Source organism: Vitis vinifera, chromosome 7, assembly GCF_030704535.1.
Source record: "Vitis vinifera cultivar Pinot Noir 40024 chromosome 7, ASM3070453v1".
In the NCBI taxonomy this organism is placed as follows: domain Eukaryota; kingdom Viridiplantae; phylum Streptophyta; class Magnoliopsida; order Vitales; family Vitaceae; genus Vitis; species Vitis vinifera.
In genome coordinates, this window is record NC_081811.1 from 28185702 (window position 1) to 28246649 (window position 60948).

The following is a 60948-nucleotide window of genomic DNA, read 5'->3' on the forward strand; positions in this document are numbered from 1 at the left end:
TGCCGCTAGAGTCTCTTGATCTCTCCCGTAATTTCTTAACAGGCAACTTGCCTTCGGACATAGGTAACATGGGGAGGCTTAAGTTGTTGAATCTTGCAAAGAACAGCTTATCTGGAGAGCTACCAAATGAAATAAGCAAACTTAGTGACCTGGAGTACCTTGATCTGTCAAGCAACAACTTTAGGGGTGAGATCCCTGATAAGATTCCATCAAGTGTCAAAGTGTTCAATGTGTCCCATAATGATCTATCCGGTCATGTTCCAGAAAACTTGAGAAGGTTCCCTATGACTTCATTTCGCCCTGGAAATGAGTTGCTAATCCTCCCAGAAGGCATGCCAGCAGAAAATACTATTCCTGGTCCAATTCATGACAGTGGAAACCATCATAGTTCAAAGGCTAGCATCAGAGTGGCAATCATTGTCGCCTCAGTTGGGGCTGCTGTGATGATTGCTTTTGTTTTACTGGCTTATTATCGAGCACAACTTCAAGATTTTCATGGAAGAAGTGGATTTAGTGGCCAAACTTCTGAGCGAGATGTTAAGTTGGGAAGGTTTACCCGGCCTTCCCTTTTCAAATTCCACACAAATGATGAACCTCCCGCAACTTCATTGAGCTTTTCTAATGATCATTTGCTAACTTCAAATTCAAGATCATTGTCTGGGCAGACTGAGCATGTAACTGAAATTATTGAGCATCCTTTACCTGGGGGAGCCTCAGCTAGTTCAGCATCTACAAATCCCAATGTGTTAGATAATCATCCCACAACATCTGGAAGGAAGTCCTCCCCAGGGTCCCCATTATCTTCATCACCTCGTTTTATTGAGGCAACTGAGCAACATGTGAGGTTGGATGTGTACTCTCCAGACCGGTTAGCTGGAGAACTGTTCTTCCTGGACGGTTCACTAGCATTCACTGCTGAGGAGTTATCTCGAGCTCCTGCAGAAGTTCTTGGCAGAAGCAGCCATGGTACTCTATACAAAGCTACTCTAGATAGTGGGCACATGTTGACTGTCAAATGGCTGCGGGTGGGTCTGGTCAAACATAAGAAAGAATTTGCTAAAGAAGTTAAAAGAATTGGCTCTATAAGACATCCAAATGTTGTTCCATTACGAGCATACTACTGGGGGCCCAGAGAACAAGAGAGGCTTGTCTTAGCAGATTACATTCAGGGGGATAGCTTGGCCTTGCATCTTTATGGTAAAAGCTTAAACTGATTTCTATTAGATATTTATTGTTTCACCATGTAAATTGTTTTATTCCCTGCTATATCAGTGAATTCATCTTGTCACTTTTCTATTTTTCTATGAATATCATCTAAATTCTATACATGCATTATGATGAGTGGGTGTTATCTTGCTATTTCTTGACTGTGTTATGATTCTCTTGTATTATTTTTTCTTTGTTTTTCATAAGATCCTGTTATCATCTGAATTTTATACTTGCAATTTTAAAGAGTGGGTATCATCTTTGCTATTTCTTGACTGGTATGATCCTCTTCTGGTGTGTTTTTTTTTCCTTGTTTTTTGTAACTTCCTGTACCAGTTGATAAGTAGTACATTTTCAGGTTATCAAATTTCATTAAAAACTCAAATTGCAGAACTTTGTCATTTTATGTCACTCTTCAATTCGCTATTATCTCCACTAAACAGTGATGCCCTCAAAAACAGTATTTTAGATCAGTGCACTGGTTGCCCTGTTTATGGCTTAATCTTTTCTTATTCCTTGTAATCATTAGTCTTTTTCCTCTTATGGTTTATCATCCACAATTTCTCATACTCATTCATCTTTTGCTCTTTGTGGTTTGTCTTTGACATATATATAAGAGGAGCACTTGGCAATTTTCTTGTTCTGATAGGTGAGAAATTTTCTTGGGGAGAAGCTGACCATCCTTATGATACTTGGTCTATCCAGGAGATGACCTACTGTGAAATGACCTCTGATCATTTTCATTCAACTTAAATGTAAAGGACAAGGAATTTCCGCACAATTGAAGGCTCTAGCAGACAATATATATGATCTGTCATGTTTTGTCCTCTCTTGTTTCCTTCCAAACTATACCTATACAATCGGTCATGCCATGTCATGTCTAGTGTCGTTTTCTTTCAAACCATGACTATACAATTGGTCTTGTTTTTCTTCAGACTGCACCTATATGATCAGTTACGTCATGTCTTTTCTTGTTTTCATTCATACCGTACTTGTACGATCAGTCATATCTAGTCATAATCCATAAAAGAACATAAAATGAAGCAGAGAAAATATTCAGATTTGGACATTTTCAGAAAGGATTTGGTTTTGGGAAAGTATGAAACTGTCAAATAGATGAAGAGCAGAGGAATAGATTAGAGCGAAGACTTGAGGTTTTTGCTCATCTATAATAAGAAAATATTATGCTTTTCAAATCCCATTTGATTACATAAATAATGTCCTCAATCTATACCATAGTTTTTACTAGGAAACAAATGGAAGCAACTAAGGTAGATTCAAAATGTCGAGAATGAGTTCTTTTAGACAAGAGTAAAAAAAAATGAACCCGAGGCCCACCCCAATTCATAACTGTGCTAGGACATCTTTGGTGACTTCACAAGGATTTCTTCTTAGAAAATGAGAACCTTCCTAGTGAATTCATGTGTGTATCTAGGGAGTGTAACAACAATTACATGCAAGTTTTGTTGGATATATTCCGTAACCCACACCATGGTGGTAGACTAACTTGAGGAGTTGATGGCAACTATGGCTTGTGTTAATTTCAGATCATTTGGATCAGTTTCAAGCAATTTTATTTGTTCATTTGGTTGAAGTTCAAATTTTGGGCTTTCATTTGACTGGCGAGGTGATAACACTCTTGGGTCTGTCTGTCTATCTATATGATGATTAGAATTTCCACATTCCAAATGAGGTTTCTGGGTGTTGTGCTGCCTCACTCCCGCTCCAGCATTGTCTTTAACACATGTAGGTCATAGGCATCAGGTTTTATGACAAACAATAGGTGTATTATAGGCTCTGATAATATGGATGGTTGGGAATGGAAACATGTAGTAAAGCTGGCCCTGATCTTGTTGGTTCTCAATGTATGGCTACTTTCTCTTCTCATCTGTTTGAGTCTGCTTTGGTTTTGGAGATATCACTATAATGTGAACGTTGACACCTTATCTAGGAGTGCCTAGAGGATAAAGGTTTTGCTAAGGGTTTGCAGTTAACATTGTCAGCTGCCTTTTGTTTGGGGTCCAGAGGCAAATTTTGGACTGTGCAAAGGGGGTCCTCTGTCATTACCCTTAAATTCACAACCTAGTAAAAGGCAGGATTCAATTCCATGTTTCTATTTCAACCTCCTATTGGCTTTTATCTGCAAGCTGGCTGTCTCCCTCATCAACTGCTTTAGCATTTGTGATTGGACATTTTAGAATGCAGGCACAGTGGTAAACCTTAATTTTAAGTCCTAGTATTGAGTTTTAACTTGCAACAGGGGTGTGACAATAATTTAGCATTTTATGATAACAACTTGCACTCTCATTTCTCATAGTTTTTGACTATTTCATCAATATATATTTATATATATGTTTGCAGAGACCACCCCTCGCAGATACTCCAAGTTATCCTTCAGTCAAAGGCTAAAACTTGCCGTGGATGTTGCTCAGTGTCTGTCATACCTTCATGATAGAGGCCTGCCCCATGGGAACCTGAAGCCAACGAATATACTCTTGGCAGGCCTTGATCTTCAAGCTCGCCTCACGGATTATGGTCTCCACCGCCTGATGACACCAGCTGGCATTGGCGAGCAGATTCTAAATTTGGGAGCACTTGGATACCGTGCTCCAGAACTTGCCATGGCAGGCAAACCAGTTCCATCATTCAAGGCTGATGTGTATGCATTTGGAGTCATCTTAATGGAATTGTTAACCAGAAGAAGCGCGGGTGACATAATATCCGGGCAGTCGGGTGCTGTTGATCTTACAGATTGGGTTCGGTTGTGTGATCAAGAAGGGCGAGGAATGGATTGTTTTGATAGAGATATTGCAGATGGGGAGGAACCCTCAAAAGCAATGGATGAATTGCTTGCTGTATCGCTCAAGTGTATTCTACCTGTTAATGAGAGGCCTAACATCAGACAAGTCTGTGACGATCTCTGTTCAATATCTATTTGAAATTTTTGTAAATGTGTCCTGGAATTAATTTTTTTCTTTCCTCGACCCCAATTGTTTTTTTCTTCTGTTTTTTTCTTTCCTCCTCTCTTCTCCTCCCTTCTCCTCCCTTCTCCTCCCTTCCTTAATTGGTTTCCAAGCCTTCCCCTTCGGGTTAATCATCTCATTTTTTTCCTGGAAAATTCTCATGTAAAGGGATAATCCATCATTGATTGATTGACAGCATTTGAGTTTGATCTTTAATCCAAAAGTATTGCCCGTTCTTTGTGTTCTCATTAGCATCTATCTTGTTCAGTATTTATCCGTCTTTGCTCTTATCATTTGCCACTTCTGAACTGCTCAAGAGAAGATGCGAATCATTCTTACAGTGACCCGGCAGAGAAGTAGTATTCAAAAGATGGTCAAGTCGGTTCCAACCAACGACTGATCAAAATATAGGAAATTGGTAAAATATTAGTGGTTGGATTTTATGAAAATATGGAAAAAAATCTGAATCTGAAAATATTTAGAATCACCTAATTATGGAAAGTATTTGGGAAAGAGAAAAAATTATAAAGAAAATCAAATATAATATTAAAATTGATAAGAAACAGATTACTTAATATTTATATAAAAAAGTTAAAATAAATTAAATGAATTTGAATTAATATATAAAATTAATTTAATGATTTTATATTTACTTTTTATTTTTCTTCTCTATTTTTTTTTCTTGTATTTTCTTTCAAATTTTTTAAGAATCAAACATACCCTAAATGTTTTGCCAAACTCTTTATTTTCCTAAGAAAACCGTTTCAAGTAATAGAAAATGGTTTAACCCTCTTGAAATTATTTTGAAACAAACTCTTAGTATTATAAAATATCGACTTTTTGCATAAATCAAAATAAAAATGATAGGAGAAGTAACATTTTTTTTAACTTATTAAGTTTTCTTTTAAAGAGAGTTATTATAACATATTCTATATAAATCATTCACATTTAATGAAGGACTTTAAAAATTCATATTTCTTATTAACACATATAATATAATCATCAAATGTCATAAATTATATCATATTATTTTTCAACAAAACAACTTCAATAGTTATATTATCATTTTTTAGAGTTTTTTCTTAATTAATTTTTATATTACCAACAATTTTTGTTAAAATTTTCATATGATATATTTATTTTTTCCATAAAATCTCATCATCGATATTTTCATAATTTATGATACATCCATCCTTAATTTTTGTTATTGTCTTTGTATTCACGGAGGCAGTAGGTAGTAGCCACGGAGGCAGGGGTGACGGTGCAACCCTAATAAGATGAAATTCCGTTTAATCGTTTTCCTCCCATAATCGTTTTTAAGAGATTCGAAGATCAAAGCAATGAATACCCAGACTAAGAAACACCAGAAAAATGAAAATGAGAATTTTCCGGCCCTTTTCCCTCCTCCTCCATGAAATGAAATTCGCTGCAAATATGAATTCAAATCCTGCGCTGTTCAATCTTCTTTCTCTCTCCTCCAAACGCTTATCCACTCTCTCTTCTTCACCGAACCCCATCATCGTCAACTACCTTATTCAAACATTTGGCTTCTCCCAAACCCTAGCCAACTCAATCTCAAACCGCTTCTGGTGGGCCAAATCCACAGAAAACCCCCAATCTGTAATTCATTTTCTCAGGGACCTCGGATTCTCCGAAGCCCACATTCGAACTTCGGTCCGTGTTGGGCCCCAGATACTGTTCTCCGATATCGATAAGACCCTCAAACCGAAGGTCCAGTTCTTTGAGCAACTGGGTCTTGTGGGTGCCGACTTGGGTAAGTTCATTTCCAAGAATTCTAAGGTTTTGACTATTAGTTTGGAGAAAAAATTGGTACCCTGCATTGAAATTCTCAAGAAAACGCTCTCAGATGATGAAAACAATGGTGATTTGATTCGTGTTTTGCGGAGGTGCACTTGGGTCTTGTCCAGAAACCCTGAGTTGTTGCTTTCCAACATTGCGTTCCTGGAGAGCTGTGGGATTGTTGGGTCTCAGCTCTCAATGCTGTTGACGCGGCAGCCACGACTATTTGTTATAAAGCAATCCACTCTTAAGGACCTTGTTTCTCGGGCTGTAGACATGGGGTTTTCAATTGAATCGAGGATGTTGGTTTATGCTCTGTATACTATTAGCTGCCTGCGGGATGAGACTTTAAGGAAAAAGTTTGAATTGTTTCGAAGTTGGGGGTTTACAGAACAAGAATGCATCGAAATGTTCAGGAGGACACCAGGGTTGCTTAGGGCTTCCGAGGAGAAATTAAAGCTGGGAATGGAGTTTTTCATGAACACCATGAAGTTTGAAAAGACACTGTTAGTTCACAGGCCTACGATCTTGATGCTCAGCATGGAGGATCGGGTCATTCCTCGATACAGGGTTTTACAGATTCTGAAGTCAAAGAGGCTGTTGAAGAGGGAGCCGAGTTTTATTAATGTCTTGAGTTTGACAGATGAAGAATTTCTGGACAAGTTTATATCGAGGTTTGCAGATGATGCTGAGGAATTGTTGGTAGCTTACAAGGGTCATACTTTACAGGAAGTGGATGAATGAGGATCCAAATGGCATCTTCTATTCAATTTGGCATAGCAAAATTTTTGTTTTTCTTTTTTGGGAGCCTTGGACTTCTGTGAGATTTAAACTGTACCTTCCATCTCCATCCTTTCCTGTGTTGAGATCACAGTGTTTGCTGGAAAAGCCTTTCAGAGAATGAACAGAAAGCTTTGGGAATGTGAAATATCTTTCATAATTCTCTAGAATGGACAGAATTTGCCGTTGAACCCATATCTGAAAACAGCACTCCATTTTGTACCAATGTTGAGCACAAGTTGAATAACTGCAGAAGCTCAGGTATGATGCCTTTACTCTGATCCTGTTTTCTTTTATAAAGCATGCTCACGGTTATATAAATACATGATTCTTTGAATATGTCCATAGATGATAATGGTGTGCTTATGTGCCATTTTTATGAGGAATTTTATCAATATATGATCTAAATATGTTTGTGATTGTGGTTGCCAGAAAGTTATTACTCAGACAATGGATATATCGTAAATCTGTCTTCATCAAATCAGTCCCGTAGTGATTTACTCCATGGAAATTACTTGTAAAAAGATCTCAAACTGGGAAATATGCAGGTTTTATTAAGTTGCAGAGCCACAGGCATTAAAAAATGTCTCATTGATATTCAAATAGAGGTTCACCCCTAGGGTGGAAAGAATGGTGAAGACTTCTATCACATAAGAAGTTTATAGAGATCATGCTTTTCTTACTAGAGTGGTGCTCCAAATTCTAGCTCCTAGGAAATCGTTTGCCACCTTTCTAGGTATGGATAATATAATTTAGAGCACTGCTAGATAGGTTTAATTAGAGCAACAATTTATGAGGAATCTTTACTGTTCTTGGGGAACAAGGAGCCAAACACTGTCTCAATCATATTAGGAATAAAAGCATGGATAAATTGTAGAAATCGTCTCCACACTCCCATGTCTTAATTAGCCCCTAAACCCCTTTTTTTTTCTTCTTTTTTTTTTGCAGCAATGCCAACCCTAAGTTATGTCCAAATGTCAAACAAGCTGTTCTGTTAAAAAAAATTCATCTAAATGGATGGATAAACCTTTGTGACAAGCAAGTGAACAAATTGTATATATCCAAATAACATCATATAAAAACTTGTTCAAACACACACTAGCTTGTCACATGGATTTCTCTATCAAGTTTTTGATGTAAAATCTTAAGAGAATGACCTATTTGACATTTAAGTATAGTTTAAGATCGATATTGCTGCAAATGAAAGGGCTAGATTGAGACACAAATGAAAGTACAGGGCGATTTTTGTTATTTACCCTAAAAACATCAACTAGGCAACCTATGTTGATAAAAATAAAATAAAAAAAGGGTCGATGACATACTATTTAACCAATCAAGTGTTCTTCTTCTTCTTGCAGATTGAGTTCAGTTGCATGATCAAGAAGGCTAAGGAATGGACTGTCTCATAGAAATGGGAAGATCCTCAAAAGCAATGGATGAATTGCTCGAGTGCATTCTTCCTGCTAGAGGTATAACATCAACAAAAGTTTTTGAGGTTCTCAATTCGATATCTGTTTTAAATCTAATTGCACACTGAAATTAATTTTTACTTTCCTAGATCTTTTTGGTACCATATCAAAAGTGTCACCCAATCTGAAACAACCACATAGCCAAAAACAGATCTCATTGCTTTGTACTTTGACAGTAATCTCATTGTTTTGTATCTAGGTGTCATTACTTTGTACCTATGTCTCATTTCTTTAACTTGTTTACGAATCTTTAGTCTGGTATGGTACCTATTAGGTCCAAGCATTTTGATAGTCTTTTTTTTTTTTTTTTCCCTTCAGGTTTCTTTAGGGATGTGTTTGGTGTGTGGAACAGAAATGGAAATAGGATAAGAATGGAGGTGAATCATAATATCTTGTAGAAGAAATGAATCAAGATCCTGTGAGAGTGGGATGTGGTTTCCATTTCCAAATAAATGAGAAATAGAATTGATTTCTCATTCTCATTCTTTATTCTAATATTTCAAACATAGCCTAAAGGAATAATCCATCATTGATTGCTTTTGGAGTGTAGGTTTGAAATTGCCTTGGAAACTGTTACTATGGCCTCATTCGGTATAGCTTCCTGTTTTTGGCTTTAGTTGGAAGCCGAAGGCAAAGTCGAAAGTCATAATTTTTTAAGAGTAATATTAATATTATAAAAGTTTTATTAAACATAAAAAAACTTCTTATAGAGGTCGAAATAAAACTGTTACAAGAAGTAGCATTTTCTTACCAACTCTTTTTTCAAGTCATAAACTCCTTAAACAAAATTAGTCAAACAAGCATAAAAGCTCTTATTGAGTTTTGAAAAAGGAGGTTTTGGCATTTCATAAGACAATCCAACCAGGGACTAAATAATGGACCAATAAGGCTAAATCTATCTTCATCTAATTATTTCAACAGGGACCCAAAAAGAGATGGTAGCAACGAGAAAATAATCATGTTAATATTCCTAGAAAGAATCCATTATAAGAGAGACAAAAGCCCTTTTAGGTTTATTCAAATGATGTGATATGGTGCAGGCTTCATTTTGAGGTATCAACTTTGAGGTGTCTCGAGTGGCAATCAGATTCATACCCAATGGCCCAAATACTTCCACTTCCGCATCTTGCTTTTCATCTTCCTTACTCCTTTGTTCTTGTTCTTACTTTCTAGTTTTCTTGCTTCTTTTTCCCCTTTCTTCTTGCTTGATTCTTCCTGTGTCCTCTTCTCATTGCTTCTGGTTTCTTCTTTTTCTTTGCTTCCTTGATTGCTCTTTTGTTGGTTTTCCCTTTTCCCCCTGTGTGCTTCCTAGTTGCCTCTTCCTTTTGAGGTTCGCTGCTGCTACTTCATAGAATTTAGGCCACAGCCCCTTTTTATTAAGGCATGGTGTAGGCTGCACATGGAGAGCCCCAAGCCCAATAAGAATGACAACTTTTTTCTTTTTTTGTCCCTTTTTCTTTTTTTAATGGAAGTACTTTTAATCGAATAAAAATTAGTTTTCACATTGTGATTGGGAAATGCATAAATCTCTTTGTTTCTTCAAAATGTTAATAAATCACTCTAACTAAAAAGTTCTGAGACCTATAATCGATCATACACTAAAAAGGCTCTATCCTTACTTGTAAAATTATTCCTTATCCTCACTTCATTTCCTGTCATAGATTAAGCGGGGCAAGAATATTAAGGATTCCTTGTTAGGGGAATAAACTCCCCATTTTTTACTATGAATTCCTATTAGTGATTTCAATTTTATAATTCTATGTTTAATTTTTGTAATTTTGTAATATAGTAATATATAATTGGGGTAGGGGACGGGATTTTAAAATTTTTTGTCTTGACCCCGATTGTCACTCTTCCATCCTCATCCCAATGAGTTTTTTTGTCATCCCTAAATCTTATATGAGATTAGAAGCACACCCAAGACAAAATAATCAATGGAATTGACTTCAGCCTTTCGACCCACCTCAAAGGCACTCCAAGATACCATTATCATTGGGTTCACACATACTAATGAGTTTGTTTTGTACAAAGACAAATATAAACTTGAACAAACCATTGTTTTCACCTAAGCTTCTTGAAAGAGGTCATGCTCATCATCAATTCTTTATCAAACCACCAAAATTATTCTAAAAGAGCCATTACCCTCGTCTTACGAGTAATTTTTTTAGCTTGCATATGAGTTTAATAACATAATAAAATAAAATTATAAAAAAAATCGAGATTTTGATACTATATTAAACTATAAATTAACAAAAAAAAAACTTAAATTATGAAGTAATATAATACTCTAATAATATAACTCCAATCAATAATCTTGATAAACTAATTTATATTTTGTCTTCAATAAATAAATAAGTATGAAAAAAACTAAAGTCAAGACTTTTATAAAATATATTAATTCAAAATTTTGAATTATGAAGAAACACTCCCAACAATATATATCAAATCAATATAACGATAAATTAATTAATAATTAATGAGTATAATCAACCAATTTGTAAACTCAATTGGATTACTTGACAATCAACACTAGCCGGCCTTCAAGCACAATAATACAACATTGAAATCTAGGCATGGGTGGCTCATCTAGCAAAAGGTTTAGAAGAAAAAATCAACTTCATCCCTCAATATACAATCAATGGTCTATGTGATGTTGATGGAAAGTGGGGCCTTAAGAAGTCAAAGTAGCCTTAAGAACCAAAATTAACAACAATTTACCATTTTTAATTTGATTAAACAATTTATTTTTTCAATTACATCATGGGCATATAGTTGTTGACTTCATGTGACTTTTCATTAATATATGCAAATAATAAATGTTCAAATGGCTTACAACACTATAACAGAGCATATGCTTATGCATGTTATTGACCAAATCTCATTCAACTTCTTTGTGTCCTTTTGTTGTGACAATAGGAGCATTTTATATATGCTATCTTGGCCAGAAAATACCAAAAAGTTTGGCCTTAGCATTTGAGGGATTTTGAGAGTGTAGATATGAAATATATTTTTAAGAATGAATTAAATATAAAGTGTCGGTTAAATTTTTTATTATAAAATAAAATGTGTTAGGGTCTAACAATGTCAGTACTAAGCTCGAGGAATGAATCATCCAAATAATGATTTTTAAAATAAATTTATAGAATATAATGTTAAATATCATAAAAGTTTTGATCTGTTTCCATTCAAAATCAATTAATTTTCATATAAACTATTAAAACCATATCTAAGAAGTGATATCAAAGCCAAAAAAAATAGCACAATAACTCTTTATAATTTCTCCAAAACTTTTAAAAATTCAATAAGATAAAATAAATTAACTTTTATTTATTTTTTATTATAAAATAAATTGTTGGTATTCATCAACACTAATTGGTGAGTTTTGTGCATTTCATAATTTTCTCTTCATACATAAAACCTAAATTTGAGTGAAAAATATGGCATCTATTAATTGAAGTTGTCTTGGGTGATGAAAATCTTTTGCTTGGATGCTTTCTTTCAATAATATTCCACAATTCTTTTAAAATTTTCAATAATAAATTTTATACATGGACATGTCTCTTCTAACAAGATCATACAAAAGAAATAATTAATAGAACCCTAAGTTTGACCTAGAAACTTCCACCATTGTCAAACCCTAAACTTTGATCGTTCTAGATTCTATAATGTAGTTGTCATTTAAATAATTGGTAGAAAACCCATATTAAAAAAATACCATGTTTGTATCTTAATTAATGTTGAGACTTTAGTTTTTATTTTTATTATTTTATTATGGGGATTGGGGACATCAATTAAAATGAAGCCGTACTAGCATAGGTGAAGGTGGGTTGATATGAAGCCATTTGTCACCACCATGTTTAAAGGGTTTAGCTAGGGTTTTGGTATATAATTTTTTTCTAGGGTTCGAATAGTTTATACTATTCTTAGGTTTACATAAGCTGGCAAATCAAAATATATTCAAGTTTGAATGGCATAAGATACATCAAAGAAAGTCAACATGGAAATGGTATAAGTTGGAGAAATATATATATTGTATTTCTACACGTTCATATAAAAATAATTATATAATAAAAACTCTTTAAAAATAATTTAAATTTTATTTATTTACCAGTCAAAAAAAATATCTAGAATAGTTTAAGATGGTATCTAAATAGTCAAAAGTAGTACATTTGACCCAAAAAAAGTAAATAAACCGTTAATTATTTTTAGATACGTGCTTGAAATTTATATTTTATAAGTTTGAATTCTTATTTTATGTTTTTTATATGAATATATAAAAACACACTTTTTTTTCAATAATTTATTTTTAATTTTAAAAAATAAAAGTAGGGAACATATTTGTCTTTTTGCATGTCTAATTGTCCAAAGTGTTTTAACTTTGGAAAATAATCTATTTTTAATTATAAAAAATAATTGATATTTGAATGATTATCTTTATTTACTTATATTAATCTAAAAAATAAAATAAAAAGAACATAGCCAAAAAGAATATTTTTTGATAAGTATAGCCAAAAAGGAAGATGAATGTGATATTTTGAGAATCTTGGGAGAGAAACAAAACCCATAAAGGAAACAGAGGAGAGAGCAAAGTGAAGCATATTTTGAGAGTGAATTCCAGCCACAACTCCACTTTGCCTTTTCACTCCCTTACAAGATACCTGGTCCATTGGTATAATATTCATAAACCCTAAAAGTTTGATTAAAAACCCTAAACCCATCTTAAAATTTTGATTAATAAAAATACCATACAAGTAGTTTAGAGTTGATGGTTGGACCATGTAATATTTTGGTATGATTCGCTTTACATATAGTTTCTCTTTTTTGGCTTCAAGATTCCACACAAAAAACTTGTCATTAGCCAGTGTTTGTTTCTTTCCTTTTGTATCCATTCCCAACCGCCTTTCCACTCTTTATTTCCCTTCTTTTTATCCTCTCCTACCTCTCTCTCTTTCTCTCACGCCTTATAAACTCTCAACTCAAATTCCACTCTCACCCACTATAACACTTCTCTTTGTATCAACTTCGCTCTGCGCTATCTCCATGACAGGGAAAAGAGCTCAAAATAGCCCCGTCGGCAGCCCATCTTCCGACACTTCTTCTTCGAAGGAGCAAGACCGCTTCCTCCCCATCGCCAACGTGAGCCGGATCATGAAGAAATCGCTCCCGGCCAACGCAAAGATATCGAAAGAAGCCAAGGAGACCGTCCAGGAATGCGTGTCCGAGTTCATAAGCTTCATCACCGGCGAAGCCTCCGACAAATGCCAGCGCGAGAAGAGGAAAACCATCAATGGCGATGATCTTCTCTGGGCCATGACCATGCTCGGATTCGAAAACTACGTTGGGCCCTTGAAGGTTTACCTCAGCAAGTACAGAGAGACGGAAGGAGAAAAGAACAACGTCGTCGCTAGACATGAAGACCAGTCTGCTGTATTCAACTCAAACCAGATGAACAAAGCTAATAAATCTATTCCTATCGACCCAGATTTTCAAGGTTTTAATGGTGGGTTTTATTCACTTGGGCCACAAATGAATGGAGACGAAGCTGCAGCAGCCATGGGATATGGCGACAGCCTGGTGACTGGAGCTTTTAATCGGAGTAGAATCAGAGAAAATGATGGAAATGGTAATAGAATTATGGCAAGCTACTCATCCCCACAATGGAGTTGACCGGCGGTAGAGATTCTGAATAATCCAAGTACTAATATTATTATTATTATATATACACGTATATGTAAGTCTGGGTTTAATTTCTTTTGACTTTGTACAAGTATGATCCAAGTTCTGTAACAAAAACTATTATATATAATATCTCTTTTACTTATTAATTTGTCTGTTGACTTTACCAAATTAAATCTGATGAACGTGACCATTTTGTGTTGTTTGTTTGGTTTAAATCTATTCCATGGATTTCTATTTTACAAATGTCATTAAGGACTTTCAAAATACTTTTTCTAGAGACTTCATTTCAATATCTCTACGAGGTTTCGACTGAATACATCTATGATGAAATTTTAAACATATGAAGACTAAATATATTTAATTGAAATCTCAAGTGAGATGAATGAAATTAACAAATTTTTTCAATAAGGTTAATTTTTACATTATTTGTTTGAGCTGCCACAGATCTTAGGTACTTGTTTAGTAATGGTTCTCGAGAACAATATTTTGTTTTTCAAAACAAAAAAATAAGAAAACATGTTCAAAAATCAAAAATTATTTTATGTTTTCTGTTCTTGTTTTTACATAACATCTTTTAGTTGTTCTTTTATTGTTTCACTTGCTTTTTTTTAAAGTTGTTTTAAAAAATAATTATACACCTCCGAATATTCTAGTCTTGGATTAGTGTGATCGATTTCAATATTTCGATTAATTGAATCTCTCACTCCAGATATTATTTCGAAACGTTCCGTATATGAGTTTCTTCAAACAAGGCTTGTTATTGATTCGATGATTCCTGTAAGGCATGGTCAATGATAATTAATTATTGGAGATAAATAGACTGATAAAATAGCAGTAATCACATATACTATTTTCAATCAATAAGGGTAAAATGTAATATGTGTTTATGTAGCTATTAGTCAAAAAACATTCTCTCAACATGTAAAATAATTTAATATAAAACACTACACATTAAAATTATTTTAAAATATTAAAAAAAAAATCAAAAACATTTTAAGTTTTGATCAAACTTTTATTTTACAAAATATTAAAGAACAATTTTTAAAAACAATTACCAAATAAATTCTATATTTTTCCTACCCATAAAATAAAATTAGTTTTTTTAAAACTATGTTTATATCCTACGTGGAATCCAACGGTGTGATCGGTGGGTACAAGTGAACCACTCGTTTTAAGGTATCAAAAAACCCTTTATCCTTTTGGGTATTATATGCATGCGCACCTCACTGAAAAATGAAAGATTTTGGACAAAAAGAAGTAAAATGGTCCCCCATCAGAGATTTTAGGGCATGAGGTATCTAAATAAAAGCAATGCTTTATGCAAAAAGATTATAGTTTTCTATCTCGATCATATTAGTAATATCTAATTATTTTATCTATACCATGATCCAATCCACATTATATTATAAATATTAATTATAGTGATTGTTTTTATTATATTATTGATATTATAGTTTTTTTTTCTCAATTTTTAGTTATATTTTTGTCTTTTTCGGTCACGTTAAATCATATCTCAATTCCTTTCTTTATATTTTCGTCATAGAGTTAATTTCATTCACATGAAATTTCATCTATAAAATTTCTTATTTAGTGAATCCTTAAATATACTTGTTTAAAATCTTTTCAAAAAATAAATTTTATTATACTAATAAAATTTGAAATCAATCGATGATGACTAATTGTATTTACACCAAGTCTCAAGGGCGTGAGAGAAATTAAGCCTTGATATTTTTTTTTGTGTTTTAATTATATTTTTATTTCTTACAAATTTAAGTGATATTGGATTGGTATGTACATATTTTTCAATGTTGACAATGGTCGTACTAATAAAAATAAAAATAAAAATAATAAATTTAAAAAAAAGTGACATGGCACATAATATAATATAATTAAAGTTGACATTTAAAAAAAATTGAAAGCATATAATAGAAAACACTTGTATATATAATAATATAAATTAAAAACATTAAAGAGAAAGACTCAAATTACTTAAACTTTTGGTCCAAACCCAATTCAAAATAAATTCTAAACAAGAAAACTTGACCCGGATTAAACAAGGTTATTTAATTAAAGTATGAAATAATTTGACCCCTTTTTTAGATTAAAATTATCTTCCATTAAATTATTTTTTTTTACATTTTTTATTTGAAAAAAAAAAGGTATTTTCATCCCTTTAGGGTATATTTATAATTAAAAAATAGAAATATTTTGGACTTTTGGTTAACAAAATTAGTAGCTTTATTTATTTTTTCTTATTGATTGTTAAAAGTTTATCCAATTTATTTTTTACAGAATTATAAAAATGTGTATAAAATTAATTTTTTTTTTTTTTTTTCTCATCATTCTGAGCTGGATAAAACTATTTGACGGTTGTTCTCCACTTTTTCAAAATTTCCGATTCCCACCTCTCACTCTGTCCGCTCTTCCATGGACACGCCTCTACATTCCCTGCAAACCCTCGAATCCAGTGTTTGCGGCTCCACCGAAGAATCCAGCGACGCTGACCTTGTTGACACAATCTCCGTCGATTCCATCATCTCTCATGCAAACCCAACGGTCCAATTTCCTCCCCCCACCTCGGCTTCCACCACCACAGCTTCGAAGCTTATCAACATGAAGAAGAAGAAGAAGAAGAAGAAAAGAGCCCTCGTTGACGTCTCTGCGCCGTCGTCATCATCGAATTCAATGTATGTGCGCGTGGGAAACAAGCGTCGAAACCCTAGAATTTTGATGGGTTTGAATCGTCGCAGCGAGAGCGAGGCGGAGGCGATTGCTCTTCCGCTGGGAATGTCGATTGCGGCCATTGTTTCTCAGGTTTGGGGAATTTTTACTTTCTTCTTTGGGTTTGATTCTTATGGCATTTTAATATTTTTATGAGAAAGTTTCGATTTTGATTATTAATGCCGGGGTTGATTCTTGGTGGTAATTGGAATTTCTTCGAATTTTCTCAGGAAAGTTTTTATTTTGTTGATTAATTTCTTATAGTTTGTTGGTTCTGATGTGCTGTTGTTGAAGTGGATTTGTTGAAAGGATTGCAGTGGGCGTTGTGTAGAATTATCTGTATCAGACTAGAATAACTGTATTTGGAAAGAAAGAACAATTAGGATTTAGGGATAATGAAAGTTCCACCGAAAAGGTAGAGTCCCATGCAGTTAAGCTTGATATTCTTTGTCAACTTTGGACGTTCATAGTTGTATTGCACTTAGTGTGCTTTTTAAGAACTTTAGTAAAGGGGTCCATCTTTAGTGAAGATTCAACGTCAAAAAAGAGGTTTAATAACTAAATTGAAATTATTTTTTAAAAAAATACAAATGAAAAAATGAAAAAATAATAAATAAATAAAAATTAAAAAGACTAATTGCTGTTTTGGGTGCTAATTTTGATGATTTTGTTCATGGGCATAATGGCATTTGTATCCATTGTACAATTGGGGTATTTGACTCATTATGGTAAGTTATGGATCCATGGACGTATGCCCAAATATTGTGAGAATTAAGCTAAGGCTCTATTTGGACTAGTTTGGTATGGTGGATTTGATATTTTCAATTCCACTCAATCAGTTTGCTGGGGAGTGTTTTTGTGAGTTGATATTAGGTGGTTCATTGATAACTGAGTCTTCTGTATCTCAAGTCCCACAAAAGAACATAAAAACATAATAAAGCTGCTGATTTTAACTTCTTTGGCTCTCTTAAAGTTTGTAGCTTTTCCATGAAATGGTTGAACCTTGTATTCTGTTCTATATGCCTGAGAATTTGTGTATCTCCATGTAGCTTCATTGCTTTTACGATTTTGTGCCAAGATTCTCCTTTTTAAATTTTTTTTTTTTTTTTTTTTTTTGTTCCCATGAATTTATTAGTCTTATGTTTCCTTGAGACTTAATTTATGCTTTTGGATTTTTTTTGAAGAATGAGAGAGCATGTCTTAAATCTCATGTATATGGAGATCATCTCAGACCTTCAGTGTTTAAAAGTGGCTAGGGAATAAGGGCAGTCAAGAGCTTGAGGCCTATGCCTTTACGCTTTCCAAATCTACACATTTTTCTTGAGTCTAATGGGGGATCCTGTGAGGCATTGCTGTCTTGGCTTCAAACAGTTTTTGAAACTCTATCAAACATTTGACTCTTTCTAAGTAACTCATGTTATATGTTTATGCTGAGAAGTTCTTGTAAGAGAAAATAGTCGCGTTTTCTTCTGCAGTTACCTTAATTAAATTCAGCATTTGTTGGTTGATAATGTGGATGTGTTCTTTCTTGATTTTAGATTCTGGAAAGAAAAGATGAAGCAGGGGAAAGGATGTCTGTTGATCATCTTTCAATGGTATTCTTCTAATCCTTCTCTAAGATCTGTACGTTGGAATCTTGCTTTCCACAAATGGGTATACGCAGCAATTGGTGACTGTCCATCAACCAGCTCTTGATTTGGCAACCAAATGTTAAGCATATTTAATTCTTGAATGTTCCAATGGGATCTTGCAAATCTACTGCTAGACCGTGAGATTAGATGATTGAAATCACCCAGCTGGCATTTTTTTCAGCTGTGGATCATCCAGTTGTTGCTCCATTTGGATTGATGTATTATCGGCGCATTGAGAGGTGAAGCCCACCAGTAATGGTGGGTGTCACAACCTTTGTGTATTTCCTCCACGCATTCTTGTCAGCTGGTGTTTGTTTCTGTGGAAGTTAGAATTATGGGATATTGACTATTTGAATGTACATGTTTGCAGATCTGCACTATGGCTGTCAGAGAATCTTTAGCCAATGTAAGCTAGATCCTAAACTGCTGAATCATCTGTTAACTTTGGTTTTCCAAGTTTACTTTTTGTTGTTCATATCAATATCTCATGAATTGAAGGTCTTAAACCGATGAATATATCTTTTGTTTCAAATATGTGCCAACAGGTTTTTGGAGACAAGTTTGATTGTTTTGTGAGGAACTTTGAGAAATCATTTGGGAGCACCTTGAGGACCCTTAGATTGATTAATGAATCACCTCTGAACAAGGTAGGAGGTCACTTGAGCCACTTTAATGTGCAAAATTCTGGTTCAGATTTGAATCTACCTGTGCCTCTCAACAGAGGAGATACGATAAGTAGTTCCAGCATAAGTGATCATCACTCATCTATGGGTTTGCACCCTGTTGCAACTTTGGAATGCTTGAACACTCTTGAGGAAAGGCAAGAGAGTATACAAACAGATTCTGCAAACAGGGAGCTTACTGTTCATGGACAAATAAGCCAACAACTGGCATGTGTTTCTTCAAGCAGTCTAGGCTCTGTAATGAACCGGTCCACAGTTAGCACTTTCGAGAAATCTGTAGTTGAGCAAGCTCGTTCTAATGACCTCAAAGCACTTGAGCTTAGTCTTAGCATGAAAAAGATGAAACTGAAAGAAACACAGCTTGCTCTCAACTCTGATTCATATCTTCTGGAAAGGATGAAATTCTCTATGGGTATCTCAAAGGCATCCTTCAAAGCTGAAAAATTCAAGAACCAATTAGAAGACACGAAACATGCCGAGCTGCTTAGGAAGTGCATAGACTGTCTTGTTGCAGGTCTGCTTATCATGTCAGGATCTCTTGTATATGGAGCATATATTTATTCATTCAAAAGGATCACTGAAGCTACAGAAACCTGTACAGCTTCTCACAAGGCAAGAGCAATTTCTTCTTATTGGCTTTCGCTGATTAAATAATTTCCCAAGATTTGAGCATTATTGTTGGTTAGCTTCTTTTTGAAGTAATTTATGAATGTGCTCTGCATTATGATTTATTAGTTAGATCAAAATATTTAAATTACATTTGACGGTATGGTTCTAATTGTTCAACAAGTCACCCTTTCCAAGACTGCAGTTATGGAAGTATTTCCTTTACTGGACTGGAAGGACTATCCAATTCATGCTTCTTTTGGTTTGTGCTCATAGTAGAGTTTGTATATAACATAGTTTCAGGCACGACAATTGTTGGAGCATGTGTAGGAAAACTTTTTGCACAAATACAGTCCTCCTTATGCCTTGCAGATGTCCTTTTTCAACTTCTGACGGCAGGATCACATTTTAACTTTAAGTATAAAACAAGGTTTTGGGTGTTGATCCTGTTAAGCTAGCAATTGACCTTTTTTAGGTAATGGTGGCCAAGAGTGTATACTTAGCTGCAGCCTTCTATTTGGATTGCACATTTCAATAAATTGGGGGAAATAAACATAGTGGTGAGGTTTGAACTCGTGATATCCTGCCAACCAAGCCTCTCATAACATGTTCAGCTGCTAATGAAACTTAAAACTTTAAACCATTAGATAAGGGTGGGCCAAGAATGTATATTGAGTTGATTTGTGCAAAAGATCCTAGTAGATTTAAAGCTGCTGTAAATATAGATAGAATGCAAAAATTACCAAAATTGATAAACAAAATTTTCATTTAAACTTTTCCTGGTGGCTAACAAATTCTACTGTTGTTGGGATGCTTGTTTATTATATGTCTCTAGGTCACTGAGCACAGAGACCATCCATGATGGATAGTTCATAGGCTATATTTCCTCTTTGAGTTATTTTTTGGTGTATTGGAAGTGCTTAATGATGCTTTTATTATGTCTCAGGAGTTCAAGTCTTGGTGGATCCCAAAGCCAATGGCATCTTTGAATTCAGGGTTCTACATACTCAGGTGTCAGGTTCAAGTTGTGAGCCGAATGATGTTTGGCATCTTTATGATTGTTGCTATTGCTTATTTACTTCTCCAACGCTCAGCAAGTTCAAAACAGACAATGCCGGTTACTTTCATAATCTTGCTGTTAGGAGTTGTCTGTGGTGTTGCTGGCAAGTTTTGTGTCGACACATTGGGGGGTAGTGGATATCACTGGCTATTGTATTGGGAGGCTCTATGCTTGCTGCATTTCGTTTCAAATATATGTACTTCGGCTTTGTTTCTTCTTCTCCATGGCCCCATCACTGTGTCCCAAGGGGCAAAAGGCAACACAATGATTCCATACTGGATCCGTCGAACTCTCTTCTATGCCGCTATACTTCTATTCCTACCGCTGTTATGTGGTCTCATGCCTTTTGCAAGCCCTGGTGAATGGAAAGATCGTTTCTTGTTACTGCTTGCTGATTCTCTTTCAAATATAGATGACTGAAGCTGAGATTTGGAATGCTGAGAAGAGCCCATGCATTTTGCATCTATTGAAGGTTACTGTTTTGCCCTTGGAGTCACGTAACTTAGCCCCAACTCTTTGTCAAGCTGTCTGTCTTATGTACTCTGCTGAAGTTGGCTTGGCTGCTTGATTTATTCTATCAGTTATGGTGAAGTCCCTTTCTTCTTTTGGCATATTGAAAGGCTTAGGTCTTTATTTGGTCTGTCATCACCATCAAGTTGTTGTACTCTATTAGTAAAACTTATGCATAATTTTATTCAAGTTTGGTGTTTTAATTAAATGATTCTGTTTTTGTGTTGAGATTTGAGGGGCTGGATGAATTGCCATCACATGCTGATTACTGATGGAAGGAAACTGCGGTGCCAAGCTGCACGGCATAAAACCAAAAAACTACACAAGTTTTCAGATTGTGAACAATATTGGTTTTCTACCATTTCATGATATTTATAGTACGTGTGTTTCTATTCAAAGTGGTTTTAGTGGAAGTGTTGTGTTTTTATAAGAATTATCTATCAAGTGTTTTTTTTATAAAATATTTATAGTGTTTTTTTTAAATTATAAAGGATTTTTTATATTGAAAAAAAAAATTAAATTTTGTAAAAAAACTTAATTGAAAAAATATATAGTTTTTAAATTAACAGTACTTTTTAAAATCATTGTAAAGGTACTTATTAACAATATTTTTTAAAATCATTGTCAAGTGAACTTTTAAGTGTCTTAGACAGTTATTTTAAAAAATATTTTTAATATTTTTAACACTTAAAATTTTTATATTTCAAATATTAAAAGGACTAATAATGCTTCTTATAATCATTGTCAAACGTATTTTTAAATCTCGTTTGATAATGATTTTAGGAAGTATTTTTAACATTTTTAATACTTAAAATTTTTTATCATTCAAGTGTTTGAAAGGCTATAAAATTTTTCTAAAATTATTATCAAATGCACTCTGAATTCCCTTCTTAAAATCAATTTAATCCATGATTTGGAACTATATGTCAATCTAAAGCCATGTTTGGTACAGTTTCTCAAACCTTAAAAGCAGTGGGACAGCTTCTCAAACAGTAAAAGTAACATTTGAAAGTTGAACATAAATTCAAATTTTAGAAGTGTTTGAATAAAACTCTTAATCGTAAGTGTCACATGCATTAGATTTCCTTGTGTGATTTATTCGGATTTACACATGATATTCAAATTTTACAGAAAACGCATGGGATCCAAATTTTTTCCACAAACATAAAAGTAGAATTTTATTTAATTTAATTTTTTTAAAAATTACCCATATCATTAAAAACAATAATTTTAAAATATAATTCCTAAACATAAAATTCTATGGCCTCATTACCCTAATAGCTAAATGTAGAAGCTAATCACCTTGCTAAACAAGGCTTTATCACCACTATGATATTTTCCATCATGCCAAATGCTGCACAAGTAGGCAATTTCATTTTGTAAATACTTATATCATCCACAATCATTTAAACCTCCATAAATGATAAATAACTATTTTTATTTCATGGCATTGGCAGAATTGAACCTTTTGGGAATACAAGAAATAATGTTCAAGGGACAAAATTAGAACCTCTAACAAAGTACATAAATTGGAAAGCTAAGACAAACTTGAGAAACTGGGAAATTTTAGTCTTTCCAGAAATGCTCAAGAAATATCATTCCCATGATTGGGAGGCTCAACAACATTTCTTACAATTTCATCCGATGGTAACAAAAGCACCTAGTTCTGTTTTCTAAAGATCTTGGAACTACTAGTTTACATCTTTTCCTTGTAATCCCTTGAGACCGAGAAAGGACCACGAGATGAGGCACCTTAGGGTTCCATTATGAACTTTCATCATGAAACATATCCTGAAATCATTAGCTAGCTTTAGTCCCCAATGCAAACCACTTGGCATCTCTTGCAGTAGAAATACTGGTGGTTGATGAGCCCAATCACAGAACTTCATGAGCTTTCCCATAATACCTGTTTATAAACGGTGCCTGAAAGACATTCCAAACAACAATAATTACTACTTAAAGATTAATGAGTTGTAGTTATTTCTTGCAAAATTTGTACAGAGGACACAAATAAAATAAGTCCTTTCATATACGTTGGCCTGTCTCTTCCAATCTGGGCATTCAGTTCAGAATTTGAAATTAGAGCCCAAAGGGGAGCAAGTGATTTGAGAGGAATAAGTTTGAAGAGAAGTATAAGTACCATGTGACATGTAAAGAAGAAATTATTAAAACATGCTCAAATAAGTGATGATAAGCATAAATAACAAAAGCTTAATTTATTAAGATCTAAGCTTGTTAAAGCAAGAGAATCAGAATGCAATTAGCATTCTTAAGCAAGTGTGTGCTCTAACAGAAGAGGCGCCAAATTCATTGATTTGCTACAACCAATCAATTCTTTTTTGTAATTGTTCACAGAATGGATTGGAAAGCATACCCTCAATAAACCATGGCCAAGTCAAAAACCAGTTGACTCGACAGAAAATACTCAACTTAATTAGCCAAGTAAAAGTCAAACCATTTAGAACTAGTGTCATATTGATCCATTTGAATACCAAGAAAAAAAAATGGCCACATAATGACAAAGCTTTTGGGAAATCAGTTAGTTGATATTCAAACTAGCAAACATGTTTTGTTAGCATACAACAGATAAATAAATTAAACATATATTCCATCAAGAGATTAATTTTTGACTACTTATCTAGGGAACGACTTATAGTACTACACCATGATCTTGAATGTCGCATCAAGGCCAGCTTCAATACACACAATATTCAAAGGCTATCAATAGTCTCATGTGAAGAAACAAATATAGTGGTGTCCAAGATATTTTGTTCTTTCAATGGAAGGGATGTTCAAAATTGTACCTTAACATTTTAGAGTTTTTGTCAATGAAGAATAATCGGTCCAAACTCTCACAAATTCTTTCTTATGCTCTCTCTGGCTTTTAGCAAAAAGTCTTTAGAAGGTGCATCACTGTCCATATTAGATTTTGTTGATTGGTTGTGCTCTTGATGATTAAAGAGAGGTGCTTTTGTTAATCTCTCAATCTAATTGCCTTTATGTCTCCTTTCTATGCTTCTTGTGTACATTAGTGCCCCTTCTTTTAATTAGGCGGTGTTAATAATATTATCTTTTGCCTACCAAAAAAAATTGTACCTTAACATTTGATATGTCAGGAGTATCCTCGGTCTGCACAGGGTAGAACTTGTAAAACTTCATGTTTTCAAATGCTGCTTTAGCCTCCTCACTCATTTCTTCAAGCGCTTTTTTTCGGGCTTCTCTAGCCTACAAGAAAAGGAATTAACAAGTACTCACATATTTGAAATTTATGTGCAAGACCAAAACTATTGCAACGACTGGTATCTACTATAAAATACCTGTCTATTGGCTTTTTTAGCCTCTCGGACTTTCTCTTTGACAAAATCCTGAGCAAGCAAAACAATTTAAGTTCATTTTATGGTTTATTACATGAAGTAGCAATCAATTACATGCATATCATCAATTGCAAATCACCTTAAATGCATCCTTTTGATCTACATCCAATTCCTCCTCCTCAATCAGCTTATCAGTGAACTCCTAAAGATAAGTACAATTTAGCACAAGATGTAAATAAAACATAAGAAAAACCTATAAAGCTTCTGAGTAATAAAGGAACTTATTCCTTCAAAGGGTTCCTTCCACAACACTCTCCCAAGAATAATTAATGCAGGAACAAGTCATCTTTTGTCTTGTTAAATGCCTAACCATCACAAATGACTCTAAACTAAGTTTAGTATCAATTGCTTTATAGAAGCGAGACAACCAAACCCACAACCAGATGGTAACAAGAATTCCCTCAGCTAAACAGAAAATACAGCCATCTGACCAAACTGGTTTACAGGGTTGTTGAATTATCTAATAATTGGCTCATGATTATACATAAACAATGAAATTTGGGGATAAGTTTAAGCAACCAGACCATGTCATTACAATATTTTCAACCGATTTAAACAGGTTATATGCAAGAGCACAAACATCAAAAAAGTTACTTGTGTACCTCAAGTTCATCAAGCTCCCAATCAAACTCGCAGAAAACCTGCAAGGAGAAGGAAAAATTTACAGAATTTTTCAGTATATTTGCTTCAATCATCCTATTCATACGAGCAACCCCTATTTGTTGGTCATTACTCATCAACAAGTTGGTCTTAGCTACATAAAACCAACCAAATATTCCTTGAAATAATGGGACATTAGTTTTTCCTCATCACATGCTATCATCTTACCGGCTTTGATTCAGCTGGAAATATTATTTGAACCTCAGTACTCTGCTCCAGCTCATCTTCCTTGAATGGCTGATAAAAATCTGTTAACAGAATAAGACCAGTCAGCTGTCTAGTTCCACATGCATTAAAAATAATATTTTACAGAGCACTGACATGAAGTCCATAAGCTGAATCCTTGGAATAGCACAGGAACAAAATCAAGCTAAATAATATTTTTTCACAGAACGAATATGGGAAAGAAATGAAATTGCTTTTCAGAAGTCCACCATGGACGGCAGAATTCAAACAGAAAGTCCACATAGCACCAGTATTAACTAGTTAAGTTACAAACTCCCAATAATTAAATTAGATCAAGAAAAAGAGGCTCGGTAACCTAGTTATCAGTAGACATCTTCATTTTTCAAATTTCATCAAGTCATTTGTGTTGTCTAAAACTTCCTGAAAGGTATATACAATTTTCTGAACTCAGGCACAATTTCTGTTATTGGCAAAACTCATACAAAAATGAGTTTTTCTCGTTTCAGTTTGGGGATGGTGAAGGTAATTAAGAGGTGAAGCACTGAATTATGCAATGACAACAAGGATTCTTAGTTACAAAGAAGCCATCTCTAATAGGGTCAGTGTAGGATACTCCAGTCCAAACATCTGCAAATAGTTTGAGAACTCACATGGTAGGCAGTATTCATACTTCTTGACACGGTCTATCTTCAAGTGTTTCAAAGCGGCCCTACACCAAAAAATTCCATACAAATAAGAAGCCACAGAGGGGAACCATGCTGCATGCATAAAGTAAGAAACACAGCTAAACACATACTTGATGCACAACAACATACAAAACCAAACAAGTAATGCAAATAAAAAACATAAAAGTCAACTCATTGGGTAAGAGTTGTGATGGTAGAGGGTCAAACCCTCGAGTCCTTTTTATCTTTAGCATGGGCAGACTCACCAAACACTGGACAGAGCTATGAGGATAGAATCTCAGCACCTTCCTCTTCTATTTGTTACTCTCACTTCTTGACACCAATATAATTCTATTGTTCTTTTCCAATAAATTATTATAAACAAAATGGAGCATCAAATAGTTTTTTCTTAAGCAAAACAAAGCCATCCCCCCTCCCAAATTCCTCAACCACCACCCTTCCAAACAAAAATTCGAAGACCATTTTTCTTTTTTTCTTTTTTGATAAGCAAGAAGAAAATATTTTATATACAAAGTACCTGCAAAAAGATGCAACAAAATACATACAATGCATATATTGGTCTCCAAAAGAAGAGAAGAAAAAAAAACTATCAAAAGAAAGAGGGAAGAAACAAAACACACCCCCCTCTCCTCACTTTGAGCTAATCTAATCTACAAAGCCTGTCATGGTCATGGAATAATCATCTAAATACAATCTAAACCATTCCAAAAAAGTGCCCATATATGTGTGCTGAAGTAAAGACTCCTTCCCCTAAAAATTCTTCTCCTCATCCCCAGGAAATTCTTCTATTTTACTCCTTCCCATCATAAATATGACAACATGAAGAGCATATTTCTAAGCCCTTGAGGCCTGAATCAAATGATAAGTGGTTGTGGCAGTGATGGGAAATGTCCCACATTTAAATCTAAGAGGAAAAGGGAGAAAATATTACCTATCAAAGCAAAAAAAGACAAGATAGATTTCTGATGAACCTGATCTTCCTAAATTCAAAATCTACCCATCACTTACAGAAAACCCCCACCATAGATCTCAAAAGCATCAACCCACCATCCCTTAAAATCACTCAAGTGATACAATTCCACTTTTGCTGCACATGATGCACAAATGATCATTTACTAGTTCTGACCTATCTTAACACAGAAAAGACACCAGTCCAAGCCAACATCCCCCATCTCCCAGGTTGCAATAAATCACCCACTCTGTTTGGTTAAACTCCTACTTTAGATCTTCTCCTTGCACAAAAAAACAATGCCCACTGGATGGAGCACCAATCTACAGCATGCACAAACAAGATGAGATTTCAGAGAGAGAGCAACAGGTTAGACTATGTGATTGTTTGCAGTAAAACTTAAATACTGCAGTGGAGTTAGCTTCATGTTTGGTATTTTTAAATTTTCAAACAGAGACAACTAATAGTCTGATTCTTGACTAACTGCAATAGAATTACCTTTATGTAACCATGTTAATAGACCATATAATATTTTAAATTAAAATTTTCAATCATATGATAATAAGAAAAACAACAATAAAAAATAAAAACATAAATAAAATAAGAACTGATCCCTATAGCTGATTTAAAGACTTAGAAATGCAGTCATGACTGTGAGCAAGAAAACCCAAGTTAATCATATCACAACTTCTAACATAAATTCAAAAAATACTTGCCCAACCTGACTCTCCAAGTTGACTGGACTAAACAACAAAATTTATTGTACTTACACAAAAATGTAAAATATTAATTTATCTAACTGGTTTGGATGATAAAGTTACATTAGTAAAAAAAGCAATTTCACCTTCTTTGGGTGCAGCTCAAGATAAATATTTGGGTCTTTAGCCTGTCAACTTGACTTTCTCTGTAGAAGAATGGGATCGCATAAGGACATCAATGGATAAATAACTTCAAAGATGAATGCGGAGAAAGATACCAAGAAATCAGTTCAAAACCTACCTGTTCTCCAAAGGAATATATGGAACCCAGTCCATTTTCATTTGCTTCATAGGAACTATTTCTTCAGCCTCCCTCTGAACTGAGTTAATTCCAATCTTATCAGAAGGCGGGAAAGGAGATACAACCTGTCAATGAGAACCAAAAAATGAAAGAAATAAATTAGCCAAAAGTTACAAATGTATGTTGTGGTAAAAACAAATAATTCTGACAAACTTATTCCCATAAATTTTACCCAAAAAAAATGATAATTTGCTACCAAGAATAGAAAGAACAACAAGAAAAAATTTATGGACAAAGAAAAAGGTATCATGCTTTTTGTTCATACAATCATATAAGTTCACAATGGCATTTAATGTTGGAATTTGCAAATTGCTAAGCAAATAGAATGGAAGAAGATAAATTAAGTCACTACACCCGCAGACTACATTGCTTATATAAATATACTAATTTCCATAATTAAAGAGGTGAGATAGAGAAACCTATGGATCCAATAAACACCTGTAGTTACTATGAACAAAGCAAAACATGTCATGCATTTTGTTCATACAATTACACAAGTTCCCAAAGGTATTTGATGTTGGAATTTGCAAATTACAAAATACATAGAATGGAAGGAGATAAATTATGTCACTACACTCGCAGACTACATTGCTTTTGTAAATATACTAATTTCCATAATTAAAGAAGTGAGATAAAGAAATTATGCATCCAATAAACACCACACAAGTTCTCAAAACCTATTATTGGGGACTGTGTTCAAAGAAATAGCCACTCAACTCATACCAAAGGAACCAAAGCTGCCTAGAACCTGAGTACAAGGTTAAATCTCAATACCAAGTTAAAGAACATGAGCAAATCTAAGAAAAAGGCAAAAGTGTACCAAAGGTCAGGCAGGGAGACAAATACAAAAATTGACTGGAACTCCAACTAAAGACAGTATATAACATCAAGAGGTTCTATAAATAACGAGCCCGCTTTAATGACTTCAATCTTGTGAGGAATTTGCAGCCACCTATGTTAACCAAATTAAACTACTTTATTTTCCAAACCCCTAATTCAAAAGCCACTATTTTAATAACTTACAGCCACCACAGCAGGTATGCAGATAACTTTATTTTCACCCTTGTACGAAACCAATTGAGCTGCAAGAGAGAAAAGGGCAGTGTAAAAAGGAAGGACAGAGAAAACAAAGAACATAATATACCCCAACAAACTCTATACAAAAATTAAATGCAAGTCTTTCTTCAATAAGTATGAAGCACAATCAAAGTCTTGATAACAAGAAAAATAAAAGGCCGAAATAATGTAAGCTACTTACGCTCTGAACAGCCAAAGAGATAAACTTTCTTGCCATATAGTTTTCCCCCTTCTTCGAATGCTTTCTGACCACAGTTAGGTGAATACTTTAAGCACTAAACATTTCAATTTTTTTTTTTTCACTTCTATTTTAAAATAAGTCATCCAACCACAAACTGCTCACAAAAATAAATAAATAAACCTAAGATGATTATTTGACTTACTTCAAGGTTAGAGAAGTTCCACTTGAATTGGTAAAGCAAGTCGAATTGATCCCACTGAAAGATACAATTATTTATTAAGAAGAAACAATAAAACATACTAAGATGTTTTAAGTAAAAGCTGAGAAAACAAAATTATAGTTTCAGACCTCTGTCCCAACTGGAAATGTCTCTTTCCACAGATCTTCCTGCAAAACATAACCAGGTAAAGTTTAAATACAATGATATGGTGCTCCTTAATAGTATGTAGACAAATGCAGAACTGCATACACCGGCCTTCATCTATTTTATGTTTTCTAAGAACCACAATCATTACCAGCTCCATTTCCGTCCAAATATGTAAAACTCAATTTTAAATAAACCAAAAACCAACAACTAACGATATGCAAACCAAAAATCAACAATTAACAATACTGTACTGCCCTGTTGATGCTATGCCATTCAATTCTAGCATAATAACAGGGTATAATTAATGAATCTGTGATATTCATAAACACAAATTTACCAGTTGCAGCTCCAAATTGCTTCAAGAAGAAACAAAAACTATTCAAAAGCAGCAAAGTGAAAATGACACCGTTTGGTTCCCAGGAGATTTGGGGTGAGAAACAAAGAGTAGCATTTCAAATACCCGATAAAAACCAGTCAAGCTAGCCCAAACACCACCATTCGCTTAATCAAAGTAACAATCCAGATTCCTTCTACTAAACATTCAAATTCCTTCTCTTCCGCTCAACCGACCACCAACACAGACCAAGAGGTTACCAGCATTTTAGCTCAACAATCAAACACAGCGCACCAAAACATCAAAAACCCAAAAATCAAGATCCAAACAGATCACCCAGAAAATAAAAATAATAATAATAAAAATCAAATAAAAACCGATCCAACCAATCAAGCACTGTTGAATCAAACATCATCCAATCAACTATACCATGTTGCGCTTCTCCTCGAAGAACTCGGGCTCCGATTCAGGCTTAGAAGCTTTGACCCGCTTAGCTCTGGTGGGGGCTTTGGAAGAATTGGATTCTTCCTTCTGAGTTGGCTGTCGCCTAACTTTTCTCTTCATTGTTTGAGGTGGATTGTAGAGAGAGAATTAGGATTTGGAGATATGGAGAAGAGAGAAGGTAGAAAATTTGAAGAGAATATACTTTGGGCGGTCTGTGAAAAAATGTAGGGTTTGGGGGTGAGAGGTAGACACGCGTGAAATTAACGCGGGCGGTCCGAATTTGAAGAGATGATGGGGGGAGAAAGAGGGAAAGGAGATCGTCTCCGGTTTCCCACTACAGTTTTCTCAAGTTTATGTGTATCCTTCTATCCGTCTATTTATTTATTTATTTATTAGATAGATATTTATTTAGGTGCGTGTTATATGAGGTTTTTCGTTTCATTTTTTTATAATAAAAAATCTTAATAAAATAATTTTTTGATATTTGGGTACAATATAATTGATATTGCTTTAAAAATAATTTAGAAACTAAATTGGAACATGATGATTTTTATTTATACCATTTTACATATATGATTTTTTTAAGGTGAATTATAAAATTTATCATCTTAATTTAGTATTGACTTTTTTTTATTCTAATAGTCAAATGTCAAATAAGTTATTTTATTAAAATTATTCATACAAAATTTAACAAATAAATTCATATAACGAGCACATAAACATATTAAACACATCTAAATATATCATTGGCGAGTACTAAACAAAATTAAGATTTAAGGGATACTTGATAAACATTAATACTTATTATTTTATGACTTGAGTTGACTTTTAAGTTAAATTATACGTGAGTTGTTAACTTAAAACTTGTTATTTAATTATTATTTTAAATATTAAGATTGTTTGATAAAATTAAATTCAAATATATTTTAAATCATATTTATTCCCATTAATTATAATCAGGGTGAATGAGGTTAGTAGCATCAGAGGTGGTAGAGTAGCAAATCAAACCATTGAAGTAATCAAAACAAATGAAAAAAAAAAATGTAAACTTAAAAATAAGTTGATTGATTTTATTTATTACTTAACGATGCTTTTAACTTTAAATTATATGATTTAATCGTTTTATCAAACATGTTTAATTTACTTAATAACTTAAATTAAGTGAATTAAGTTATGAAGTCGGTTTACCAAATACTCGCTTAAACATGACTTATTGATGATATTACTTGGAAAAAAAAGTTTTAATTTGACACATGAATAAAAATTTATTTATTTGGATTTAATTTGTTTTATGTAATGTAAATTTAAAAGACAAATATAAAAAATATGGTGAATTTATCCATTGAAGATATGGGGCAGGTAAAAAAAAACTTTGTGGTACTTTCATAGTTGATGGGATGCTATTATTATCATTATTTACGTTTACATTTAATGAACGAAATCAAAGAATATTTGGAGAGTTATATGATACGGTATTTATTCACATAACTTAATATTTGAAAAATATTAATGTCCGATAATACAAAATGGGAAGTGGAATCTTTTTTCCCTAATTTAACCAATCTCTTTGATTGAATAAAATGGCTTCCTATTTTGTGCTTTAATTTTAATAATGGTTTCTCCTGCTATTTTGGGTGAAATATGCCCATATTAAGTCAAATAAGATTTAACGATTGTTATTATAATTTTGAATTTTAAAGATGGATAAAAAAAATATTTAAGTTACTATTCCGAAATTTTGGTAGGTGAAATGGGTCTTTGTCATATAGTGAAATTTTAAGAGCATCATCAAATATTTGAACATGTTTTTAGATAAGACATGACATAATGAGACAACAAAATCCATTGATTGTTAGTATGACATGATAGTTAAAGCTGTCGAAATATACAATTTTATAGTAAATATACAGAATTAAAATACATTATATTTGTATAGAGCAATGGCGTCATTCTTAAGATTAGAGAAATGATGACTCTTAAAACAAACCTAAGAGTGTGATGTCAAATACAATAAAAGTTTTGACCAATCATCGTTTTACATAAATTGATTTCTCATATGATATTGTTAAAATTCTTTCGTCAAAACCAATAGTCATGAGGTCAAGTTTGAATCACGAGAGCATCATGATCCTTTTGGTGCCAAAAAACCCCTTTTATCCCCGAGGGCCCATACGACCCACAAATATTTAAATTATAACTTAATCTAATGTTTCCATCATAATTAATTAATAAGGGACTTTGGTGACTACAACTCTTTAAATACACACTCAGTGTTTAGTGTCAAATTTAAATTATATTAAAACCCCTTAACTTTGTCTAATATTGGAGGTAAATTACATTATCTCCCATTGTGGTTGATTAGATGAACTCTTTTCTTTCATATCTTACCATATGAAAAATGGATTGAATATTATTTAATTTGTACCATTTATTCATATTTTATGTTCCATTTTAATTAAAAAGAATTGAGAGAAAACATGCCTACCCTTTCCCTTCTAAACACACAATAACAAATTTATAGATATTTTATTTATTTAAAATATATTTTTAAAACAAAAAAATTCCCATTGGGAGTAGAAATGAATAGACTGGTGGACGATTACAGAAATATTTTATTTGAATAAGGTTTTAGTATTTTATACGAAGTAGCAAGATGTACATAGAACTTTATTTATAAAATGGAAATGTTACACGTGGATATTTATAAAATGGACCGTATTTTTACCTAATGGGTCTTTGCTTACTTTGAGATCCCGGGCCATGAGTTGGTGTTGCAGTTGGGCTTTGTCCGGTGGCTTGGCTTGCCATTTGGGTTTGGAATTTGGGCCATCATTAAGCCCAATTTCTGTAGCCCATGTTGCAAAGGCGGGCCTGGGAAAACTGGTCATGCCCACAAAATCTGCCCATGTTTGCGTTTCAAGTCATTATGGATGAAGACAATGAATAAGGAGCACGTTATAAGATAATAAGATTTATGGTTAAAAAAAAAACTATAAAATATATTTTAAAATAATACTGATATATGCATTATTTAAAATTATTGACATATCAGAGGGTTGATCGAGTCCATAAATTCCCCTTGTGTTTAAATGTCGTGCGCACTTTAGTGAATGAACTTTTACGATTAGGGTATGCATATTTTTTGACAGCAATTGTTGTTAGAAGAATTGTTAGCATTCGAGGTATATATATAGAGAGATAAATTATTTATGCATATTGAACTACATATTATAAAACTTTTTTTATTTAGAAATCATAAATATTATATATAAATAAATGCATTTTTTACTATTGTTTAATTTATTGAACAATTTCTATATAACACTAAAGGTAAGAGAAATTTCATATTTGTCTTATTAACAAATATTAAAATGTAATATAAATTTTATTTTAAAATAATTATGAACATTAAAATACAATATATATTTCATTTTATTTATTTTATAAACATGATATAACATATTTTATTACATATAATATTTTAAAATATCACATCTTATTTAAATTATATTATAAAATACACATATTCTATCTAATAGGATATGATATATTAAAATATATTTATATCTCGTCAATTAAATTTAACTTTTTACCATATTTAGATAGCGGGATATGGTATAAGATAGAATAAAAAGAGAAATAACATATTCTACTTTAGCAATGGATATAATACCTTATTTTATTATTTATTCCATATTATATTCAATCAAATGGAATAATTGATAAAATATATTATTTATCATTTTTTTATAAAGATTACGATAAGCGTAAATGAAGATATAGGATATATATAAATTAATAATATTTTATCCCGTCAATGCTTTCTATAGTAACATACCTTGAATATTTCCCATATTTTCAATAATAATTAAACAAGTACAAATCTATAAATAATCGTCATTATTTATTGGGTGTACAACAAGTGGAGGAGTGATGTAAAATCAGTGGCCTTTTTCGAAGATCATGGATTATACTGTTGCAATTGACTACTATATATTTATGCTCCTTTTCTCCGCCCCCTGGCTTTCACCCACAATGGGCTCTTGCTCACCATTTCAGTAGTGGAAACAATGAATGAGATTCCCGAACGGGAAACTCTCTTTTGGGCGAATTGTTTATCCTCTTCTCTTTATTAGAGTGGCGGCACAGGCCATGGTTTAAAAGAATGGCCAGAGATCCCTACATGTCATTCAGTGGAGTTAGACGGTTAGAAGTCAAAGAATTATAAATAAAACACGGAGAAATCTCAAATGCGGTCCATTGTAGCAGCATCCACCACTACCCAGTGTGCCAAATTACAATTTGTGTAGCCCTGTTGAGAAACATGACGCATGGTGGATGGCGTATTAGTAATATGATTTCCTAATGAGGATTAAGTGATTAATACATGATGGGCAATTGAGAATTGCTACGTGTGGGTGGGCCCTGCCTAATTTCTCAGGGGCAATGACTGGTATTTGATCTTAGAGATTGAAAAGGGATATGGCTCGTCGTTTTCAATTGCAAACCTAAAATAAAATGCCGTGCAACCACATGTTCCACTGGATGAAAGGGCATCTAACATTATACTAATAGTCCACAACACATTCATATTTCATATGCCACTTGTTGATCACATCATAAAAATTATTTTTCATGCATGGGCATTGATGTCATATTAAAATGCCGCTCCAACCAAATCTAGATAGATGTAAAGATAAAAAATAAAGCCACATGTTATTAATCTAAATTTACTAATTATGCTTAAAATACAAATTTAAGTGATTAGAGCTACATATGTAATTTAAGCAAGTTGGGTCACCAAAAATCTAAATTTAAAAACATTTAATTCAAGTTTAACTCAACCTAATGTCTAACATAACGTATTTTAATTAAAATTTGATCTAATATAATTTTTGTTAACTTTATTTAGTTTAAAAATCGAGTTAAGCATATTTAAAAAAAAAAATTATTTTATATATTTTTATCAAAATATATATAATAATAAAACAAACATTTCCAAATGGTAAAAAAATAAAATTATACCCCTATCTTTGATATATTTGATAGGACATATATATATGAAAATAAATAAAATAAATGTTATCACACAATATATATATATAATTGAGTTTTGATTAAATGTAAATCTTTAGGTTGCCTTAATATTAAGTCAGATTTAAATTATATTCAGATTGTCTTAATCTAATTTAGATTAAATTTGAATTGAAAAAATTAAATCAATTCAAACATAAATTATTAAAGATAATTATTGATATCAGAGATTAGATGGAGATAGAGGTGGTTCGACCCCTTGTCTATTGTCCAAATTATTTATTTGGTCTTCTTAGATATTGTGATAAGGGCTTACGATGGAGGGGGACGTGTGTCTTGGATTACTCGTACATTTTCATAAATATTTTTATTTTATATTTATTAAATGGGATCATAGAGTATTCTATCATACCTTATGTTATGAATAATTCTTATACACATCATCTAACAATATTAAATAGGAACTTATGAAACAAGAGTATGTATATAATTCAGATTTAAAAAAAAATCATAAAATAAAAGTTAATCAAGAAAAAAAAATCCAAATAAAATCTTCTTGTTCCTAGATCTCAATGGATTGGCGAAAAGGGAACTTAGAGAAGGGGTCCATGTCACCGGCTCACAGCCTGAATCCCAAAAATTCCAGATTTTTTAAGATATATTTATTATTTATTATTTATTTTTCTAAATGGGCACGTGGATCTTGTGGAACCATTGAAAGCATCCATTATCAAATCAGAATAGACTCCTCGTGTGAAATCACCAAAAACACCCTAGTGACTGACACGTCTCGGTAAAAGAAAGCGAGTACAGTAGATTTCCTACGCTTTTCGTTGCGTTGTGGATAATCCGTGAGAGGCCGTTCGCATTGGACTCGCTTTCTAGAAAGTTGAAAAGGCGGGGCGGAGGAGCCATGCAAGACAAAACCAGGGCTGCGCTAATCTAAAATACGCCGTGTGCGCAATGCGTGAGGAAGATCGAAGAAGGAATATTAAGGTGGGCATGCACGAGTGCGCATCCTGGCGCAGTGTAGCCTTTTGCCATGTGCAGTGCGTGAAGATATGCTAAAAAACACTGTTTAACACTTCTATTAAGATTGTTTGGAGTAAAAAGAAAAAACACTACCGAATTACTTTAAAAATGAAATAGCTCGTTAGTGGACAAGAAAAAAGGAAAGATATTCTCTTTAATTTATACAATTACATCAAACGATTCTTATTCCTGCTACAAGAAGTTTTTTGCTTAAAAAAGTCCACTCAAAGACAACTACAAATAACTAAGCATCCCCAAAAGAAATATAACTTTAACTTTTACAACTTCTCATCTCTGATTTCCCCCTTATAATAACATTAAGGTTCCATAAAGCATCTTTCTCTATACCACTTTTATTATAATTTTATTTAAAGAGTATTATTGGATGTTTATATATAAATTTTAAAATATATTTTTTATTTATAAATATTTTTAATAGTTTTCTGTACTTTTAAAAATGATTTCAAAAATTTAATTGTTAGGGGAAAATGTTTTTAAGTATTACAAAATGTTAGGAAGTGTCCCAAATTCCTAATTAGTATAGATTTCTTTTTTGCAAATAATATTATATAGAATATTTATAAGTTGATATATTATTATAATATTAAACTTCCTTATAGAGTAAGGAAGGTTGTTATAAATATCTCTATAAATATTCTAAATCATGAGCGGAAAAAGTTATGAAATGGAGATGACCTGTATAGATTATATGAGGTGGATAGAGATGTGAGGAAGAACGGGAGGTACCCAGTGGAGCGAGGGGGCTCGTAGTAAAGTATGAATACAAGGAGTGGGGAAACATGAGAGTTTCGGAAACCCAGTAGTTGTATTTGGTTCTGTCCTCTGTATTATTCTCTATTGTATAGTGAAATCATTATCTCTCATCCGTGAATGTAGGCATGGTTGGCCGAACCACGTTAAAACCTTGTGTACCGTATGTATGATTATTTTATCTTTGTGTTCTTAAACTAACATTGTTGGCATCAAAGCTTTCGTTATCACAACAACTGACATCAAAGCTTGGGTTGAAAATTTATGGAAGAATAGAAGATCACAAAACACATAAGATGAAAACAAAATGAATTTTTACTAAAGGTGGAGTCGATTGCTATTTCGTGATGATATGATACAAAAAGGTTTGTGTCATAGAGAGCTTGAAGATTAACTTCATGGAATTATTAGGAAGTGTCCCAAATTCCTAATTAGTATAGACTCCTTTTTTGTAAATAATATTATATAAAATATTTATAGGTATAATGTATTATTATAATATTATATTTCCTTATAAGATAAGGAAGATTATTGGAAATATCTATATAAATATTTTAGGTCATAAGGGGAAAAAGTTATGAAATAGAGATGAGCTTGTAAAGACTATACGAGGTGTATAGAGATGTGAGGAAGAACGAGAGGTACCCGGTGGAAACATGAGATGTTTCGGGAACCCAATAGTTGTATCTGGTTCTGTCTTCTATAATATTCTCTTTTGTGTAGTGGAATCATTTTCTTTCATCCATTGACGTAGGCATGGTTGACTGAACTACGTTAAAACCTCGTGTACCGTATGTGTGATTGTTTTATCTTTGTGTTATTAAACTAACATTGTTGGCACAAAGCTTTCGTTGACACTACAACTGATATCATAGCTTGGGTTGAAGATTTCTGAAAAATTAAAATATCACAAAACACACAAGATGAAAACAAAATGAATTTTTACTGAAGGTGGAGTCGATTGCTCTTTCGTGGTGATATGATACAAAAAGGTTTGTATCATGGAGAGATTGAAGATTAACTTCATGGAATTTTGTCAAAGGTGGAGATTGTTAGGAAGTGTCCCAAATTCCTAATTAGTATAGATTATTTTTTGTAAATAATATTATATAGAATATTTTTAGGTTGATATATTATTGTAATATTATACTTCCTTATAGAATAAGGAAAGTTGTTGAAAATATTTCTATAAATATTATAAGTCATGAGGGGAATAAGTTATGAGATGGAGATAGACCTGTATAGACTAGGCGGGGTGGATAGAGATGTAAGGAAGAATGGGAGGTACCGGTGGAGCGAGTGGGCTCGTAGTAAGGTATGGATACAAGGAATGGGAAAACATGGGATGTTTCAGAAACCTAATAGTTATATCTAGTTTTATCATCTGTAATATTCTCTATTGTGTAGTGGAATCATTATCTCTCATCCGTGGACGTAGACATGGTTGACCGAATCACGTTAAAACTTTGTGTACCGTATGTGTGACTGTTTTATCTTTGTGTTATTGAACTAACATTATTGGCATCAAAGTTTTCACTGTTACAACACAAAATGCTTTTTAATCATTTTTTTAATTAATATCAAACAGGTCATAAAATATTAAAAAAATATAACTCTAAATGTTGAAGTATTTTTACGAGTCATTTCGATTAAAATGTTTCATTGATTTGATATTTTATTAAAAATACTTTTAAAGATAATCATTTACAGTTGGTTTGATAACTGTTTTTAAAAATAATTTTATGATTTTCATAAAATAAAAGTATGTTTATAAACTTAAAATATTTTAATCAATTTTTAATATTTTTAAAAATAATTTTCATATTTATTGTTTTATTTTTAATTATTTTATATATTTGTATAATTATTTTTTAAAAGCTATCCTCATAAATTAAAAGAAAACAACTAAAATAAATTACCTGAAAATGCTATATTTTTTATTATTAATAATAGAAAACAAAAAATATTATTTGGTTGTCAAATACGTTTTCTATAATTTTGTTATAAAAAATATAAAACTATTTTATAAAAAAATTTCAAACAGAACCCTAATCTTTATTTTGACATACTTCATGTGTTTCTATTTAAAAAAATATAAAATAATAATGTGTTTCATATAAAATATAATAATTTTTACATTAAAAATTAATATATTTTATTAATTTAAAATTATTTTTATCATTGGGAAGGGCTTTTAGTCTCAAGATGAGTCCTAAGTCTTGTGTAACTTATAATTATTTAATAATGTTGTTATTATTATTATTATTTTCCAATGTCCTGCCGTGTAGGACAACAAATATGAAAATGACCAATTGACTGCAATATCATAATAAATACTACACTGAAGCGAATAAAGTGCCTTGCATTTATCATCACCTTTTATTATTTTTGCATGTATTGTAAGTTTGTAACAAAGCACGAGAATGACCGATTGATTGTGACATGGTGTAAATACCATACACACACCTATTGACATGTACAATTTTAAAATTTTGTATAAATCATAGCTTTATATCAACCCAAGGGAAAGGAAACGAGTTTAAAAAAGACAAAATGTTTGATAAACAATAATTAAATATGATTAAGGTGTTGTTTGTTTGTTTTTTATTTTTATTAAAAATAAATTACTTTTAAATTTTAAATAGTTCGGTGTTTTTATTTATTTTTATTAATTTATTACTTATTTTTTAAATTAAAAAAGTTAGTATTTTTATTTTTTTATTAACTTATTACTTATTTTTTAAATAGAAGTAGTTAAAATGTCTAGATTTTTTTAAATGATAAAAGTTAATATTGGTTGTATATTTTTATTTTTATTTTTTAATATTTAATATAAATAAATTATTAAAAAATCTATTATTATTATTATTTTATTTTTTCTCTAATATTATGTTTGGATGTTGAAAAATTAAAGGTATAAAAATAAAATTTAAAATAATTAATTATTTTTACATATTTCTTTAAACTAACTTTACTTTTTGATTAGATTAAATAATTTAAAAATATAAAAAATTCATAAATTTTAATTATATTTGATTTTATTCAAATTTTATATCAAATACAGAATTTAAATTTTTTTTTTTTTTTACTAAAAAAGAGTACTTCTAGAAAATCAATTATAGCCTAATTTTTTTTTGGAAGAATTAAAGATAGGGAAATAGGATGTGATGGTTGGGGAAAATTGTATTAGAGCAATAAATAGGATGTTGGACTTTGTTGATAGACATTTCCTGTTAAAGGGACAAGGCAGGAGCGTGACTTAAAAAATAAAAATTAGAAATTCTTTATTGTTTAGTCTCATGTTTACGTGTGAGAACCAGACGCAAGAAATTTCCTGGATAAAATATGAGGACAAATATCATTTGACCGAGTAACCGTTATAGCGACGGCGTCGAAGAGTGCGCATCCGGCGGGAGGTTAGCACCCGTGGCGTAGTTTAGCGACGTCCACCACGTCATCACCCAGTATCTTTCCACGCTTGCTTTACACGTGTCGGTTAGGTTCGAGTCAGCTGCTTTTTCTCTCCGGTTCGTTCATTTCCCCGAGTTTTGGCAAAACATAGAAAAAAAAAATCCATTTATTTCTCTCTCTAGCTTCTCTCTCTACACTTTCTTTCTCTGAATGGCGGAGCCTCTGAACCCTAGCATGTCTCAGCCGCCTTTACTATTGCAGGAGCGTCTACGCCTGTAAGTCACTCAGTAATTTCAGAAAATTCCAAATTTCGGTTTTAATTTTAAAAAACTTGATTTTTTTTTTTTAAATTTAAAATTTTGATGTTTTTGTTCTGAATCCGTGATTGTGGAATAGAAGATCTATTGCCTTTTTTTTTTGGAACTAGTTGCAAGTTTACAGAAGGCCCCAACAAAATCACAATTTATCATTTACTTTATCTTGTTTGGCTGCCGAGAAAACTGCGGGGAACAAAATGAAGATGAAAATGAAAATGAAATTGAAAAGCTAGAGGTTTAAATTTTATGTTGTTTTGTCAATAAGAGAAATGAAAGGTGAAACTGAACAGAGGTGAATAATTTTTAAGAGGATTATGTTTCACTTTGCTGTGGCGAAAACAACGGAAAATATAGGATTTTTTGTTTCCATTTTCTTTTATTTTTTATGTGGCTTCTTTGAAGCCAAACGATACTATGTTGACTGTGCGTGAACTGAGAGCACGTGTTGTAATTTTTATCTTTCAGGGTCTGGAGGGTGGTTGAATTATAGTGTTTTGAAGTTTGGGTGAAGTTGATAGGCAATTGTTGGAGTTTTCGGTGGAGATTCGAAATTGAATTTCTTTCCGTGGGGCTATTTTGTAATTTGAGAAATCAAAGTTTGTGCTTATTGCTGATGGCAGAGGACGGCCTGCGGACTGGTGGGCTTTCTTCTGGTCTGGCAGTGATATTGAATGGTGGGGATAAGAGAGAGAGTTCATCCAAAAGCCACCTTGTTTCGTATTGTGATGAATTTGGCCACCAATCTGTGGAGCGAACTCTTGAACACATATTTGATCTTCCATACAAATCAATTAGTCCATTGAATGGTCCTGTCGATACTAATCTGATTCGTGCTATCATAAAGAATGACTTCTTAAGATTTTATATAAATCCAGATGATTTAGGTAGTAATAGAGATGGAGTGTATATTGATAAAAGCAGTGGGTCTAATACAGTTGCTATTGAAGAATCTAGCATCTGTGGTGATATTCGAATTATCAAGCCACCTTTGCTTTTAGAAAGTCTTGGCATGTTTAGTAGTGCAAGGGCCAATGTATGTGTGTGGAAAGGAAAATGGATGTATGAAGTGATTCTAGAAACTTCAGGCATACAGCAGCTTGGATGGGCAACACTTTCTTGCCCTTTCACTGACCACAAGGGTGTAGGGGATGCCGATGATTCATATGCATTTGATGGGAAAAGGGTTAGCAAATGGAATAAGGAAGCTGAGACATATGGTCAGTCATGGGTCGTTGGTGATGTCATTGGGTGTTGCATAGATTTGGACAATGATGAGATCTCATTCTATAGAAATGGTATGTCACTTGGGGTGGCATTTCATGGGATCCGTAAGATGGGGGCTGGAGTTGGATATTATCCTGCAATTTCGCTTTCACAAGGTGAGCGGTGTGAGTTGAATTTTGGGGGTCGCCCCTTTAAATACCCTATTGAAGGTTTCCTTTCCCTTCAGGCTCCTCCATCTGCAAACTCACTTGCTACTTGCTTGTTACGGTGCTTATCAAGGTTGGTGGAGATGCAATGCATGGAAAGAGCTGAATTCAATTCTGTTGAGAAACTGAGAAGATTGAAGAGGTTTGTGCCACTTGAAGAACTTTTTAACCCTGTCTCTCGTGGAATATATAAGGAGTTCTTTGCTTTGCTAGATGCAGAAAGGGGGAGCATGGAATATGTAGGATGGGGTTCGCTTTTGTCCTTCATGATGGAAGTGTTTGGGATGCAGGCACCACATGATTATACAAGCTTAGATAAAGTTCTTGATCTCCTTCTAGAGTTTCAGGGGTCAAATTTGATATTGGAGCAAGTTATAAATGCCCTATCATGCAGTTGCAAGACAGCATCCTTGGTTCTAACAGAGTGCCCATACACAGGGCCATATTCTTATCTTGCATTGGCATGTCACATGTTAAGACGGGAAGAATTGATGTTACTTTGGTGGAAGTCATCAGATTTTGAATTATCATTCGAAGGGTTTCTATCATGTAAAAGTCCAAATAAGCAGGATCTTCAGTGCATGATGCCTTCTGTCTGGTGGCCTGGTTCATGTGAGGATGTGTCATATGAAAGTAACATGATGTTGACAACTACAGCTTTATCTGGAGCAGTCAGTAAGGTATCCCCTTATTTGTAGTGCTGATATTTCCAATTACATAGCTTTAATACATTTCTTGTTTCATTTATCTTTCATTTTGAATTTAGATCATTTGAATGTGCTTGAAGTGGTACAGTAGATTGAAAATGTGAAAAAGGGAAAGATGAAGATAAAAAACCTGTTGAAGCATAAACCTTATTAAAGTTTAAGGAAAATGGAGTTAAAGTAGGAAAATATTGATGTATAATGTATTGTGAACATTGAGGAATTGAAGAGTAAATATGTTACATAATGTTTGGTTTTCTTTTTTCATTTCTTTTTAAAATTATTTACAGTTTACAGTTTGAAGTTCTTGTGCTATGTTAATATGCAGTGATTTGTGCCACACCAATCTTTAATATTTGCACATAAACTGTTGTGTTAAAATGAGGAAGAAACATGGTGAGCCTTTTGTTCAATGGGGTTTTCTCTACTTATTGCGTTGCATATCTAAAAGAAGAGAAGGTTTCTTGGTAGCCATGTATATGTTCCTTTTTTTATCAAGTTCAGCAGGGGAATGGTTACGTTTTTAGTCACGTGGTGTGTTTGTCCCTTGGACGTTGACTGTTGAATAGAACATGTCCTAGATATTTAGTGAACCATATATCATTTGAAAGATTTGTTTACAAGGTGAACTTGGGCCTTTAAGAGGAAAAAACTTTTGAGGAATGCTTTGAAAGCATGAGACAAATAAAAGAATTAAGGTTGGAGATTTTTTTATATGCAAACAAGAAAATATAAAAGATGTCAATCAAATGGGAGGCACAGGAGGTATGCAAAGGATACCAAAACAGAAACAAAAACACCTCAAACAAGCACACAAAACATCCTCTCACTAACATACACTCGACCAATCAATAAAATCTAGCAAAAGAAAAAAAACCATCTTGAATACGTTGGCGAGTCAAATGGAAAAGGGTGCAAATAAAAGAGCCCTTTAATACTTGATCCGAGCAATGAATTCCATCAAGATCCCCAAGCTACTTTCAAGGGAAAAGAAACTCCTCCATTCGACTCTAAGGAAGAAGAGAAAGATTTCACCGAGAAGTTCCCACTTGTGCTAACCTTCCAAATCAGCTTATCTTATTCTCACTGCACTTTCCAAGCACTTGAAGCCTCCTAAGTAATTCCTCAATGCTGTGTACCTCCCAATCTCGAAACTATCTCATGAAACCTCACTAACGACCTCCCAAGCATTCACCACCCAAACCTCTTTATTAGAAGCAAAAGAGAAAAAGGACGGAAAAGAGTCCTTAAAAGGAGCATCCCCACACCAATCATCATGCCTAAATTTTGTTCTTCTTCCATTGCCAACCATAAAACTCGTTCTAGCCTTAAAGCTTCCCAACTTCCTCTGATCCCCTTCCACTAGCCAACACCATAACCCTTCCTCCCTACAAGAGAGCACCATCCTCTTGGTTCTTTCCCAAACTTTCCCACTATAACTTGTCTCCAAAGGAACTCCTTTTCCAAAGCAAATCTCTTATACTATTTTCCAAGGAAGGCTTTATTAAGAGAGGACAAGACCCTAATACTTAGACCTCCCAATTTTTTTTTTTTGGATGGATAAAGAAGAAAATATATTAAAAGAGGCGTCAAAAGAGCGACTCAAGGTATCTTTGCAGATGGAAGACCACTTGACTAGGTGAGATCTTTTCTTGAGGGCTCCTCCCCCCACAAGAAGTCCTGTTGAATTTTTTCCAATCTTAAAGCCACCACTTTAGGAATGACAAGAAGAGACATAAAAAACACAAAAAATAGAGATAAGGTTGGAGATTAATTGGATGCTTGAATTTTTGCTTGTTTAAATGCAAAGTTAAGTTCATAGTGATGAATATTACAGTTTGCTGAATACAGTAACCTCCAGAGGTTGCATGGTAATGCTTTTGAAAACTTTACTTAAAGAGTTCTTTTGATGAATAGATATTTCAAAGACATAACCATAGCGCTAAAATATTATGCGATGTCCTAGGACATGCTTTTGTCATTTCAAATAGAGTCAGCAAATGAATGCTTCTGAAGATGTCACTCAAAGTGTGGTATGTAGTTCAAGTTTACATCATGTGGTTGAAGTTCACCTATCAAAAAAAAATAAAATAAAAAAAATTAATGTGGTTGAAGTTGACTTAAAAATTGTAAGGTTATGTTATACATCATGTCAAATCAGCAATTTAATGGTTATGTATTTTTCAATTGAAGATTTTAGAAATGAAATTCTAGTCTGAAAAATAATATCATTTATTAAATATAACAATTCATTATATATCAAATTTAGATTAAACGTGCTCTCTGCTTAGTCTTGAAAGGTTCTCTGTTTCCCCTCTCATGTTAAATATGAATATAAAATAAATAAATAAGTTATATAACAAAACATTGGGTATAGACTGATTGCGGATTCTATCCAACTGCAGAAACATTGATCTGATTATGGATTCTATCCAACTGCAGAAACATTAATAAGGTTTGGAATGTGAGCAATACAAACCATGGAATTTGCACTTCTAACTACAAAATAGGTGTTTGTGCACTCGTATCAGTGCACAATAATCTTAATGTCAGCAATAAGATCTTTCATTTGGAAGTTATTGAAAAATACATGCAAATAAGTGTGAAATTCAATATGTTTGAACATGGATTGCTACTTGCTACTTTTACAAATTCGATTTCAAAACATGCTCGTTGAATTTAAATACATACCAGTAGAAATTTATCTATAAATAGAGCATTTTTTAAAATTCTCTTTTACATTAATTGTGATGAATATTTTGATGGTTCCAAATAAAAGCATTTTCTGTAACCTACTGCTGTTTCTTGTAGAAATTGTATTGTGATGCTGTTTGTTTTTCTCTGATAAGAAAATATAGCATACAAAATAGCACTGGAAAGAGGGTGAACCCTAGTATTCGGGAAGTATACACAGATTACCATGTAGCACCACAAAAGGACTAATAGTAACCAACAGGACAAAACAATGACCCTAAGAAAACTCTACCCCATATCAAGAACTGGTAAGCAACTCTCCCCATGAGACTTCTTATACCAAGAAACCAGAGACTTAGGAGGCTGGTTATCAAGAACCGATCAGCAACTCTCTCCATGGAACTTCCTACACCAAGAAACCAGTGACTTAGGAGGCTAGTCCTTTAAAATCAATCCTACTTTTCCAAGTCCAACCCCTCAAAGATCCTCCGATTCCTCTCCTTACAAGTGCTCCAAACAAACCCATAGGAGCTATTTTCCATACCCTGCAAAGGAATAAACTTCCCACACTATCTTCATTGAGATTTGGGTGATCTGTGTATGTCTCCTAAGTACTGGTTTTCAACCCCCAAAGGCCCTTAATGGACTCTGGTTTATCTTTGCATAATATAAAGCTTTTGTGGCATCTTCCTCTAAGGCCAAAATACTCTACACACCATGACACCAGCTATGAAAAAAATTCTCAAAGGAAGCCTGGAAAACAGATGAATCACAAAAAAGGTAAAAAGAAATAGAGCATATGGATGCTGGACAGTGATGGTGGATGCATGAATTGTCAACCAATTCTTCTGAATAGATCTCACTACATACTGATTAGGAAAGGGAAAGCCAAGTTGATCTATGCTAAAGATTCTTTCCAAAGTGGTGGCCCAAATGCAACTTTGGAGGAAACAAATGGATGAGTTCAGCAGATTATACTCATTTCATCAATTTTCAGAAAATTTTTAGTCTTGGATTGGAATGGTGAATTGCCCATCTATGGCTCCAATATTCAGCTTGTGGGCAAGTATCTATGAATGTAAATAATATTAACTGCTTAGACATTTATGTAAGATGTGTAATAATGATTGAAATATGTCTGATAAAAACGAAATGATTCATAAATGCAAAGTTCCATCTGCAATTTATATTTTGTGGTCTAATTGCTTAACTCATCCCATAATAATTTAGCATGAGAAAAGTTTGACATTATGGTTTATGAGGGTTAATTAGTTGTCTGCTCTGGATGTTTCTTGAATGGGCTTCTATGGATTATTAGAAGGCCAGCATCTTGTGACTTAATTGCTATCAAATTCAATTTCTTAAATTTCATGTTAATCCATAGCCATTTATTACCTGTTTTGTCTGCAGATTGAGGAGAAGCATAGGGACCTCTGTCGCTTAGTCATGCAATTCATTCCACCTACAATGCCACTTCAGTTGCCTGGTTCAGTGTTTAGGACATTTTTGCAGAATCTTCTATTGAAGAATAGAGGAGCAGACCGCAATGTACCACCTCCTGGAGTTTCAAGTAACTCTGTCATTGTTTCTTTGTACACAGTGATACTCCATTTTTTATCTGAAGGGTTTGCTGTGGGGGACAACTGTGGGTGGATGAAGGGCTGTGGAATTAATGCTGGATCTGATGTTGGTTTTCTTCATAGAGGTGGCCAACAAACTTTTCCCATGGGTTTGTTTCTTAAAAGTGATCCTCATCGAAGTGACATTTCTAGGCTTGGGGGATCATTTAGTCATCTGTCGAAATCACATCCTGTAACTGACCAGGAAGCAGAAGTGGTTAGGTGGGAGGAAGGCTGTATGGATGATGAAGAAACCAGAGTAACTCATCTTACTAGGCAGCACCCCTGTTGTTGTTCAAGTTATGATGTTGATTTCACCAGAGTCTCAAAGGATCCAATCAGATATACTGCTAAAGGTTCTCGGGGCCATTGCAGCACTAGTCCAGAGACATCTGCTCAAGTTGCTGCAGAATGCAGTGCAGGAACTCTGAATGATGAGATAGCGGATAAACCCAGCTCAAGTGATCAATCTGAACCTGAGTTTGATTATCGGCCAGTGCAACATATGAGGATTGTACCAAGGGAAAGTAATTTTTCTACTGCAACTTTAAGAGAAGAGGAACTTCTTGATGCTATGTTGTTGTTGTATCATATAGGTCTTGCACCAAGTTTTAAGCAGGTGAGATGATCATGTGGCAATCTTTCCTTCATATAAATGTTGATTATTTTTAGTATTTCTTTCAGACTCCTATGTTATTTAGTACTTGTTTGGCACCTCAATATTGGTGATACTATTTGGTATTGTCTGAACTGGACACAAACATATGCAGAAAAATCTTGAAAAATGGAATGGTAAGGGAAACTCAGAATACATGGTTGTTGTTGCAATTAATCAATTTAATCAATTTAATCTTACCCTCTGTTGATACTATATTTCATTAATTTATTTATGCTCTACACTTTTATAAGTTTGAAAGGAGTTCTTCTGGTTGTAGGCATCACATTACATGTCTCATCAATCGCAATCTATATCTCTTCTTGAAGAAACTGATAAACAAATAAGAGATCGTGCTTATGGTGAACAACTAAAGCATTTAAAGGAAGCTCGCAGTATTTATCGGGAAGAAGTTATTGATTGTGTAAGACATTGTACATGGTAAGATGATTCTTCGGAAAAGCTTGTTAGGTTCAATTTGTATGTATTTTTGATATCCATTTCTTCAGTATTAGCTTGTTTTAAGAAACGTATTACCCTTTTTCTCCTTTCACCTTTTTCCTTTTGCCAGCTCATGGTTTTGTTGCAAAATCTTGATAAGTTAGCAAGCTATGTTGAAAGATATATAATCACAAAGCATGTCTATTGATTCAACCTGCAACTTATGTATACTGTTGATATCCACATTCTCTGTTTCTTTTGGTCATTTTGTCATGTTTTGCAGGTACCGCATCTCTCTGTTTTCTCGCTGGAAGCAAAGAGGAATGTATGCAGCATGCATGTGGAGTGTTCAATTGCTTCTGGTTCTTAGCAAAATGGATTCCATATTCTGTTATATCCCTGAATTTTATGTGGAAGCTCTGGTATATATAAACTCTTCCTTTCTCATCTACTGGAAATAACTAGTTTTGGGTGTGGTCACATTCACCAATGCAAAACTTAATATATTATTATTATTTCCTTTAAGATTATGTAAGCTAACATCTCAAATATTGAAATAAACAAATACCAGGAAATACAAAATTGCATAATGATCATGATTCATGAACATAATCTCATGATGCTCTGATAAACTATTTTGGTCAGAGGACCACTTGCCTACTGCAAACTAGAAGAATTAAAAGAAGATTGGCTCCTAACATGGATGCTAAGAAGCAAGAATGGCACATTTAATGCTGTTCATCAGGTGCTCAGAAGCTCTTTCTCACCATGCACACCTCTCTACTCCAACATATTGGTTTACACCCTGAACCTTCCATTAATAATTAACTGGTCATTTTGCTTGTGGTACTGTGTGATAATTTCACTCCTTAAATGCCATAAAATCACAGCCCTAAGTTTTTTAATCAACTTCATTTTCTTGTCAATTCCCTCGTATTGTTTGTTCTCTAATATATAGGTAGGCCTTCATTTTTCTCCTCTTCTTGAATTTGTATGTGAGGCTATTAGCAATTTTTTATACTATTCTAGCATGATATTTAATAATATATGGGGATATGCATTGCTTCCATGAAATGCTTAGATTGAGAGTGAATACCTTTTATTATAATCATGAACTCTTGACTTTTTCCTGCCCATGTTGCTTTCACAGACGGTTAGTCACATGCTCTATAATACGTTCAAAGAAGATTTTTGTTTATTTTATTTTAATTGTCAACTTTACTGGAATTTGCATCTTTGCTCATTGTAGCATCAATATTTGTGTTTTCTTCCTTTTTTTAGGCAGACATAGTTTTGTTTTTTTTCTTGACTGCTTATAGTTGCTTTCTTTACAACAACAGGTTGACTGCTTCCATGTTCTGCGCAAGAGTGATCCTCCATTTGTCCCTTCGGCAATACTCATCAAGCAAGGACTTGCTTCATTCGTATGACTCCAGTCTTAAGCATTTCTTCTTCTTCTTCTTTCCACATTGGTTTGACAAGATTGCCAGGTCTAACGTATGGATGTATTTGGTATTAGTTTCTAAGGAATCTGTGGCTAGATGATTTCCTTTTGGAATATATGCTAACATTCATTGTGCTTTAATTTAATTGCTGAAACAAAAAGCTATTCTAATGTTACTTGTTAATTGTTGTCTCCAAATACTCCTGCACAAATTTGAACAGAAAAGGTTTTCATCATAACTATGCAAATTTTGTTTTAAAAATTGAGCAGCTAGGTCATTTTCATGGTACTTTACCTAAAAAAGAATGAAACTCTGTTGGGGGTGATTACAATATGATGCTAGCTAAGCCTCCACTAATCTGCCTTATGTTGTTCTGTTCTTTTTTCTCTTTTTTGTTTTAGAAAAAGAACTTTCATGGTTCAAGTTGTCCTTTTCCAAATAGTTATCTTAATTATGGTCTTGGAGGATGTCTTGCTTTCTATTATTCTTTCTTGATGTTAAGTTTTACATCATTCTTAAACAGTGGCGGAGACAGGAAATGGTATTTACAATCTAGTGGTAACAAAGGAATTCTTCACCTATTTATGAGAAGGGTTCGATTCCCTCTATGTGATTTTATTTTTTTTAAAAAAATTTCAGGGGGGCCATATGCCCCTCTTGAGCATGCATTGGCTCTGTCCCTGTTCTTAAATCTGACAATGGTATTGATCTTGAATCTTCAATTTAGAGTTGAATCTTGTATCCTTTTGGTTATATATGGGAAGATTAATAAATTTTTTATAGATCTTTGAGATGTTTGTGATAGGTCCTTTTTTAATGGTGGTAGTGGGATTGAGACTAATTGGATGTGTTTGTGGGTGAACATTCATGGTATGTTCACCTGAATAGTCAACTAGCATGTTCTACCTTGACATGATATGTCTCTTACCCTTCCCCATTTTGTTGTTTTATCACTATTAAATGTACTGGAAGATATTGCTAGGAGTATCTGATGTGATAATAGAAATTGCCTTTATTCCTTCCCCTTGGATGCTGATGTGTTTCAACAATTAATCACTAGGATTTTCTTGTACGGGGGCAGCCTTTCACATTTGTTCATTATCTATATTTTTGTGGATAATAGTACTGTTGCTGGATTCTGGGACAAAATTCAAACTTTATTGCCTCTTGGGAAGCTGTTACTGAAATGTTTTATGTTTTGTTTGGTGTCATCATAAGCACAATTCTGCTGGATTGGAGATAGATTTGTTATTCCTATATAGGATAAAGCTTATTGGGCCTCAATGGATCCCCTGCCTATCAATTGTTGAAGCTCCACTTTGATAGTGCTCCTTGGGCATCCGAGGCAACTGGGTATTGGGGGTTTGCTCAGGGACCTTGTCAGGGTTATTAGGGCTTCCTCTGAGCCTGCTAGCAGTGGCCTGATATTGAGGCAAAAATTTCTAGCTTTAAAGGAAGGCTTGGTGGTGGTGCCTTTTCTGGGTGTTAATAATCTCTGTGTGGAGGGGGGACTTGGCAATTGTTCTTTCATGGGTGTTCAGTGTAGGAGGGGGTCATGAAGATTTGATATCTGAATCATTGATTTTTTTGGAATCCTGGGTTGCTTCTTTTCTTGGGATCTGAAGTCAGCTAACTATGAAGATAATAAGTTTGCAAATATTGGGGCCACCTTGACAGAGCCGGCCCCCCCTTCTCTCTCTCTCTCTCTCCATTTCTCCCCCCTTTTCTCTCTCCCTCTCCCTCTCCCTGTACATGCAATTCTTCACATTCTATGAGAATAAGGAATGTTGCTCTCTCTTTCCCCCCTCTCTATGCAATTCTTCACATTCTATGAGAATAAGGAATGTTGCTCTCTCTTTCCCCCCTCTCTATGCAATTCTTCATTTTCTATCAGAATGAGTATGATGTCTATCATGCTCTTGACTTCCAGGCAGTTGCCTGAATCTTCCATATCAGAAACAGAGCCAATCAGACCCAATCTTCCATTAAAGTGGGTGTTCTTTAAAACTCTGATATGCTGCGTGGTTTGTTACATCAAACTAGTGTGGCGCATCAGAAAATTGACATTTATTCCTTTTTGTAGTTTTTCAAACAACTGGTTAATGTGTTTACCTCAAACAAATCTAAATTTTGATTGTGCTTATGCTTACACTACTGCTTCTGTGTGATCCATTATTTTGATGCAGCAGGTTCATTACATATGCTTTAATCGACTATTGCCTTTACCATGAGAAGTTTGAGTGTATTCAGTTGATCTGGAGTTCTAAGTATGTTTTTCTGTTCTTCTCAGGTAACTTTTGTTGTTACCCACTTCAACGACCCAAGGATATCTAGTGCAGATCTGAGGGATCTTCTTCTCCAATCTATTTCAGTCCTGGTACAATACAAGGAATTTTTGGCTGCTTTTGAGAGCAATATTGTAGCCACCCAAAGGATGCCAAAAGCATTGTTGTCTGCATTTGATAACCGATCCTGGATTCCTGTAACAAATATACTTCTGCGTTTGTGCAAGGGCTCTGGCTTTGGTTCTTCAAAGCATGGTGAATCATCATCATCATCTTTTGTTTTCCAGGTGAAACAATGAATCTTGAGTGTTGCATGCTTCTATTTCTTGTCTCTCCATAGAGGAACTTCCGAACTTAATTTACTTTTTAATCTTTTGCTTATTGATTAATAAAGAAATTGCTGCGGGAGGCTTGCATCGTCGATGACGAATTGTTCTCTGCTTTCCTCAATCGCCTGTTTAACTATCTCAGCTGGACAATGACTGAATTCTCAGTTTCAGTTCGAGAAATGCAAGAAAAACACCGGGTAGGTATTTCTTTGACTACAAAAATATTTTATCACGTAGCTATGCACAGTTAGAACATCAACTTGATTTGATTTTATCATATATTTTCTTTGATCTCTGTCTTTAGTTGTATGGTATGGGTATTCTTGACAAGATGAAATTGTTGTCTTCTTGTTTTATGCCTTGCATGTGGCTTTTATCATGCTCAGAATGAGCACTGTTGAAGAGGAGCTCTATAATGGAAAAAATATCTTAAAGAACAATCAATGTTTGATTCCTACAAGGAACCTGATAAAAGACTAGATGATATGGATTGATAGGCATAATGCTAATGTGTACTCTTGCTCCAAAATTCTTGGAATAGGCTTGCTGCTCAATGATGACAGTAGAATGGAGCATGCTTGCGGGAGCCTACAAACCTAGCTTTGGATGTACCATATCTGTGGATTGTCTTTAGTAGAGTACAGATGGCTAAAGAAAAAGCTCGATTAGTGGAGTAAAGATGAGTCATAGGTGAGGAGAACGTATGATTATATGGCTATTCCTATAGGATATGGTACATGGATCCTATATATGAAATAAAATATTGTGATGTAGGGAATGGTGTCTTTTTACTCATCTAACTTCCCTTTTGGGTGTTTGGTAGTTTGGTCTTTGACGTCCTGTTTAAATTCTCGTAAGCTCTGGTATGAACAGTCCTGTGTGTGTTTGATTGACCCTGATGATACTCATTGTCCTGCTAATGGTTTACACACGTTTTTGGTTGAAGTGGACTAGTTCCTGAAGTCGGATCTTGCGAGTTGTATCTGTGTCTTCCTTAATGTGGCCCTTTAAATTGTCCAAATGGTTTTAGATAAGAGTGTAAAAAATTGATAGGTTTGAGGGTATCCTTATGGGCTGAAAATTCAAGGTTTTCACTTATTTATTTATTTATTGTTCAACTACATATTCTGATAAAAAAAAAAGTCCAACTACGTAAGCTGAACTCAAATTAGGATTAGATCACTAGGTTGGCTTTGATGCTTGAATACAAAGTCTCTTATTGGCCCTTATCATAACTTGGCCTACCATTAGAGGGGAGCCTAAAGGCAATTGCTTTTTGAGATTCGATAATTGAATTTCATGGAGATTGGATGACTGGAATAAGTTCTTTTTGTCATTAGGGAGAAGAATTATTGTAATTCTATCATGTTTTTCTCACATTCTTAACCATTGCCTCTCTCGTTTTAAAGTTTCTCATCAGTGGCATCAAAGGTTGAGAAAGTGCAAAGGGATTTCTTTGATTAGGGGTTTAGGGTGGGGTGTGTGTGTGAGATCATCCCATCAATTAGGACCATGTGTGCAAGCCTACAATGGTAAGGGGTTTGCAAAGATTTCTCTATGGAATCATGTCCTCTTAGTCTTAGGGAAAGTGGCTTTGCAGGTTTCCTAGGGAAAGTTCTGCTCTTTGGCATTAGGTCATATTAAGCATCTATGAGACACATTCTAATGAGTTCAACATTAACATTTTAGTCATGTGGTCTCATTGTTGCCTCTGGAAAGTTATTGCACATCTTTTTTATGATTTTTGTAAACACGCTCACTTTGTGATGGGTGATGGGGTAAGAATTCGTTTTTTGGGGATATTGGTAGTGGGGGGATCAACCTATGTACTCACAATTTCCAAATCTTTTTAGAGTTGTCACAATTTGAAATCTTCCTATCTCATCCATCCTTGGCACATCTTCCCCTTTTTCTTGGAACCTTAATTTTTGTCTTAATCTCACTAACCTGGAGATAGAGAATCTTGAAAGACTTATGTTCTCTCTCACTCGTGCGAACTTGTCTCCATCCTTCCTAGATGCAAGAGCTTGGTCATTATCTTCTTTAGGCTTATTTATGGTAAAGTCCCTCTTTTTATCATTGTCCAATCTATTAGATCTAGTTCTTTTCTATCCTACTAAATTCATTGGGAAATCTAAAGTCCTATCTAAGGTCAAAGCCTTTGGTTGGCTAGTGACATACAAGAAGGTAAATAACATTGATATACTATAGTTGAGAATACCTTAAAAAGTCTTTAGTTACGATTGTTGCATTTTGTGCATGGACAGTAGAGAAATGGTGGATCATCTTTTTTTTATATTGTTTGTTAACTTTTGGGTTATGACATAGACTATTCAAACTAGCTAGTTTGGATTCTTCCTAGGAGTATATGTGACATGATGACCATTTCATATAGGGTTTAGGGAGCACTAATAGAGGGTCATGGTCCTTTGGTAAACCATTTGTCTCACATTGATTTGGATTGTGCGGTGGGAAACAAATTCATTTCTATTCCTCTTTCTGAGCCTTTTTCACCCTAGCTTTTAAGAGCACTCCTCTTAATGTTGTCCAACTTGATTGGTATTCTGTGTGTAAATCAAGAGGGTAGGGATAGCAAAGACATGGGAATTGATTAGGTTTCTATTAGAAGGAGATGTGTTAACCCTCTTAGAGAGATGAGATGCTCAATATTGTATCTCCTTACGTGGTACTATACTGATAGGTCTCCCTAGTATGTTGGAGGAGTTCAATAATACATTTTTTGATAAGGATTTTGTAAATAGGGGAAGATTCCTCATCCTTCTCATGCTCTATATTGTATCTCCTTACATGGTACTATACCAATGTATAGGTCTCCTTAGAATATTGTAGGAGTTCAATAATGCATTTTTTGATAAGTTTTCTGTAATTAGGGGAGGATTCCTCATCCTTCTCATTTACTTTTTTACCCATATTTTAATGCATACTACATAACTCAAAGTCCTAGACCCATTTCCATTTATACTTGCTTACTTGCTTCTATAGAAATTATCAGGCATTTCATTTATATCACTAGTAGGAAAATTGAGGTTTTGTTCATGTCATGTATACTTCATATTTGCTCATCTTTAAAAGTTCATGCTTGTTTGAATGGAATGCATCTGTCCGGACTAGTCCAGGTTTTCCCCCCTTCCTTGCCCCATCCTTTTTCCTTTCCCCTTTTCTACATCTTGGGTGTAATTATTTTAAAACATACTGTGCAGGTTTTGGAGTTTCAGCAACGGAAATGCAGTGTAATATTTGACCTCTCATGTAATCTTGCGAGGGTATTGGAGTTCTGTACCCGTGAGATACCTCAAGCATTCCTGACAGGAGCAGATACAAACCTTCGTAGGTTAACTGAGTTGGTTGTTTTTATTCTGAACCACATAACTTCAGCTGCAGATGCTGAATTTTTTGACTTGTGAGTTCCTGTGCAAGTGAATTTTCAATCATTTAATTTTCATTTTTGATGATTCCCACAAATTATCATATAGATTCCTGGTACCTTGTGAGAGAAGCAATAACTTCGTTGGTTGCCTGTGGAGAAATTTTCCTATATGGGTACTGGCATTCTATTGTCCCCTAAATTTTGGAAACCCTTCCTCCTTAAAATTGTCTCCACTTCTTGGTGTCCTTAGAGGTTCTTAAAAAGAGTGTTTATTTATAAAATGTTTTTAATCTTGGAGTTACTTTTGCAAGGAGATATCTGTTCTTTTCCTTTTCTTTGATGTTTCTAACCTTAACTGCCGTTACTTCTTTGTTCTCATAGACTCAACTTTTTATATATTTAAATGAACCAGAGCAATGACCTGTATTAGAAAGGCAAGTGATGTGGGATTGTTGCAGATCTACAATACATTTTCTCCCTTTGCCTCATTTCATTGTTTGTTATCACCGCAGATCCCTCAGACGCCATGGTCAATACCCAGAGAAAGTAAATCGAGGCATGATTTTATCACCTCTTGCTGGGATCATCTTGAATTTGTTGGATGCTAGTGCACAGACAGAATGCAAGGCACAGAATGATGTTGTTGGGGTGTTTGCAAGTATGGACTGTCTTGATACTGTTCATTGTGGATTCCAGTACTTGCTAGAATACAACTGGGTTAGTTCTGTCATCTTAACTCTCTCTCTCTCTCTCTCTCACACACACACACACACAACTGGAATGCCTAATTCTAGATTGCATAAAGCACCCACTGTGCCTTTGCAGCTAAAATCCACATGTTCATCTGTTGATAATGCTCAAGCAGAACTGCAAATTGGGCAGGCTCAACCTGGGCCTAAATCCAGTAGTGAACATGCTTGACTTGAAGTTTATTAATACATTGGCCTTGGGTTGAAAGATCCGAATCTGATCCAAGGTTAGGTTTGACTAGGGGCAAGAGGACTTGGCCAAACAACTCAACCTGAGCTTGGTCTAATGTATTTTTATAGTACTACATGCAAGGCAATATATATGCATTTGTTAAGATGAGAAATGGCTCTATAGCCCTATACATTCAGCTTCTACAATATTTTCTTTACAAATTTCTTGTTCTTCAATTTTCCAGGCTGGATCCTTTAGAGGAGACACGTATCTTGCTAAACTCGCCCAGCTAGAACAATTCTCGAGTCTCCTTATCAGCCAAACCAGGTCATGGGAAGTGGAGAGCACAGCCTGTGATGGTGAAACAGATGGTGATGATGTCGTGTGCTGCATCTGTTATGCTTGTGAAGCAGATGCCCGGTTTGTCCCCTGTTCCCATACATCTTGCTTTGGCTGCATAACCAGACATCTTCTTAACTGCCAGAGATGCTTCTTTTGCAATGCAACTGTTGCAGAAGTTGTTAGAATGGATGGGAAGACAGCTTAAATTAAATTTTCTGCCCTTCTTTTTGCGATGCTTCATCTGTCACATTATCTGATTATTGGGGCGGGTTGATAAATCCGGCTTTACCATCCAGATTGCTTGAAGGTTGCTGAGATTCTGCAGATGTGTGAACAGAAATGACAAATGACAAAAGAAAAAGGAAAAATGAAAAAAAAAAAATCAATAGTTTACTCTTAGATGCTTCAATTAAAAGTATGATTATATCGGTTTGTATATGGGTTTGTGAGGGCAGAAATCCGGAAAGAAAATGGAAAAATTTGTTATGGGGTGGTTGCGAATTTTGTAAAGGGCGTTTAGGGTATTATTCTGTAAATATGAGATGTAAATTGGAAGGAAATCTTTTGTTTTTGGTTCTCCCAAGTCCTGTAAAAGAGAAACATGTTTTGGGGAATTCCATATGGTTAGCAAAGGAATCAATATGCAAAATCGGTATAAGCTATCCAGACCCGTCTCACAATGCAAAAATCACTCATCTTCTTGTTTGCTTGAATCGTTTTAAGATTTTCTGTATTTGCAGGACTCAAAATCAAATGAACTTTAAAACTATAATGCCGTAAAATTGAGCAGATTTATTTATAGTGTTTGCTTAGACAAGCGGTTTGCAGAGCTAAGAAAATAAAATTGAAAAATCACGGGTTCTAAATGCCAGCTTTAAAAATATTATGAAACTATAAGATATGATGATAATACTATCAACCAGTAACTCTAAATGCCAACTCTTAAAACTGGTTTCAAACCTAGCCTAATCCCCTCCGAAAATTCTGGGCCAAAACCTAGCCCAACCTGCATTAAGCCTCGCCCAATGTGTCGGGACTGAGCTTGGATTAAATTTTGGGTTATTTGATTAAAAGGGATAAAATCATCCCTATTTTGTAAAACTAATCCTCTACTTTTTTCACCCTAAAAATGCCCATTTTGGACAAAAATGCCATCATTTTTTTCTTGCAAAAACAATAATTTCTTTTAAAATACGTATGTAAATAATGGAAGTATTGAGGGGTATTTATGTCAAAAATGTGTTGCACTTCAAGTTCAAAGATAGGAGAAGTTAATTTTACAAATTTGGGATGATTTCATCTCATTTAATCAATTAATCCTTAATTTTTTAAGCCCAAGCCTAATACACCACCCGGCCTGAGTTTGGTCCATGAGCTAGCTTGAGCATGCGACATTAAGGCTTTATGGGGTGACACCTTAACTCAATGAATAACTTATGACTAAGGTAAGGTGAACGATTAAGGCAAATAAGGACTTGTATAAGGATTTTGATTGCCTTGAAGATAAGCACATGCTCTTGGCATGCATGAGTAGCACATGGCTCATGTTGCTAGCATGCATGGGCATTAGGTGGCATGAGTGATGCCCTACCAATGACACATATGAGGGCTTCAAACATTGGCAAAGGTGGTGGTGACCCTTTCCAATGATCATTTGGGTCATGGTATGTGGTGCAACCTACGGGTGCAATGACATGAGGTGTGGATAACGGAACAAACATGAATTGATTGCCTCAAGTTGGACATGATATGGATGTGGGAACACATATGGGCATGGTTGGCACACCTAAAGGCCAACATGGAGCAACATAGGGTATGAGCTAAGGGAAGGCTTGACACTAAGGCACATTGCTAGGTGTGTAGGCTAAGAGGGGGCTTGGGACGCACACAAGCTGCCTCAAGATGCATGCAAAAGCCAATAAGATGCATAGTATGATTGGATCAGATTCATGGGTGGGTTAATTCAAGATAGATCAATAAGTTGATTCAAACATATGAGTTGGCTCGGTAGAAACATGGACTAAGATATGAGGTGAGACATTTGGCTTGTGTCAAACATTTCTCTTAACCATATGGGCATGTGGAGCAACTATGTCCCTAAATGCATAGTGGTTCTATTGAGCTTGGACATGTAGCAACAACATAAGTGTGGAGGCAATTTCAAATGGATGAGACAATTAGTCAAAGATATTTAAAAGTTAAAACTTAATTTAAATTTTGGTTGTAATTTGAAGTTGAATGTTTGTTCCTAGACTAATAAGAATGGTTGGTGCAACTGGTCAATATATAGATTGTTAGAGTACTTTTTGATAGCAATGAACTCATCAAGGAGATTGTAAGAATCTTGTTAAGAGTTTTATCTTATATTTTCTATAGGGAGTAAATATACAAGTTGAGGATTGAACCCCGTAAATCTAGTGTGTGTAACTTTTTTTAGGGTGACTTAGAGGACATCCTAGCACTAAATAGACTTGAAAATTTTGAATAAATTTAAAGGAAAGGAACATGCTTGTGACATTATGCATGATGGGATTTGTGAAAATTTTGATATACTTAATTGCCAAATAAACTTTTTATCATACTTTAATACATAAATGGAAGTAGTGTATCAAAAAATTGGGCTTAGGTTACCTCAAACAAACCTAATTCAACCTATTAACATACTTAATGTTATGGTATAAGATTGCCAGAGCATTACGATATATATTATAAGATACAATGTATATATATGATATGATAAAAAGAAAATAGACAGTGAAAGTAGAAGGAAAGAAATAGTTGAAATAAAAAATTTAAAGTCAATAATTTATTTTTATATATTACTTTAAATTTATTTGACATATTTTAAATTTTTTATATAAAGGTTAAATAATTTGAAAATGTGTATATATATATTTTTTAAAAAAACTTTATTATTATTTTATGTGATAAAACTAAACATAAAAAATTGATTTTTTTTTTCCTATTTTAGCATTTTCTTTATATCAAATCCGGGATAAGAGAAGATAAAATGTTGTGTGATACTAATATAATAAAAAAGAGGGTTTTTTAAACATGTCTACCCCAAGAAGTTGCAGTTATCGACAAAATTAAGAACTTCCTTAATTTTATCGAAGAACTTTAAAAAAATTAGTTTTTATTGAATAGCTTCCATATCAATCTCGTTTCAAATAGTTTTATTAAAGGTAGAATTTAATAACTCAAAAAGCATAATGCACCTATCATTCTTTTTTCGTTTAAACACGTTTATCATATTCGTCCTAATTAAAAGTGACAATTAACGTGTGGACCCCGCATTTCGATGGCTCGAATGCGTTTCCCACTCGATGGCGAAACTCGATTTTTATTTGAAAAATTGATTTTTATTGATTATTTGAAAATGATTTGGAGTCGCCACTTATTTTTGTTTTATTTTTAAAAGGGTAAACAAAATAAGAAAGAAAAACCCTAAGTGTGACTCCTTATTTGGAAAAGGTGATCTACGAAAAACCGAATGGGGCTCGGGGGTCAGGTTACTTATCGGGAAGGTACGGTAAAGACCGTAGCACCCCTCTAAGTCCCTAAAGTCGGGTCTCTACTAATAAAATGAAGCAATCATGACAATTGATGAGAAAAACAATGAATACCAATATGACCACACACTGAAAGCTCAAAACATGCATGAGAAATGATCAGAGTGAGAGAGATTGCATACCTTGGTAGTGG

The 60948-nt window shown here is 33.9% G+C and overlaps 6 protein-coding genes across 7 annotated transcripts in view; 5 read left to right on the forward strand and 1 right to left on the reverse strand.

Annotated features, from left to right (window-relative positions):
* The window catches only part of LOC100262709 (probable inactive receptor kinase At5g10020), an 8324-nt gene extending 3904 nt beyond the window's left edge, over positions 1-4420 (forward strand). The window contains exons 2-3 of the mRNA XM_002276318.4: positions 1-1197; positions 3568-4420. The exon at positions 1-1197 is cut by the window's left edge and continues 474 nt beyond it. Of these exons, the coding sequence (XP_002276354.2) occupies positions 1-1197; positions 3568-4145 (1775 nt within the window). The 3' untranslated portion in view covers positions 4146-4420. The remainder of the gene's footprint in view (positions 1198-3567) is intronic.
* Positions 4421-5384: 964 nt separating this feature from the next.
* LOC100268158 (transcription termination factor MTERF5, chloroplastic) lies at positions 5385-8435 on the forward strand. Of its 2 annotated transcripts, XM_019220887.2 has the most exons (3): positions 5393-5943; positions 6037-7010; positions 8108-8435. In XM_019220887.2, exons 1-2 carry the CDS (start codon positions 5541-5543, stop codon positions 6711-6713), a joined length of 1080 nt encoding a protein of 359 aa, XP_019076432.1. In that variant the 5' UTR covers positions 5393-5540; the 3' UTR covers positions 6714-7010; positions 8108-8435. The 2 variants fall into 2 exon arrangements, with proteins under 2 accessions (XP_002276330.2, XP_019076432.1); XM_002276294.4 differs by having other exon boundaries at positions 5385-7010.
* A 4711-nt stretch (positions 8436-13146) lies between these two features.
* On the forward strand, positions 13147-14039 carry LOC100245836 (nuclear transcription factor Y subunit B-1). The gene has a single exon (XM_002276264.4). It carries the CDS (start codon positions 13259-13261, stop codon positions 13883-13885), a length of 627 nt encoding a protein of 208 aa, XP_002276300.1. The 5' UTR covers positions 13147-13258; the 3' UTR covers positions 13886-14039.
* Positions 14040-16258: 2219 nt separating this feature from the next.
* On the forward strand, positions 16259-21336 carry LOC100242265 (protein CPR-5). The gene is made up of 5 exons (XM_002280278.4): positions 16259-16711; positions 18157-18213; positions 18620-18655; positions 18795-19544; positions 20485-21336. The coding sequence occupies exons 1-5, from the start codon at positions 16325-16327 to the stop codon at positions 21016-21018; spliced, it is 1764 nt and encodes a 587-aa protein (XP_002280314.1). The 5' UTR covers positions 16259-16324; the 3' UTR covers positions 21019-21336.
* Positions 21337-22527: 1191 nt separating this feature from the next.
* On the reverse strand, positions 22528-30789 carry LOC100247396 (protein HEAT INTOLERANT 4). The gene is made up of 14 exons (XM_002280259.5): positions 30411-30789; positions 29629-29667; positions 29483-29536; positions 29281-29344; positions 29046-29104; positions 27963-28087; positions 27808-27867; positions 25979-26037; positions 25311-25390; positions 25085-25123; positions 24562-24624; positions 24426-24473; positions 24205-24333; positions 22528-23031 (listed from the first exon to the last, which is right to left on the reverse strand). The coding sequence occupies exons 1-14, from the start codon at positions 30543-30545 to the stop codon at positions 22984-22986; spliced, it is 1002 nt and encodes a 333-aa protein (XP_002280295.1). The 5' UTR covers positions 30546-30789; the 3' UTR covers positions 22528-22983.
* Positions 30790-40808: 10019 nt separating this feature from the next.
* Positions 40809-57905, forward strand: LOC100250977 (E3 ubiquitin-protein ligase RKP). The gene is made up of 11 exons (XM_002276242.5): positions 40809-40948; positions 41456-43100; positions 47229-48056; positions 48373-48533; positions 48817-48955; positions 49874-49957; positions 52269-52550; positions 52658-52789; positions 55814-56013; positions 56493-56697; positions 57146-57905. Exons 2-11 carry the CDS (start codon positions 41604-41606, stop codon positions 57446-57448), a joined length of 3831 nt encoding a protein of 1276 aa, XP_002276278.2. The 5' UTR covers positions 40809-40948; positions 41456-41603; the 3' UTR covers positions 57449-57905.
* Positions 57906-60948: the final 3043 nt, after the last annotated feature.

Coding starts and splice junctions, on each gene's coding strand:
- LOC100268158 (XM_002276294.4), top strand. CDS start 5,541: ATGAAAATGAGAATTTTCCGGCCCTTTTCCCTCCTCCTCCATGAAATG.
- LOC100245836 (XM_002276264.4), top strand. CDS start 13,259: ATGACAGGGAAAAGAGCTCAAAATAGCCCCGTCGGCAGCCCATCTTCC.
- LOC100242265 (XM_002280278.4), top strand. CDS start 16,325: ATGGACACGCCTCTACATTCCCTGCAAACCCTCGAATCCAGTGTTTGC. Junction 18,656..18,794: donor TCAGAGAATCTTTAGCCAAT/GTAAGCTAGATC, acceptor ATGTGCCAACAG/GTTTTTGGAGACAAGTTTGA. Junction 19,545..20,484: donor CCTGTACAGCTTCTCACAAG/GCAAGAGCAATT, acceptor ATTATGTCTCAG/GAGTTCAAGTCTTGGTGGAT.
- LOC100247396 (XM_002280259.5), bottom strand. CDS start 30,545: ATGAAGAGAAAAGTTAGGCGACAGCCAACTCAGAAGGAAGAATCCAAT. Junction 25,391..25,978: donor GTATGAATACTGCCTACCAT/GTGAGTTCTCAA, acceptor TTCTGTTAACAG/ATTTTTATCAGCCATTCAAG. Junction 23,032..24,204: donor CTGACATATCAAATGTTAAG/GTACAATTTTTT, acceptor AATGTCTTTCAG/GCACCGTTTATAAACAGGTA.
- LOC100250977 (XM_002276242.5), top strand. CDS start 41,604: ATGGCAGAGGACGGCCTGCGGACTGGTGGGCTTTCTTCTGGTCTGGCA. Junction 49,958..52,268: donor AGCAAGGACTTGCTTCATTC/GTATGACTCCAG, acceptor TGTTCTTCTCAG/GTAACTTTTGTTGTTACCCA. Junction 56,014..56,492: donor GATGCTGAATTTTTTGACTT/GTGAGTTCCTGT, acceptor TTATCACCGCAG/ATCCCTCAGACGCCATGGTC.